This window comes from Diceros bicornis, chromosome 4 (assembly GCF_020826845.1).
Source record: "Diceros bicornis minor isolate mBicDic1 chromosome 4, mDicBic1.mat.cur, whole genome shotgun sequence".
NCBI classification, from domain to species: Eukaryota; Metazoa; Chordata; class Mammalia; order Perissodactyla; family Rhinocerotidae; genus Diceros; species Diceros bicornis.
Window position 1 is genome coordinate 56,276,179 of NC_080743.1, and position 72,089 is coordinate 56,348,267.

General features: G+C 44.0%; 1 protein-coding gene across 1 annotated transcript; it reads right to left on the reverse strand.

The window, feature by feature from the left end:
- Positions 1-1,831: 1,831 nt before the first annotated feature.
- TCHH (trichohyalin) lies at positions 1,832-51,039 on the reverse strand. Its single transcript, XM_058536301.1, has 3 exons — positions 50,874-51,039; positions 38,920-39,077; positions 1,832-6,428 (listed from the first exon to the last, which is right to left on the reverse strand). Exons 1-3 carry the CDS (start codon positions 51,037-51,039, stop codon positions 3,183-3,185), a joined length of 3,570 nt encoding a protein of 1,189 aa, XP_058392284.1. The 3' UTR covers positions 1,832-3,182.
- Positions 51,040-72,089: the final 21,050 nt, after the last annotated feature.

The following is a 72,089-nucleotide window of genomic DNA, read 5'->3' on the forward strand; positions in this document are numbered from 1 at the left end:
ATAACAAAGTGCCACAAAAAGGGTGGCTTAATCAACAGAAATTTATTTTCTCACAGTTCTGGAAGCTAGAAGTCTAAGATCAAGGTGTCTGTAGAGTTTGTTTCTTCGGAGGGCCGCGAAGAAGGATCTGTTCCAGGCCTCTATCTTTGACTTGTACATGGCCATCTTCTTCCTTTGTCTTCACATTATCTTCCCTCTGTCTGTGTCTGTGTCCAAATTTCCACTTATAAGGACACCATTTATATTGGATTAAGGCCCACCTAATGACCTCAATTTAATTACCTATTTAAATACTATATCTCCAAGTACGGCTATATTCTCTAAGGTACTGAGGGTTAGGACTTCGACATACAAATCTTTAGGGGAACACAATTCAGCCCCTAACACATGGAGATCAGCTTTTCCATCACAGAGCATATTAAACTCTCAACCTCATTCCCCAGCAGCAGCCAAGGTGTTGGTAACAGAGTTCCCAGTTTACAGTTAAGCAGCCAATTGCCCAACAGCATCAAAGTTCTGCCCATGCATGTACATTATCCAGGTGGAGCAGGATTGGCCTGTTGGCAGGTTCTCCTGCCAGCATGCTAAAAGAAGAGCCACAGGGCATGGGCTAGTTGACACTTTTTTTTTTTTTGACTACATGTTATTATAACCGTGATGAAACAATACTTTCTTCTTTGGAAATTGGCTCTTTCTTCATCTTGTAAAATGCTACAAGAATTCTGAAGGGCTTTGATTGTTTTTACTATAATTATTATTGTTGAACCGTAGCTTGGCTGATGAGCGTATATTTCAGGAGTATCCTGGGGCTGGCATTTATAAGGAGGCTCTGAAATGATTGCCCATTGAGATAGGGAAAGCCACTTAGGCTCTTCTAGGGTTTCTGTGAGGATCTTTAAGTAAGGAAAACATACACTTATTTTAGGAGAAAAATAGTTTTGCAGTTAAAAATCATTTGAAAGAGATGAAGTTCCAAAGTAGTGGCAGGGGATTCCCAGGTTCTGTCTTTGGTGGGCATCTGCTATTTGAGTTAAAGCGAGAGGGAGTCTGGTGCTCCTTGCAGAAAATGCCACCTTACTCTATCAGAATACTCAGGAGCCACAGGCTTAGCTTTCTTGTCTCCACGATTGACAAAAATGTTTAGTTTCTATAACTTAGGACATATTCTCATCCATGACCCTCACAATTAGAAATGATGCTATTCTGGGGGCCTGCCCCGTGGCTTAGCGATTAAGTGCATGCACTCCGCTACTGGCGGCCCGGGTTCGGATCCCAGGCGTGCACCGACTCACCGCTTGTCCGGCCATGCTGAGGCGGCATCCCATATACAGCAACTAGAGGGATGTGCAACTATGCACACAACTATCCACTGGGGCTTTGGGGAGAAAAAGGAGGAGGATCGGCAATAGATGTTAGCTCAGGGCTGGTCTTCCTCAGCAAAAAAGAGGAGGATTGGCATGGATGTTAGTCAGGGCTGACCTTCCTCACAAAAAAAAAAAAAAAAAAAAAGAAATGATGCTATTCTGGTTTGGGGCCTTTTTGGATTTATACCTAGTTACCAAGGTGGGAATACTAAATGTAGACTCCAGCAGGTGGCACAGGGGTGTTTGCATCATTAGATGATAATTTGATACTTTTGTCCTGATTACTATTAAGCACCTTCTAAGTCACCTCATGGATTGTGTTGCTGAAATCAACAGGTCATCTATAACTCCCATAATGCTGAGCTGAACTTTCAGGCTATTTCCTACTATTGGCTCATCAGACATCAATGACCAAGAAGATGCTATGTTCTCAGAAGGAAATATTAACAAACACTGGGAGCACCATTATTTGTCATGACCAGTGAGTCACTGCGAGAAAGGGAACAGAAAGCTGCGAGGTCAAGAATAAAAACACTTGGAAAGAGAATCCTAGCTTGGGGATGGAAATAATATAGAGCTCACCCTAACAGGGAAAAGTGGTTGGGAAAAATAGAGGGAATTTTTTTCCTTTTTCATATTTAGACATAGACAATAGTAACCAAATATCCTTAAGTGATTGGGAACTTACGTCAGTTTGCAGACCATTAGATCTTGAGTTATGATTTGAGGCATAAAACAGACAAAAATAATTGCTTGCCAAACATTTATTATTAATTTTTTACACAGTCCAATTATTTCAACAAGAATGTCTCCAAGGTAGTATCAATAGGCCTCAAAGGATTGTGGGCTGATTGGTCTTGTCAAAGGGCTTCTAGGAACTTGCTCCTCTGTTCACAAATTTTTCCTTTCCCTCCCCCAAAATGCTCTCTGTGATCTCTTAGCAGCCCCAGAGCAAGACAGATGTTTACAGGATTCTGAGCAGGTTCCCTCTCAGCTAAAATTAACAAAGGTAGTAATATTCTCAAACTCATCAAAGACTGGGGGGAGAGAACTGAGCACTACAGACTATAGCACACACAGTTTTAAAATTTGAGCTCTGGAGTTGTTTGAAAAACATCTTGCTTTTGCTGCATGAGATTTTATGTGTTTATGGAATTAAGTGTAAAAAAATCTAATTCAAGTTCTAAATCTTCAAGCTAAACCTTATTCTTAACAGATATTTCTTCCAGTTATGGGCTGATTTCACAGGAGTTTTTCTGTAGAAGTCACTCCCCCTGCACTATTCAAGGGTTGTTGTAAAAATTCAGTCCCCTCTAGAATCTTTAATAATTATGCCACAAAAGATGAGCGGCTATTTGGAGGTAAATATTAAGGCAATTTAGGCCCAAGAAGAAATATCTACTTGTACATTAAAAATATCTTAATTCTCCACAAGATGGATCAACCATTGAAAAAATGCACAATTCTTTTGAATCTCAGATCGTCATATTATTCTTTTTATTTCTGAAAGCAATAAATTAACATGTTCCCCAAACAAAACTCCTTAAACAAATTAAATGATTTATATGTTTTTCAAAATGCACACCACATCTGCACCAAAGAGTAAAGACATCCTGCGGTAAAGAACCACTTGAGGAAGAATAAAAGGCAAGAATACAAAGTACAAGACATCAGTGTAGTTTAAGATTTTGGAAAGAAGACACATTCTAAAATCAGAGTTTTCCCACAACCAGAAACATTTGAGTCATTTGATACCCAGTGTTTCTCATTTTCCTTTGCTAGAAGCTTTGGCAGGTGTCGGGATATTGGCAGCAGCTCTTAAGGGCGGTACTGCGATCTCTGCTCTTGGATGTACTCATAGAGGGGGCTGGAGCGCACCGGGACACTGGCAAACGGTCGCTTGCCGGGCTCCAGAACCTGCCGACGACCCTTGTCTGCCTCCCAGACTTGGCCGCGGCTCTGCGGCACTTCGCGCTCTTGGCGGCGCCTCTGCTCCTCCTCCTGCTGGCGGCGGAGCTGTTCTTCTTCCCGGAATTTCCTCTCCCGCTCCTGGCGGCGTCTCCGCCCTTCTTGCCCCAGTTCTTGATCCTGACGGCGCCTCTTCTCCTCCCTGGCAAACTGCTCCTCCGCCCGGTACTGCTGCTCTCGCTGCTGCCGGCGTCTCAGCTCTTCCTGCTCCTCGCGCTGCAGCTGCTCTTCTTCCTCGAGGAACTTCCTGTCCTGCTCCTGGCGGCGGCGCTTTTCTTCCTCTCGCTCCTGCTGGAGGCTCTGCTCTTCCTCTGGGAACTTCCAGTCTGCCAGCCACTGGCGTCTCTGTTCTTCCTCTTGCTTTGCACGTCTCAGTTGTTCCTCTTGGGAGAAGGCACTGTCTAGTTCCCGGCGGCGCAGCTGCTGTTCCTCCTCGCGGAACTTTCTGTCGCGCTCCTGACGAAGCTGTTGTTCGCGCTCCTGGCGGCGCAGCTGCTCTTCTTCCCTTTCTTGCAGGAGCTGTTCCTCCTCAGGGAACCTGCTGTCGCGCTCCTGGCGAAGCTGTTGCTCGCTCTCCTGGCGGCGCAGCTGCTCTTCCCTGTCCTGCAGGAGCTGGAGCTGTTCCTCCTCGCGGAATTTTCTGTCGCGCTCTTGGCGGCGCAGCTGCTCTTCTTCTCTTTCCTGCAGGAGCTGTTCCTCCTCGCGGAATTTTCTGTCGCGCTCTTGGCGGCGCAGCTGCTCTTCTTCTCTTTCCTGCAGGAGCTGTTCCTCCTCGCGGAATTTTCTGTCGCGCTCCTGACGAAGCTGTTGTTCCCGCTCGTGGCGGCGCAGCTGCTCTTCCCTTTCCTGCAGGAGCTGTTCCTCCTCGCGGAATTTTCTGTCGCGCTCGTGGCGGCGCAGCTGCTCTTCTTCCCTGTCCTGCAGGAGCTGTTCCTCCTCCCGGAATTTTCTGTGGCGCTCGTGGCGGCGCAGCTGCTCTTCTTCCCTGTCCTGCAGGAGCTGTTCCTTCTCACGGAACTTTCTGTCGCTCTCCTGGCGAAGCTGTTGCTCGCGTTCCCTGCGGCGCAACTGCTGTTCCTCCTGGCGGAACTTTCCGTTTTCTTCCTGACGGCGTCTTTTCTCTTCTCTTTCCTCTCTCAGCAGCTGCTCTTCCTCTCGGAACTTCCTGTCTCGCCTTTTGGCTTCGTTTTGCTCTTCTCGCTCCAGCAGTTCTTTGGCTAGCAATTGCCTGTCGCGTTGCTGCCAGCTCCTCCTCTCTTGCTCTCGCTCTCTCTCCTCTTCCTGTTCATCCTGTAGGGGCCACCGATCCTGCTGGAATTGTCTCTCCCGCACCTGGGCTTCTTCCAGTTGCCGGGTCTTTTCTTCGTTCTGTCTGCGTTTGGAGTAAACTCTGTTATTACGAACTTCATTTTCTTTCTCTGGTTGCCACTGCCATTTCAGCTCACGCCGCTGATCCTCATCCCGGAATTGCCGCTTCCTGTCCAGGCTCTGCAGCTCCTCCTCCTCCAGAAACTGCCTGTCGGGCTGCTGGCGCCTCGTTTCCCTCTGCAGCTGCTCCTCTTCCCGATATTGGCTCTCCCGCTCCTGGCGCCTCTTCTCCCTCTGCAGCTGCTCCTCCTCGCTCGGCTGCTCTCGTAGAGCTGGTTTGGCGTCCAGCGTGTGCCGGCGTCTCTGGCTTTCCTCCTCTAGTTGCCACCTCCATTTTTGGTCGCGGCGCTGCTCCTCCTGGCGTCGCTTCCTCTCGCGATTCTCTTGGAGGCTCTCCTCCTGGCGGAACTGCTGCTGCTGCTGCCTCTCGCGTCTGCGGCGGCGCTGCTCCTCCTCCTCCTCACCGAACAGGTGTTCCGGCTCCCGGCGCTCCTCCGCCCTTAGCTGCCTCTCCCGCTGCTCCCGCAACGGGGGCCTGGCCGACAGCCTCTGGCGGCGCCTCTCGCTCTCTTCCTCCGCCTGCCGCTGCCATCTGAACTCGCGGCGCTGCTTTTCCTCCTCCTCCTGCAGGCGCGCCTGCTCCACCTGACGCAGCCGCTGCTCGCGCTCCTCCTGCTCCCGCAGTTGTCCCTCGCGCTCCTGGCGCCACGTCTGCTCCTCCTCCTGTTCCCGGCGGCTCCTCTGCTCCTCCTGCCTGCGGGGCCTGGAGTAGACTTTGCTTTGACGGGCCTCAGTCTCGCTTTCTAGCTGCCACTGCCACCTTGGGGTGCGGCTCTTGCCCTGCTCGCGGGCCTCTTCCTGCTCCACCTCCTCCTCAGCCAGCTCCTGCTCGCGCCTCTCCTCCTGCTCGCGCCTCTCCTCCTGCTCGCGCCTCTCTTGCTCACGCCTGTCCTCCTGCTCCAAGCGCAGCTCCTGCTCGCGCCTCTCCTGCTCCAAGCGGGGCTCCTCGCGCCCTCGCCTCTGCCTTTGCAGCTGCTGCTCTTCCTCCTGGCGCTCCCTCTTCAGCTCTTGGCGCTCTCGCTTCTGCAGCAGCTCCTCTTCCCGGCGCTCCCTCTGCTGCCTCTCGCGTTTTAGCAGCTGCTCCTCTTCCTCCTGAAGCGCCCTCTCGCGCTGCTCTCGCCGCTCTCGCCTTTGCTGTTGCTCCTCCTCGCGGCGCTCCCTCTTCAGCTCCTGCCGCTCCTGCCTTTGCAGCTGCTCTTCTTCCTGGCGCTCGCGCTGCTCCTGCCTCTCTCGCCTTTGCTTTTGGTCAGGAAACTCTTCAGGCTCCAGACCCTTGCGCCTCTGCAGCTGCTCTTCGTCCTCAAGACGCTCTTCCTGTTCTCGCCTTTGCAGCCGCTGCTCACGTCTCTCTTGCTTCTCCCTCTGCTTCTCTTCCTCAGCGAGCTCCCTCTCCTGTTCCTGCCTCTTCTGCCTGCGTTCTTCTTCCAATTGTCTCTCCCGGGGCTCGAATCTCCTTTGGTCTTCTTGCCTGCGATCTTGTAACGGGTTCCCCTTTCCCTCACACTTGGTTCCCTTCTCATCTAGCCCCGAGGCCTGGCCGAGAGCGTAATAACAAGCCTGAGCCACCTTGAAAATGAACAGGAGGAATTCGTTGAAATCGACAAGCCCGTTACAGTCGCGATCCAGAAGTTCCAGGATCAGATCTACCGTCTCAGGGTCATGTGGTCTCTATGAAAAAGACGAAAAAAATTGTTTTTTACAGTATACTACTTACAGGTAGTAAACTTTCACTCACACACAAAATGTCTATCTATGATATGTTGACGCTTAAAAGACATTAAGAGCAATTAGAAAAAGGCCCAGTGTGTATCCAGTCTTGTTGACCCCATGTAAAATGTGAACACCTCATTTTAAAGCATACGTTCGTTGTAAATTTTTCATCTTGTAATTTAATGCTGATCGAAAGAACACAAGTTCTTTTTTAGCTGGTGAATGAGAATGAACTCATCCTTGAGAGAAATACAATAGAAATTTGTGAAGATTTGCAGCAGCCGTTTCTGTCTGAAATAGCCAGAATCCCTGATTTGATTTTTATCCCATGTTTGAAAACAGAACAAAACATTTATGGTAACACCATTTTACTAAAGAACAGGCTGATTTTAATTGTTGAAATTTGGAAGTAAATTTAAGTTCCTTCCAAGTCTATTCGATCTAACACCTTTAGTGATAACTTCTCATGAACAGTTCATTCACATTGACGTTGCCATCAAGTACATGAAATATTTGCTAGAATCTTCTTTAGTACTCAAACTGCAATGCTAATTAAGTATCTTCAGACTCAGAAATGAATAGGGGATGTAGTGTAGAGCTGTCATGGCCTAAAATGAATATAAAGTCACCATTCCTTGTTCTGGTTTCTCCTGAGAAGAAATTTCGTAACCTAAATCAATAGAGAATTCCTTTTCTTTTTATTTCTTACCCAAAGAACATCTCCAAATTCTCTTTCAAGGAGGTTCTTCAGGTCTTTCTTGCTTAGTGCTGCCCCATCACAATCATGTGAGGCATATTGATTGAAAATTTCAGTGATATCAAAGATGCTTCTCAGAAGTGGAGACATTTTTTTCCTTCCTTCAAGTCCAAGTAAACCTAGAACAATAAAATAAGATCCAGAATCAAAACTCTATTTATGATCTTTGAGAGGTTTTGTCCACACTTTCAGGCAGATCTCTAAATAATTTGACTTTACAAAAATAGTTATTTTCAACCTGGACTTCCAAAGAATTTTATCTTTGAATATTGTACTTAGGGGAAGAGAGATCCTGAGAAATTTTAAGCCAGGGAATTATCTTCAGACTATCTTATAGTCATCTTTTGATTGCCCATCCAATCTGGATTATCCAACTTCTTTCCTTTTCTCTCTTCCTGCTTCCTAGCATATTTCAGATTAGACAGTGAAGAATGTAGAAATTTAAATTTGATCTGTTGCTACTCATAAGCAGCTTCCTCTAAAGTTGAGCAGAGAGGACATATGAAAGCCAAAAGGTGAAGGAAGATCTGAGAGTATCTTAAAGTGGATAGAAGCCATGTACACCTAAATTGTGGCAGCAAAATATTTGGTGGTAACTAGAACAATAAAAGGGAATGTGGATTATTTCCCAACATTATAGTCCATAAGAGATTTAGGAGTATAATTCATAAGTCACCAGTTCTAAGATTAAGCACTACTTCTTCCTAGTCAAAGGTGGCATTGTAATATTCAGATATACCAGTGCAGAAAACAGAGAGTACACGTTATCTGCCTTAACTCAGACATGTTACAGGTATCCAATTATTGAAAGCTTCTGAGAGGTACTTCCCAACTGGCTACCAGAGTCAATGGGTCAAGCTGAACCTGGAAAACTTTGAATAACATTGGTCTTATGGTTAGCTTTTTTTTTTTTTTTTTGTGAGGAGCTCAGCCCTGTGCTAACATCTGCCAATCCTCCTCTTTTTTTGCTGATAAAGACTGGCCCTGGGCTAACATCCGTGCCCATCGTCCTCTAGTTTATATGGGACACCGCCACAGCATGGCTTGACAAGCGGTGTGTTGGTGCACGCCCGGGGTTCCGAACCAGTGAACCCTGGGCCGCTGCAGCAGAGCGCGCACACTTAACTGCTTGCGCCACCGGGCTGGCCCCGGTTAGCTTTTGTTAAACCCAATAAACCATTTGGATCTTGGCATTATGAAAAACAAGACTTAACGAGCAGAAGATCAATCTTAAAAGAATACATGGAAAGCTTCACTGCATGAGTATAGTGGTTCACCCAGCTGGATTCTTTAATTACTTCTCCACTCCAATATCTTAGATGCTATAACTACATGAAGATGGCCCATATTGGGTAGAACCAATATAAAAAGAGAACTGAGGGTTGCCAAACTTTTGAGATGGCAGTTTTTAGGAAGATGAACCCCATCAGAGTCATGCATGAGTATCCTCCAACTCCTGACATGCAAACTTATAGAGTTCAGAGCCTTGGGAGAAGAGCCATGTCTCTATCAGAGTGATAGCTCCAACTACAAGAAGATGGCATGGAGTTAGTGGGATTTACACATCCCTGTGAGATACTGATGCCTTCTGGCATGTAGACTCTCCTCTTCCCCCCAGCCCCCCAACATCTACAACAGCCGGAAAATGAAGAATGGTACAGAAGAACATGATCCCATTGAATGGGACTTACCCACTTCACCAGAGGAAGAAGTTGAGTGCTCGTTGACACCGCTGGCAAGTGTACTGGGCAGCCACGAGCTGGGCCTTTTATAGGGGTTTTAATTGTGCCCTGAAGAGCAGTTGGGAAGGAGACACCCACTCTGTGGGATGGCCTGATTCATTCCTAACCAAGCCCAGCTCCACCTCTGTCTCCACAAATGGCTTGCTGATTTCACTATTTGCTCACGTAGCTATTTGGCATGAAGTTCACAGACTTTGCCTCCTGACAGTTAGGATATTGGCCCCACCTGACAAGAAAGGATAGAATATTTGGCAGAATCTCGGATTTTCTTCAATTGTTAAAATTAAATAAAGCAATAAAACAAAGAAATTTATGTTCAGAATCTTAATTATGATTTCATTACAAAGTAGTAACTTCTAAGCCATTTACTTTATAAAGGATATGTTCTGGGTTGGGGTTAAACAGAAACTTTGACATAAACTGATGAAAACCAATTAATTTCTCCCTGGGATGTGACATTCCATGGGGAGCTGCTTATAGCCCTGCCTGAAGCAATTCTAGGACAGGGAGAGGGTGTAAGGAATTGGTTTCAGTTTCTTCTCTAAAAACGTGGGTGGGAAAAAAATTTGCGTTTGTATTTTGGGTCTTATGATGATTTTCCTATGATGATTTTCCTACAGATTGGGGATTGCCTCCTTGGTAAACAACTTTGGAGGGTACTTTAAAAATACGTTTTCATTAAATTGTTCATAAGACAACTTGAAATCTGTGAAATTTCATTCTTAGGGATATTACATCTAAATGAAGTTTGCTCATTTCTTTTCTCATCAGCATATTGATGCCCCTGTAGAAAAGGAGCTAGTGTAATGCATTGTTGTAGATATAATCATCCTGGTCAGCCTAAGTTACTAATGATTATGACACCTAAACACTTGAGTCTGCTTCTCCTGGAAGCACATTAAGGTAATCGGTCATTCTAGCCCATTATGTCTGTCAGGGCTTTCTCAACCCTAGCAATCATTTGCACATCTCAACACTGCTTTGTTGTAAGGAACTGGATTTTATCTCCAGCTGTTAGTGACTCCCACCTTCACACTTCAGACTATATGAAACTTTGGTTCACAATAGGTTTATGGAGACTATTAAATGATTCAGTGGCTTTCAGCATTTTTGTTTCCTCCTTTGTCCAACAGAGGCAAGTATTGGTTTTCTGAATTTTGAGGAGACTTTGTAGGGTTCTTCAATGGAATATGAAGATTTGGAATTTAAATCTTGATGACTATCGCTTTGTGTGCAGATTGGTCCGAATGATAGTGGAGTTGTATTCTATTTGCCCCCTCACTTGCTGCCATCCCAGAGATGGGGTGAAGAGGAAAGATGAAGTGATAGGTGATGGGAAGACAATTGTAAGCCTGGCTCACTTCTGCATCCTTAAGGACTTCAACACTGAAGTCTGTGATCTAGAAGTTTTCCTAGGACTGTCACTATTTCTTGGGATCAGTTAGTAAACCTGATGTAGCAGCTCCTTAGTGAAGAGTGAAGATTTCTCTTTTTTCCTTCTATTTAGGGTTTTTTACAGTTCACTTAATCTTTGAATTCTAGGATAAGACCATCATGAGCACTGTATACACTGCAACCACAAATCTTCACGGAACCTCTATCTCCTACAGAAGGCAGTAGCCTTTTTTATGGGTGTCCTTCAAGGAATTCCCTGGACAAAACCTGCCTCATGTCTGATTCTGTTTTTATCCACCCATGTGTGGTCTTTTGGGGAACCTCTGCCCAGGTGGGATGCATTTGTGTGATTCCATTACCTTTCTATAGTCAATACACTCAACAGGGGACTGAACATTTATTAGATTCTATGTGGATAAAGGGAAAATATTAATCATTTTAAAATCATGGTTGAGAAAGCAATGCAAACATAGAGGCAAACTCAAAAGGAAGATGCTTCTGTACAGCCTTGAGAAAATGGCTGAGATTACATTCATAGTAACAAAAAACTCCTTCCTTACCCTGAATGAAGCTGGATCTTAAATCCAGTCATAGCTCTCTTACCCACTCTTGTTTCAAGTCAGTACAACGTAAGGGAAAATATTTAAAAACCTGAACAAACCTAAGAGAATTAGCCTCTTTTCTTTGATGCTCTTGGTCTATCATCAGAAAGATTGTAAGCAGATTCAAATGCTAAATTCTAAAATCAGATTTGACAGTCTCCTAATGAAGTGGCCCTCATTGCTATATAATGTTCTTTTATTTAACACAGTGTTATTATTTTAAAATATCATTTTAAAAGGAGCTCCTGACATAAAGTTTGGACAGGGAAATAATTTTCATTGCTTTCTGGTTCCTTAAAAGGTTGGTAAATGCCAGAGAATGTAGAAAATTATCAAGTCCTAACATATTGGTTCAGTCTATTTTTTTTTTTTTAAGACTAACTGGGAATCCTTGAAATGTAGCAGTGTCTACTCATTGTGGTTCATCAAAAAAGAATGGATTTTATAATCTGAGGATCTCCATATTCTTTATAGACAAAAATAGTCTCATTATCCTTCTTTTATAAGATTGGGGACTGAGGCACTGAGAGGTCAGGGAACATTACTGACTGGCCCAGCGATGACCCAAGTGCCCCTGCTCCATTCTGCAAGAATGTCCTTCTTTATCAAGGGTTAATGCCAGTGGATCCAGAGCATAGCTACAGTATTGTACTGTTACTCGGTTTTGAGATGAGGCCTCCTTATTCCAGAGGAATGGAAAAGAGAAAATAAAATTTATATCACTCAAATGCTTTAATATTATGTCAATCATGAAGCCTCATCTGTGTGGAAATATTTGGAAGTGGAGCTCTGCTGGATTAACAGAGAACTAAGGAAGTATTAGATTTTCCTGGTCTTTATCTCATTTCCCATTTTCCCCCCATTTTTTCCTGAAAGAACCCAGAAAGAGAAGATAATAGATTTGACATTCTGTGGCATTCTACCAGGACCAGGCCTTACTGGAAAACTGCCAAAGTGAAAATTTAGATAAAGCGGAGAAGTTTCTAGTGTCTTCTTCAGCCTTCAGAACCCAATATGAGCCATGATGTGGAATTCTGGGAAAATGTCCAAGTAGGATGATTTTCGATGGCTTTAAAAAGAGTAAGATTCTTTGGTAAGCTCTCTAAACACCTCTCCAATGAAGACTTTTTATTTAAAATTATGTGTTAAACCTTTCAAGTTTTCCTACTTTCCTACTGTTTCTTCTTATTCATTGACCCACCCCCTGGGATCCCACCTCTGCCATTTCAAAACCTAATATATTTTCTTTGAGATCCTGCACCAGTTCCGTCTCTTCTCCCAAACCTTCCTGGATCTTTACGTATAATGATCTTCCAATTAAAAAAAAAATTTCCACAGCACACATAGTTAGCGTCATACAACCTAGCACTAGTTAATGTGTAATTTCCATATGCTTCTCTAATTTATTGGGTACTTGTTTGTTTTCTCGATTAGGTTTTAAGTTCCTTGAAGGAAATGCTGTATCTTTTATTTCTACTAGGTATTTAGTAAAATCCTTGCTGATATGATATAATTTTATTGCATTGCGGCAATTTAAATGGCCAACAGGTCAGAATGAGATGAATTGCTTGATCTGGGATGGAGTTCTGTGGGTTTGGGTGATGGCTTGAGGATCAGGGCACACACCATAATGAGAGTCTACCCTTCTGGGGCCTCTTTCTAGTTTCGCCACTCACAGGACAGATGACAGAGGAGGGATTACTCCACCACTCTCTGCCCTACCCCATGCCCATCACTTCACCCCTCTCTTAAGTGAGGAGCTATAAGATATGAATCTCTTCCTCAGAGGGGAGCTGTGATAATTACAGCTTGTAAGGCATTTTGTGATTCTTAGATATAAAAGGGCTAATTATTATGATCATTAATAATTCTTAATTTTTATCTTCTTCAAGGTAAATTATCCTTACTTTAATTATACCCCCACCCTGGTAGTAATTATACCTCTGAGAGTCAGCAGATGCTTTCATCTTACATCATGCCATACAGGGTGACTGGGCACAGGTGCCCAAGGAGAGCACTTCCACCTTCTGCCCACTCCTGCTGTCAGCCAGAGTAGCAGACGACTCCTGGCTTTCTTTGTCATTAAACTGGTCATAGATTTCAAGCGATTTGTTTTCTCTGTTCTCTAACTGTATCTTTTTTTCTTATTTTTTGTGAGGAAGATCAGCCCTGAGCTAACATCCATACCAATCTTCCTCTTTTTGCTGAGGAAGACCGGCCCTGAGCTAACATCTATTGCCAATCCTCCTCCTTTTTTTTTTTTTCCCCTTTTACTCCCCAAAACCCCAGTAAATAGTTGTATGTCATAGTTGCACATCCTTCTAGTTGCTGTATGTGGGATGCCACCTCATTATGGCTGGGCAAGCAGTGCGTTGGTGCTCGCCCGGGATCCGAACCCGGGCCGCCAGTAGCGGAGCATGCGCACTTAACTGCTAAGCCACGGGGCCGGCCCCTCTAACTGTATCTTTATCCTAACCAGCAGCTCCTCAATTTCACAGAGTTTTGCGATTTGTCAAAAGACACACTCAGTGAGAAAAATGAATTTAATTTCTGTGTTTGATGAATACTCTGAGTGAAGGAAACAGGCATTCTGATCAGGCTGTGGAGACTTTATGGTTTCTATTATAAAATGGTTCACAGCTGCCATAGGAAAAAAGGGCCATAGCTCCTCAAGGGTAGAGGTGCTGTGTGACATACGCTATTCTTCTTGGACTTAGATCTGTTTCTAGTAGAATGATAAGTCACTCTTTGGGATTAGATAAGAGGATTTGTATGTAAAGAACTAAAACAAAATTTTTTCACAGAGAGAATTTTGCTTCTGACAGTAAGGCATAACATAAAGGAGATTGGGAGCTGAGGCTTCACACTCAATAGATGCTTTGGGCTGTGGGAGTAAAAGCCTTGGACTCCCGAATGTAGAAAAGAGTGCCGCTGGCACAGGCAGGCATGGGCTAGTCTGGCTTGGCATGTTTTCTCCAGGCCTAGATGTTCAATAATCCCCTTGTGTTATGATATAGTTATTAAGTGCTGATCTTGGGTGTTTCAGAACCCTGAATCCCACTCTTTGCCTGAAGTAAGGAAGGAAGTGGAACTAGTGGGGGGAGTCAATGTTCAGAATTTTTAGTGGCTTTCTTTCTGACCCTTCCTCTTCAGAGGGCACATGCTTCTTTGGAGTCCACCCTCCCTTTCCCCTCCAGTATCCTTCTTTCAGTTGCCTTCCTCTCCTCCTTTCCTCTTATCTTCTCCTTTTCAAAAAATTTTCCTTTCCCCATTCCATCCTCTAAACCACTTGAAATTCAGGGAGGGAAATAGGATAGAACTGAAACAACTTTGGGAGGGATGGGTCAAGGTCCTTATCTCTTTGTCTCAAGTGAGGATCTGACTGAGTTTACTGCATTCGTGAAGAAGCAGAAGACAGGCTGTGCTTTTCTCCATTCTTCCCACAGTAGTCTCTTTTGGTCCATAAACATTTATTGAGTACCCTATTCTATGTCAGGCATGGTGCAAGGTACTGGATCTCTTACCAGAAGTTATTCCAATCCTGCCCCCTGAGGAATTGGAGTGGGACATGTTGTGATAACAAAGATTTAGGGGCTGGCCCTGTGGCGTAGTGGTTAAAGTTCAGTGTGTTCCGCTTTGGCAGTGTGGGTTCATGGGTTTGGATCCCAGGCACGGACCTACACCACTCGTCAGCCAGGCTGTGACAGTGACCCACGTACAAAATAGAGGAAGATTGGCATGGATGTTAGCTCAGGGCTAATCTTCCTCAGTAAAAAAAAAAAAAAAAAAAAAAAAAGATTTAATTCTAAAAATAAGGCTAGTATCTTAGTATTTGCTTGTATATGCTAAAGTATTTTTTCTAAGAACACAAAAAAACTAATAAGAGTAGTTACCTGTAGGGAGAGAGTTGAGGAAGTACCTTTTTACTGTATACTTTGTTATACTTTTTGATATTTGAAACATGTGAATGTGTTACCTATTCAAAAATTAAATTCATTAAATTCTAAAACCAAGAGTTTGATTCCAAGAGAAAAGAGATGAAACAAAGAGAAGATAACCAGCGGAATACTATCAGGAATTGAAAATTCCATTCTAAGATATAAAAGATCAGAAACAGCAGAATTTATAGGAGTCAATGCTTCTACAAGACAAGAATGCATTTTATTTACCACTTTATATTGCACCTGGCAGGGTATTTGGGAATTAATAAATTTTTTTAAGTGCAATGAAACTAAATAGCCCTTAAATTTTTTAAACCTCAAAACTCACTAGAGTGGTTGCACAATAAGCATTTGTTTTTAGCCTTTTAGCTATTCTGTCAAATGTGTAATTGGAACTTTTCAGATATTTTTCTTTGAAGTTTTCCTCATCTGAGATGAAGAGTGCTGTGGACACTTCTCCTCTGGGTGTCTGCCCAAGCCCCGCCTGGCTCTGTGCTCTCAGCAGGCTTGCTGTCAGCTCTGGGCAGAGGGCGCAGCATTAAAGGCTCATCTATAACCACACCGTTTGAAAGCATGTCACCAATTACAAGAAAAAATGCTTTCAGCAGCACAATTTGGGTCTTTGAAGTGAACTCATCCTCTATAGGTGTTATAAGTGGAGAATGATTATAACTTCTCATAGGGCAAAAAATTAGTTCTTCTGACATTAGTGTAATCCCTTCTTTCAGTGCCAACATATTTCAAAATCAGATTTTGGTGTCCCTTTATTATACCTTTCAAGGTGCAAAACTCTTTGAAATTCTCTGAATACAAGTCCTAGAATAGTTATATATATATAATTATATATATATAGTGAATATATATATATTCACTAAAGTGGTTGCACAATAAGCTTTCATTTTTAGCCTTTTAGCTATTCTATCAGATGTGTAATTGGAACTTTTAAAATATTTTTATTCACCTGTCCCATGAATGTCCACAGTGCCTTGCTACTCAGCTAACCAAAAACTTTCACTAAAACTCTGTTACATAGAAGGTGCTGTACTAGGTGACAGGGAGTAGAGCATTGGAAAAGACACCATTCAGGGCATGCAGAGAGTATGACATAATTGTGAAGTCTGGTCATAATCCACAAGCACTGTACACATTAAAGAAGGAAAGCACCACTGTTGGCTGAAGAAGTTTGGGAAGGCTGCAGGGAGAATGTGGGCTTGTTCTGGATAGGATGAGTGGATTTCAGGCAGGCCAAGTAGAGTAGGGAGGCATTGCAGGCAGTGTGCAGAAAGCCAGGGAGTAGGAATGGGCAAATTATATTTTGAGAAAAAGATAGCTGACCAGTCAGACTATAGTGGAGAGTTTATCACTCTTTGATAAAGGGCTGTGTATTCTTGGTCCTTTTGACGGTTGACCTTACAGATGAGATGTTGGTTTCAACCATCCATCCATTCATTTAGGAAGGAATTGAGTACAATCGGATGTAGGTTTTGTGAAAGCAGGTTCCATATTTGTTTTGTTTGCTGCTGTATTCCCACCGTCTGTCATAGAGCAGGCACTCAGGAAATATTTGTTGATTGAAAGGATGAATGAATTGTGTTTATGTGTCATATACAAGACCATATATAAGTGCCATGATCAGAGAGTAGCTCTATGAGCTTTCAGAAGAAGTCACTTTTTGATAAGAGGATAGTAGAAAGAGAAGGGGTACAAAAGGAACGTGTGAGAGAAGTCACAATGAACCATAATGTAGGCGGGAGGGCACAATTTTATTTTTTTAAGTCTTACTGGGAGTATGGAATGGGTGATTGCATTGTCAGGATCCAAGGGCTGGGAGTGAGGTTGAGGAGGGCAAGAGTAGTGATATTAAAACTAATATCCTAGTTCTTCCTACACTAGCTTGGTCAGTGCTTTCTTTTGGCGGTTAAAAACAAAGGTTAAGGAAAATAAATTATTTTTGCCAAGAGGCTGGTTTCATATCTGTATCTTAAAACCAATTTCAAGAGTATCACCTGAGCCAGACTGAGCCTCGTCTGCTATTATTATTCAAATGAGGAGTTGAATAAGCAGAATTTGCCTCAGTGAGGAAAACTGCCTGGGGCACCAGCCTAGGCGAGGCTAAGTGATTTTGCCCTTATTTAGACAATTGCTCTTGAAGGAGGCCTCATCTTTCTAATCCAAGCATCTGCCATATTTCAGCCTAATCCTCTGCACTCAGCATCATATAATCAATTCAGGCTAATCAGACTCACTAAGCACTGGCCCAGGTACTGAGAACGCAAGATGGACAAGAGATACCTCTGTCCCACATTTCTAGTTTACTGGAGGGAGTTTTGGCCTATATGACATAGTTGTGGGGAGTCTAGTTTTTATTTTTGTGATCATCACTGTCGTTGTCCTCACCATCATCACTGTCATCGTCATCACCATCACCATCACCATCATCATCATCCCTGTAAGCCAGATACAATAGTAACTGTTGTCTCTTCTTTAATTCTTAACCAATCCTGTGTAGTAAGCATGATTACTCTCATTTTGTAGATGGGGAAACTGAGACTTCGAGATGTTAAGTGACTTACCTAAGGTCAAAGACGCTGGCAAGTGGCAGAAGTGGAATTTGAATACAGATCTATCTGACTCTAAAACCCATAGTCATTACCGTCATTCAATACTACTCCTTTGATTCTTTGCTGCCTGTGTGGAGGTGACACTACTTTGATATGGAAAGTACCAGTTAAACGATCTTCCCTTTACCATCCCCATCATAGCTTAGCTAATGTTTTTGCCCCTTTGATGCAGTTAGAATGAACACATGCTGTACAGTGGGGCAGCCCTCCACAGCAGATGTCAGTTTCAAGAAGGCCGTGGTCCCCTCAGCCATAGATACACAGAAGTTCATGATATTTGTTAGGAGGCTGGGAAGATCTTGTCTCTGATGAGACACAGTGATGATTAGACCAAGATGACTTGAACTCAGCAATGTTTCTCCCCTGACAACTTTGTGTAAAGAAACCAGACTTGGCTAAGACCAGTTCGTGCAGCTGGTGGAGGCACTGGGGCTGAGAGCATCCTGTTATCAGACACCAGCGCAGTGACTGCTGAATGTCATGTGAGGACCTTGCAAACTTCTAGCCACAGCTTGATTATAATTATCAAGATTTTACAGGACACTGAATGTATTGCAAACAATTTTATGATCTTTTTTTATTAATTTTTCCCCATCCAGCCTAGCCTGATGGAAGGGCTGCCGACTCCACTTTCCAGATGTGGAAACAAGGCCACGGCGAGGTTAAGTTTTCTGCCAGATGTCACCCAGTAGCTGAGCTGGGGTTCTGACTTGCTGGCTTGGCCAGATGTGATCTGCTCTTTTGGACCAATCTGTTGATGTGTGAACCATGGATAATTAGAGCTAAGGAAGCAATAACTTAGGGGTCTGGAAGATAGTAGGATATGTTGTTTGAAATTTGTGTTTTGTCTGAATTTTGTTTTTGGTGTCCAATATTGATGAATCAAAATAGAAGGGCTCAGGCATTCCTATTACCCTTCTGCAGTTCTTTCTTATCTACATGCTGTCTTTCCTCTACTCTCCAAAAGGAGAGGTCTGTCTTGAATGAGTGATTCCAAGTTCCAGGCATTTAGAGAAGGATGCAGGTGGTGTGGTTCTGATCATGCTGATTACAGGCCACATGAGAAGCCCAAGATAGTTTTCTTTCGCTTGGAGATAGCATTATGATATCCTCTTATAGGATTTATCCTCCAAATAGGATTTCTAGTTAAAGCACTAGTTTCATCGGATCTTCCCAGGTATTCAAGTACTTTAGGCTCTAATGTTAACTAAATTTGGGAACTCGAGGTTAAACAAATTGAAAGAAGTTATTTATTTTTTATTCATGTACAGCAGGACTTCTCAAAGCCTGATGTGTGTTGTGAGTTTCCAAAGGGGGGAACTCTAGCATAAACCATATCTGAAACTCATGGACCACTAACTCCATCCCCCCACCCCCCCCATCTATCTTCTGAAAATGACATTCCATAGAATACTCCTGAGGAAATTGGAGCTGAGAGAGTCTCGAGCATGTCCCATTCAGACAGGCAGCATGCAGGCCCTTTCCCTCTTTCTGTGGCTTCTCACGGGGCTTCCTTTCGCCCTGTGGAGTCAAGGGAGGCGAGAAAATGCTCCCTTCAAAATTCTCATGGAAACATAGGTGAACTGTCTTCCCTACTGCATAAACTTTCTAGGCATGAACTTGTACCCAAGGCCAGGGAATGAACCAGACATCTTCTGAACTGAACTTTTCATTTTGGCCTTTTCTCTTTTCATTACGGGAACTGTAATGTAATGCGTGAGTTTTGATTATAGGGTATGCGTTTGGGTATAAGTTACTACAGAGATCTTAGGAGTGCAGATCGTAGGTTGTACTATATTATGAATAACGTCTTGAAATCATTTGTACTGATAATTTTTCAACACAATAAGAATGGCTTCATGCTATCAGCGCTAGATTTCCTCCCAGAACTGTGCACTTGGATCTTTTTTGTACATAGTAGTGTCAGGGGGTAATAATGTGTCTTCTTTGGGAACTATTAATTTTTAAATAGATTCTGGCTGGTCTTGTGGTAAGTTGGGAGCTGGAGGGTCCCTACTGTGGGCCCAGCTCAGACATTGGTATACTGTATGACCTCAGGTGAGTCACTTAAGCTCTCTGGGCTACGAGTATCTATCTACGAAATTAAGATAATGACTCCTGCTTCCTCCCTTCCTCCTGGGGGTGGGGGTATTAGAATAAATGAGATCATAAACTGTGAAGTACGTTGAGCTTATAGGAAAAAAAAGCAAGAAGAGATTTTTAAATTTTCTCCATGTTCTTTTCCTTCCCTTGGCATCTAAATGCAGAATCCTGGGAACAGATCCGTGAAGAGAGAACTGAGGTCAGGAAGATTCCTGTGTGTGGAACCGTCCAGGGGCTTTCGCATGACTCCTGCTTTCATGGTGTCCCGTGGAACATTCCCCCCTTGAAAGCACCATGAATGTTGTGCGGTTTCTACTCTCCGTCCTTTATCTATCAGTTAACAATCAGCTTCTGTTATTGTGGGGTGTTCAGTCTGATTATTTTATGTTTCTGCATTAAATCTTTTTCCTACCACGTGTCAGGTTTCAGGCAAAGTCTCTTCATTAAACCTGGCCAAACATCCACTTGCTGAAATTCAGACACGTTTGCTGGATATTTTCCCTGTCATTGGCTTTTTCTTACAATGTGCCCAGGAAATCTAGGACTGGTGTCTTAGGCTATTCTTTACCTCATTTCATCAGGACCTGGTATTTGAGTGGCTTTTTGCTGTTGGAAGTCCAAACCATTTCAGTTTTCTGCTGTGCTTATATTATTACTATGGCCTTTTTCCTGAGGGTGAGATGGAGGCAGAGGTGGGAAGGACTTGCCTGAGGCTGCTGGGTGACTCATGAGCACAAGGGAGAGAGAGGGAGATGGGTAAGGGATTCTTCTCCCCTGGTCTCACTCCCAGACCCCATGCCATATAGCTCATTCGCTCCCAGGGACTTGCCTGTTTGGAAATCAGGTTCCAAAGCTATTTTGTTGCCTCCTCCCCTCCATTTTAATCTTTGAAGTAATTCATTTATCTAAGGCATTGTTTAGCCCATTATCTCCTTGTGATTCTCACTTGGTTGCAAAGAGTTTCCTACCTCTCCTTCTACTTAGGCACTAGGACAAGTCTCTGTAAGTGCAGCTCTCCACTTACCCTCATTTTCTCTGGGCTCTAGTCCCTGCGTCAGAGGCTGGGGATAATATCTCACACGGATAAGTGCAGAGTGGTTGCTCAGGAGGGAAGGGAAACTATAATTTATTGAATGCCTTCCATTCGTCATGCTCTATACTAGATACAAAAATAACATAATAAACCTATGAGTGTGGTATTCATATTTTGCGGATGAAGAAAATGAGGCAGAGACACAAGTCACCTATCCAAGGTCACATGATAGTGAAAAGGTGGAGCTGACTTTTAGCCCACGTTCTTTCCCACTATGCCCTGCTGCTGTGGGTTTTACTAAACACTCTTTGGTGGCCACACTTCTTGTTATTTACATAATTATAATCTCTTACATTTGTATAGTGATTTATGCCTTCAGAAAATTTTCACAAATTTGATTTAATTTTATGTTTGCAACAACTTTATGAAATAGGTCCCACAGGTAATAATATGTGAATTTTTTTAGATGAAGAAGCTGACACTTATGAGGTTTAGTGATTTGCTCAATGTCCCACTATCTGGTGACCAATCTATACCATATAATCTATTATCAAAATATTCTTTCTCAAGTACTATTTTCATTATGCCACTCTTCTGATTAAGAAGTTTACAGTGACCACCTATTGCTAAATGTACAATTGTTGGTTGGTTGTTCAATTCTCTTTGCCTGCTGACCTTCCCATCCATCATTCATTCATTCATTTATTCAATAAACCTTAATTAAACACTTGTGATGTGTGAAGAACCGGGGATACAAAGAGGAATAAGACATGGTCCCAGCCCTTGAGGAGATTACAGTGTGGTCAGGGAGTCATGCAGATCAACTCATTATTTTAATCTGGGATAATAAAGGCTATGATAGAGGGTGTCATGGGTGTACATTGAAGGGGCACCTCACCCAGACAGTACGCTCAAGGAAGGCAGCTTAGAGAAGGTGATGCTTGTGCCAAATCCTGCAGGACAAGTTAGGTGTAGGGTGTGAGATAGGGAGGAATAAGAGGTGAGATTGGGAAAGCTAAGCAGAGGAGATCATGAAGGACTTTGTGGGCAAAGGTAAGGAATTTAGACTTTATCCCATGGACTATGGAGAGCCATTATAGGATTTTAGGCAGGAGATGACATGATGACATAATTAAATTTGCATTTTAGAGACGTCACTATGGCAGAAGCATTGAGAATAGATTGGAAGAGGGCTAGATAGGAGACAGCAAAGTCACTTAGACATCCATTGCAGTAAAAAGGGTGAGAAATGGAGGCCTGAACTAAGGTATTTAAAGTTGGACTGGAGAAAATCATTTGACTCGGAAAGATTTTTTTTGTGTGTGTGTGTGAGGAACATCAGCCCTGAGCTAACATCCATTCCAATCTTCTTTTTTTTTTTTTGCTTGCTGAGGAGGACTGGCCCTGACCTAACATCCCTGCCCATCTTCCTCCACTTTATAGGGGACGCCGCCACAGCATGGCCTGACAAGCGGTGCATCGGTAAGCACCAGGGATCCGAACCCGGGCCACTAGCAGCGGAGCGTGCACAGTTAACCACTATGCCACGGGGCTGGCCCCCGAATTGGAAAGATTTTAAGAAGTAGAAATCCATAAGGCTTGCTGACATATTGGATATAGAAGGTGAGGAAGAGGAAGGAATCAGGAGGAGGTCTGGGTTTTTGGCTTGAGCAGCTGGGCAGACAGTGGGATTGTTTACAGGGAGAGGGATGCAAAAGGAAGAGTTCCATTTTGAGCATGTTGAGTTTGAGGTGCCTGTGAAACATCTAGATAAAGAGGTCCAAGAGGCAGTTGGACATACAGGTCTGGAACTCAGGAGAGAAATCTGGGCTAGAGATATAGATTTGGAAGCCATCAGCAGGAATGAAGTGATTGCAACCTCAAAAGGAGTTGAGATTGACGGGAGGGGCGGGGAGGAGGGGAAGGATGTGGTACAGTGGTTCTCACCCTTGGCTGTGCATTAGAACCAGCTGGAGGAACTTTTAAGAAGCCAGATAGCTTGGGTCACACCACAGACCTATAAAATTAGAATTTATGGGAGTGGGATCCAGGCATCAGTGGTTTTTAGAACTCTCCAGATGATAAAGTGGTAGTCAAGATAGAGAAGCATTTGGCATACAGAAAGAAGAGCAGGAAAAGCCTCATTAAAGGTGACAAAGAGGGGAGGAGAAGCTCATGAGGGAGCCTAAGAAGTTTCCAGATGAGTGGCCGGCCCTGTGGCTTAGCGGTTAAGTGCACGCGCTCCGCTACTGGTGGCCCGGGTTCGGATCCTGGGCGCGCACCGATGCACGCTTGTCTGGCCATGCTGGGGCCGTGTCCCACATACAGCAACTAGAAGGATGTGCAACTATGACATACAACTATCTACTGGGGCTTTGGGGGAAAAAAAAAGGAGGAGGATTGGCAATAGATGTTAGCTCAGAGCCAGTCTTCCACAGCAAAAAGAGGAGGATTAGCATGGATGTTAGCTCAGGGCTGATCTTCCTCACCAAAGAAAAAAAAAAAAAGAAGTTTCCAGAGGAGTAAGAGAACCTGGAGAGAAAGGGGATTACGGATGCTAAAGGCATGAGGGGTCAAGAAGAAAGGACTGAATGCCCCTCTTCTACATAATCCTCAGTCACTTCCTAAAATGACACTTTCCTATAGACAGCTAATCTGTTTGTTATTCCCTGCATTTAACTTGATAGATGTTCATCTGTGTCTCGACTCAAACCACTCCTGATGTCCAGGATTCCTGCCCTTTTCCAGGATACCAACCCACATCCATTCCGTATTTAAGACTTGGCTCAAAACTCCTCCTCCAAAGAATATCTGGTTAATTTTACCAGATTCTGACGACTCCTCTTTAGGTAGTCCCTTGTGCATTATTTTGTCAAAGATGGCCCAGCTGTGGTGTAGTGCCAAGACTCCAGAACATAGACTCTGAAGATCTGGGTTCAAACACTGGCTCTGCTACAAGTTAATTAGCTGGATCCTTTTGGGGAAGTCATTAAAGCTCATCAGTTTCTTTACCTGTAAGGTATTCATAGCTATAAGTACTTTGAAGTGTTGATATAAGATTTGTGAGTGAGAACATAAAAAAGCTATGCATGTGGTATAATATAGCATATTAAATTTTACACTTGTTAATAGGTTGCTTTGTAATCATCCCAAAGTCTGTATGTGTGTGTGTGTGCGCATGTGCCTGTGTGTGTGTGTTTGATTTTCTAACTGGATTATAAACTCATTGAAGACAGACACTGTGTTTTGTTTCTTATCTGACCCCCTTTTAGCTTCGTGGGCTGTTGTGATTTTTGGGCAGCCATGTGACATTTGTGGGCTCATGCTGGTTAACCAAGTGCAGCACCCCTGAGGATGTTGCTCCCAGGTGACAGGACTTCTGGAGCTATGAGCAGGACCAAGAGTCAGATGACAGCCTGCACAGGCATGGGAGTTCATTTGAGTCAATATCATCTAGTCCAGATCTGTAGGCTCAAACACATGAAGGAAGAATCCTAGGTGTGTGCAGGAAATGGAAAAGGATTGAGGCAGAACCATCTGATGGCTCTCCAGCTTACTCTGAGGAAAATCCAAAATCCTCAAGCCTACCAGACCCTGCATGATTGTGGGTCTGCAGAGTGACCGCTCTGACCTCATCCCCTGTGACTCTCCCCCTTGCTCATTTTATACCCGCTTGTCTCTACTATTTCCTGAATACACCTGGCGCACCACTGCCTTTGCAGCTGCTATTCCCTCTGCCTGGGATACTCTTCCCCAAATATTCATTTGTTTCTTTACCTGACCGTCTTCAGGCTTTTGCTCCAGTTTACTTTCTCAGGAGACTTATTTAATACTATGACCCTCAACATTCCTTATCTGCTTTCATTGCTTTTTTTCCTGTAGCACTTGTCTTTATCTGATGTAATATGCATTTAACTTATTTGATCCCGATTGTCTCTTTATTAGGATGTAAACTCTACAAAGACATGTTTTTTGTCTATTTTTTTTTAAATTTTATTTATTTGTTTTTCCCCCCAAAGCCCCAGTAGATAGTTGTATGTCATAGCTGCACATCCTTCTAGTTGCTGTATGTGGGACTCGGCCTCAGCATGGCCTGACAAGTGGTGCGTAGGTGCGCGTCCGGGATCCGAACCTGGGCCGCCAGCAGCGGAGCACACGCACTTAACTGCTAAGCCACGGGGCCGGCCTTGTCTATTTCTTAAAATTGCTGTATCCCTGGTGCCTGGGTGGTTCTTGGAACTTAGTAGGCACTCAGTATTTGTTGATGAATGAATAAATGAGTCAATGAATGAATGAATGAATGAATGAAGTTTCCTTATCAAAGGCCATGATATTTTGAACTGGTAGAGACCCAGTAGGTCAAGGAATCTGACTCCTTTCCTTACTCTAGTTTCGTTATAGGGTTTTATTTAATCAAATTATGGTGAAAACCCTTATTAATTTCTGTGGGGCAATAACTTTAGCTTCCTGGCTTTTTTGGTTTTCTCTCAAAGGGAATAAATCCTAAAGAGGAGAGGACTTTGGTAGTTTCTGAATCTTACTTTAAGCTCTTTCCTCTTACATCTCCTGAATGTGGCTCCTAGTCTTCCGGAAATTCCTACCTTTCTTTGGAGAGAATTTTCTGAAAATAGGGGACTCTCTCTTTGAAATTCAAAGACAAATGAATAGAGAAGAATTAGGGCCATTTTGGTTTGTAATTATGTGGGATTAACTCTCTGATGAAGTTGATAGGGTGGGAAGTGCAGATATTTTATCCAAGCAGAAGAGCTTGGATAAATTTGCAGAAGCTAAAACACAACGAGCTGCTTGTGCGGGGGCATCCTAGTGTGTGTGGACACCATTCTCTCCCTCTGCTTTTTACACAGTGAGGATACAAGCAGCTGCGTGGACCGTTGGTCCTACCCAGCAGAGCAATCATGGAGTGATTCACAAGCCCCTGGGTTCTCTGCTCAGACACATGGAGGGATTAAATGTGAAGTGTGGCTTGTTTTGTTTCCCAACTGACTCACCGCAAATTCATCCAGCTACACCATAGGTGGGAGTAGGGCACATGAGTGAAAATATCCTAGAGCTTTACTGTTTTCAAACCAGGTTCCAACAGAGGCTGGGAAACCATTTGGCAAGGATGCCAAGGCAGAGATTTCTGGGAGGGATTTCTGAGATTTATGTGGGAAGTTGCACTAGGTGACTCCTTTACAGCAGAGAATCAGAGCTGGATCATCTAGTTCAACTTAGAAATCATCTAACTCAAATCCCATCCATTGCAATAGTCCCTCTGCAGTGATCCTGACTGATGGTGAAGCAGTCTCTTCTTAAGCAGGACTAGTGATGATAAGATCACTCCCTCCTAAAGGAGTGGACTCGGTTTTGGGGCTGTTATAAATATAAGGAAATTTCTCCTTAAATTGGGTAAAATCACCTTCCTTTGAACTTGTAAATATTAGCTCTAGTCCTGCTCTCTCAAGCAGGGTAGAATTGCTCCTTATTCTATGTGACAGTCTTCAGATACTTGCAAACACCTCTAACATCCTTTAAGTCTTCTCTAGGAGAGAAGTCCTCATCACACTCTTCTGAAGAACTCCAGGTTGCAATGCCTCTCATGACGTCTGGACTGAGCAGTGCAGGGTAGAGAGTTCTATTTCCTTCCTATCTGACACTGCTTCTATTAATTTAACCTAAGGTTGCTTTCTTTTTAATTAAAAAAATTTTAACTGTGGTAAAATATGCATAACATAAAATTTATACCTTAACCATTTTTAAATGTACAGTTCATTAAAGTACATTCACATTGTGGTGTAATCAATCTCCAGTACTCTTTTCATCTTGAAAAGTACTCTGTCAATCTTATTAAACAGTAATTCCCCATTCCTCTCTCCCTGAGCTCCTGGCAGCCACTATTCTACTTTCTGTATCTATGAATTTGACTACTCTAGGTACCTTGTGTAAGTGGAATCACACAGTATTTATCTTTCTATGACTGACATTTCACTTAGCATAATTTGCTCAAGGTTCATCCACCTTGTAGCATGTGTCAGAATTTCCTTCCTTTCTAAGGCTGAATAATATTCCATTGTATGTAAATATCACATTTTGTTTATCCATTCATCCATCAATGGACACTGGTTGTTTTCATCTTTTGGCTATTGTCAATAATATTGCTATAACACGAGTGTACAATTATCTCTTCAAGACCCTGTTTTCGATTCTTTTGGATATATACCTAGAAGTGCAATTGATGGATCATGTGGTAATTTTTTTTTTAATTTTTTATTTATTTATTTTTTTCCCCAAAGCCCCAGTAGATAGTTGTATGTCATAGTTGCACATCCTTCTAGTTGCTGTATGTGGGACGTGGCCTCAGCATGGCTGGAGAAGCGGTGTGTGGGTGTGTGCCCGGGATCCGAACCCGGGCTGCCGGCAGCGGAGCACGCACACTTAACCACTAAGCCACGGCCGGCCCTCATGTGGTAATTTTATTTTTAAATTTTTGAGCAACTTTGAGAAAACAGAATACTGTTTTCTATAATGGCTGCACGATTTCACATAACCACTAATAGTGTACAAGGGTTACAATTTCTCCACATCCTTGACAACACTTAGCATGTTCTGTTTTTTTTTTAATTTTAGTTTTTTTTTTTTATGGCAGCCATCCTAATGGGTGTGAGGTGGTACCTCATTGTGCTTTTGATTTGTGATTAGTAATGTTGAGCATCTTTTCATGTGATTGTTGGCTATTTGTATACCTTCTTTAGAGAAATGTCTCTTCAAGTCCTTTGCACACTTTTTAATTGGATTGTTTACTTTTTGTCATTGTTGTTGAGTTTTGTGAGTTATTTTTATATATTCTGGATATTAATCCCTTATCAGCTGTATGATTTGTAAATATTTTCTCCCATTCTATAGGTTGTCTTTTCACTTTGTTGATTGTATCCTTTGATGCACAGAAGTTTTAAATTTTGATGTAGTCCAATTTATATATTTTTACTTTTGTTGCCTTTGCTTTTGGTGCCATACTTTAGGATGTTTTATTTTTTCTTAAAGGAATCACAGTTTGCTCCTCTCATATTATGATTACAATCAATTAAAAGCCCTAGTCTGATCTGTCATGCCTAATGCTGTGAGCCTTGTGACCTTCATTCTACCTCCTCCCCCATATTGCTCCTCTAAAGCCTACTCATCCTTAAGGGCCCAGGCCAAATGCATCTTCCAGCAAGAATCCCACTATTATTCCCCACTTAGCTGTAATTTTTTCTTCCTCTGGCCCTTGTGCTTGATTATAGGCTTATCATGGTATTCTTTGAATTAAATGTATCGATTTATATGTACTACATCTCTCAGTGGACTGTGAGCTCCTCGAGGACAGGGACAGTTTGATTCATTGTTGTGCCTTCCACAGTACCTCGCATCATGTCTTCTGTGTAGCTCTTCTAGCAAAGACCGGTTGACTTGGTTGTTACATGCCAGATGCTGCTCCATGAATTATAGCATTCATTGGGTAGGCTCTTTTCATTGGCGTGGGAGGCAACACAGTGATTTAAAAACATGGACTCTAGAAGTCAGACCTGGATTTGAATTTTGTTCTTGCCACTTACAAGATATATAACTTTGGGTAAGTTATTTAATCTCTCTGTGCCTCAGCTTCCTCATCTGTAAAATGGAGATAATAAAAAGCACCTAACTTACTAGGGTTCATGAAAGGATTCTGTGGAATAAGGCATGTGAGCTCTCAGTACTGTGCCCAGCACACACTAAGTGCTCAGGGAAAGTTAGTGATGGTTATTTTTCACTTGTATTTGCAAACAATTGTTTGTTCTTTTGGACCCATCACATGGAATTGTGATTGTCCTCTGCCTCGTAGATTGTGAATGCCAGACACCCTGCCTCTGTACCTCACCCCCATCCCAACCCCACCCCCGTGCCCAGCACAGCATCCAGCAAATTGTAGTCATCAGTGTTTGTTGGATGAATGAAACGATGAATCTGAGACTTTTGAATGGCAGCCCCAATGTTATACATATGTAAGATGCTTCTGTTAGTAGACATTGCACTGTGGCGCCTTATAAGTGAATTAGATCCATGATTTCCCTGACTTTAGTGAAGTATGTGGAAGACAGTGTGAAAGACAGACTTACAAATTAGCAACATTAAAATAAGCAGAATTAATTAGAATTTCACAGTAGAGGACTGAGAATAGTAGGAGCAGACACGTGGAGTGGAAAAATTAATGCCTAAGGTAGGAGTAGGGGATAGGTTTATGAAGATGAAATTTAAAGTGAGATGATAAGGATGAGTATAATAGTGATTGAAGAAATCTGTCTGCTTATTTAAATCCTAATCATTCATTACAGCCCGGGACAGATGCTTCCCCTACCATGAAGACACTTGTCTTGCCCCACCTACATGTGGTCTGCCCCTCCTTTGAGCCCCCATGGGTGCTTTCTTTCTTCTTGCCTTACCGCCTTCTGTTACAGCTCTTGGTGTGCATGAGATGATCAACGAGTCTTGTACAATGAATCATCATTACTTATATGCATAGCTTAGCACCTGCCTCTACCCCCGACTAACTGCAAGCTCTTTTAGGGCATGAGTTGTATCTTCACAGTTCTCTAGTGTCTAGAACATGCCAGGCACCATCCCAGGCACTCCATGGATCCTCATAGTCACTCTGTGAAGAATATATTATTATAAGAATTTTAAAATGAAGAAGCTGAGGTTCCAATCACCCAGGAAGCTAAGTGTTTGGGCCAAGATTGGAACTCACTTCTATTAGACTCCCAAACCGCTGCTCTTACCTCCTTAGCATATTACACAATGCATATACACTGCACAGTTAGGGATGACTGCTGTAGTAGAAAATGGTGACCAGTCCATATGATAAAAGTCTCACTGGTTCACTGGGCGGAGAGCACCATAGTGTGACCTGTTCCCTTCCCAACAGTGTTTGTCATTTTTTCTACACATCTAAAGACACAGGGAATCCAGTGAACAGTAGGTGGCACTAGAACCCCATGTGATATCTTTCTCCAGTTTGCTTCCAAGGTGTTTTTTCAGTTTCTGGAATATTTACTGTATTTAGTCAGCCTGGCTGATTCATTTAGACATTTGGTTATAAAACCATAGCGTTATGACTTGAAGGAGACATTATAGATTATATTATGTCAACTCCTGATTTTTAAGGATGAGAAAACTGAAGCACAGTTATGGGGATAAAAACTGCCCAAAGTCATATATGGCATTAGTAGCAGTGACAGGACTAGAACTCAAGTTTCCTGACTCCCAGTTCAATGCTCTCTCTCTTAAGACTGTTGCTGTCTGTTTAATAGCTGTTCTTAGTGCCCTTTTCTCTCAAGAAAGCAAGTTGCTCTTATGCAAAATGCAATACGAGTTTGTATTTTGACAAAGGGTACTCAATAAATGTTCAATTCAAATTAGCCTCCAACTGCTTGAGTAAGTTAGCCAACAACAATGGCTGCAAATCCATTTATGCTGGGTTCTCAAAGGAATAAGGGACTCATCAGCTTCTAAACGACCTTATAGCTTTGGTGGAAAGGATGAACTACATAACTGAAGCAACAGAAAAACATTTGTGTATGCTGCTATCAGAAAGCAGAACGCACACAGGTAAACCTGAGTATATGAAAGTCAACAGAGCACTGAGGGAAGATTCGAGGAGGTAAGTTTGGAACTGGCCTTTCAAGGAGTTGAGGGATAGAAATTGTTAGATTTGGACTGCAAGGGAGAAGAAGAAGGGGGAAAGTGGAGTAAGGAGTAAGAAAATTGAATGGCCACAATCTGGGATCCTGTAAATCATGGAAAATGCTGGTGGTGCTGAGAGGAAATTACCCACCCCTCAGGAGTTCTATTTTAATGGGGCTTGTGTGTGTGTGTGGGGGGGGGAGGGGGCAGGAAGTCTGAGAGAGAGAAAGATTGGGTCCTGGGTTGTTGGGGAAGGCGGGTGCTTGGAAGCGTACTAATGGCAGAACAAGACAATGGCCACAGAATGGTGGTGCCAGGCATGGAAGGAAAGAGTTGCAATGTGATGGAGAGAGTCCATTCAGTTGAATTTGATTCAACAAACACTCACCAAATACTTATTCTGAGGTATTCTGGGTGATAACAATGATGTGAAGAAAAAGTATGAACCTTTTTCTGAAGGAACTTCTAATATAGTCAGGGAGTGAGGAATGTTCACTGATACCTACAGTAATGTAGATTGTGATGATGGTTGTGGAAGGTTTCCAAAGACATTGCTTGAAGATGAAGGAGTGGTTGCTGTTGTCTGAGAGGAAGGGGAATCAAGGAAGGCTTCTTGGAGGAGCTGGCACTTGAGCTGGGCTTTTCAATAATATGATAAGCATTTATTAAGCTTCTATTAAAATAATGCAAAAAGGGAAAAGATAATAAAAACAAATTAAATAAGCAAGAGGATATCAGATTATTAATTACTTTGCATATGTTATCTCAGTTTATTTTTAAGCAACTATCGGAATTTTTAACCCCATTTTACAGATGAGGAAACAGATTTAAAGAGATAAAGAAGTTTTTCTAAGATCATAAATTTAGTAAGTGGTGGAGCTAGAGGTCTTAAATACAGGCCTTTTTAGTCTAAATCTCAGTCTCTTTCCGTATAATTGGCCAGTCACTGTGCTTGGTGCTGAAGATACAACTGTGAATAAGATGCAGTTTCTGCCTTCTAGTACCTCACAGCTTGGTATGGGAAACACGTGGATTTAAAATTGACTTCAGTGCAATGTGATAAGTTCTGTACTGGTGGTAGGTCCAGAAGACGTTGCTAATTAGTAGAATGGGTGGGATTTTGACAGGTAAAGATTAGGAAAGCATTTCAGTGGAGGAAATAGTATAAACAGAGGTATGGAGGCTGGGAAGTTGTCCAAAGTTGAAGTCTAGGTGGCATATCGGGGCATTGTAAAAACCCAGTTGGAAATGTATAGCGAAGCCAGATCATGGAGGGCTGCTATGAGCGTTCAGTTGACACAAATACTTATTGGGCATGCACTGTGAGCAGCCACTGTTTTCGATGCAGAGGGTATAGTGGCAAACAAGACAAACAAAATCCTTGTTCTTATGGGATTTAAGTTCTAATAGGGGGAAAAAGACAGTAAACAAGTAACAAAAAACAAGATATCAGATACGAAAAATGCTAAGAACAGCAACAACGAAAAGAGGAGTAAGTGACAGAGAGTGATTGGGGGACTGCTCTTTTAGATTAAATATGAGAGAAGGCTTCTCTGAGGAGGTAACTCTTTAGCTGAGACTTGAATGAAATAAAGAACAAGCCACACAAAGATCAGGGAGAAGACTATTCCAGGCAAAAGAAATAGCTGGTTCAAAGGCCTCAAAGTGAGAGCCAGCTTGTCCAGCTAGAATCATGGGAAGAAGGCCAGAGTGGTTGGAAAACAGTGAATGCAGAGGAGAGTGGTGGAAGATGAGGTCTAGCAGGGACCCATCCTAGGAAGGCCCTGGGAAGAATGTTGAATTTTATTCTTCGTGTGATGAGAAACTACCAAGCATTCCTTAGCAGGAGAGTGACAAGATGTGGTTTACATGCTATAAAGGAGTAGGGAGCCGCATCAGAAAGCTATTGCTGTAATCTAGGAGAGAGATGGTGACGAGGGTGGTGGGAATAGAGATGACCAGAATGGTGGATTTAAGCTGCACTGTATTTTGAGGTAGAAACAAAAGGACTTGTTGATGAGTTTGATTTGGGGAGAGGGAATGATTACAATACAGAATGTTTCCCAGATTTTTGCTTGAGCAATGTGGATGGTGCCACCAACTTACTGGAATGGGGAAAATTGAGGGAGAAACAGGTTAAGGCAAGAGGTCTGTTTGGGAATGCTAAGATAGAGATGCTGTTTGATGTCCAGATGGAAATGCCAAGTAGGTAATTGGTATATAAGTCTGGGGTTTAGGAAAGAGATGGGGTTGGAGATGAAGATTTGACAGTCTTAGAAACAGTGGTATTTAGAGCCATAGGACTGGATAAGATAGCCCGTAGTTAGAAAAGAGGAGAAGGTGGCTGAGGAGTGAGCCCAGAGGCAAAGAAAGTTGGGCTACAGTGAAATAAAGATCAGTTTTCTATGAGGGAAGGATGTCTTTCTGATTTAGGTATATTTGGAGGAAACACTGAATTAGCTTCACGGTTTGCGCAATTCTCTCAGAGTTTGAGAATAGAGACAGTGCTTAAGGGAGCAGTCTTCTGTTTGGACTTTTCAGTTGAGGAAATTCGGAAGATTGCTTTGTGGCTTAGATCCAGAGAGCTGCTTTTTGCCAGCTGCAGAGCCCACCTCTGGTCAGCCTGTACCACATTAGGACAATTCTCTTTCCTCCTTTCACACCCTCTTGAGCGTGCCCCCCTCCCCTTTCCCAAAAGGCCTTTGGCTTTTGGCCTTAGAGACAGCATTAGCCCTCCAGTCTGCCATGTTCCAAGGTCTGCACAGGCTTAAGTTATACCTGTGATGGGGAAGTTACACAGATCAAATTCAACTAACTCCATTCTTACATTAGCTGTTTCTCTCCATCCCAAATGTCTTTCCTGCCAGTCTTTCCTCTTATCCTCTCATTTTCTGCTCAGAAAACTTTTGTGGCTCTTACTACTAACAGAAAAAAAATCCAAACTCTTCATGGTGGACTTTGAGGTCCACCATGATCTGGCTCAATTCGTCCTTTCAGCTTTGACTCTCTCTATTTTCTCTCTTTAGTGTTCTATGTATGTACTTTTTGCTTTATCAAACACTCCTGGACTTTATTCTCCATGCTGTACTCATGCTGTTCCCTCTGCCTGGAATGCCTAAATCCCTCCCATCCATCACTGCCAGGCTGACTCACTGGGAGCCTCCATGAACACTGAGCAGCTTCCAGATTTTGAGATCTCTCACCTTTGAGTTTATTTTCCACCCTCTGGTTTAGCTATCTTGGGAGGGTCTAAGTTACAGAGAACATTTGCGAAGAAGACTCATCTTACCCCTGAACAGTTATGTCATTTAAAGAGCAGCCACCATATGGGCATCCCCATTGAGCTTAAGGCCCAGGACAAGCCATAACCCTTCTCATTCCCTCTCCCCCAGGATCATGGCCCTAGCTTAGGTGCTTTCCTGTGTGAAAGCCTTTCTCCATCCTGCTAGGCCGAGTTACTCACTCCTTTCTTGGTTTCATGGCAGAAATTTTCTTGTACTTATGACATCTTGCCTTGTTTCATGGTTGTTTGCTGTACACATATTTCTTATTAGATTGCAATCTCCTTGAGGAAAGGGGCTGTTGTTATGAGTTTTTATATCCTTCCTATGGTGACTATGATCCAATGGCCCTCAGCATCCATTCTTATCTCCTTCTATATTTCCTAGACTCCCATGCAGCTAAGGTTCTGAATGTGAATTACATTTTTCTAATTAGATGTGTATATATGATATGGAGACATGGATGTTGACAGGCAATTTTGGCAGGAATACCAGCAGCTTCTGGATCCCAGCTGTCTGATCCTGGATTGTAGCTCTAGTGATGACTTGAACTCAGTAGTTACAGGGGTCACTTGCTGATTTCTAATAATTCAGCTCTTATAACTCTAGGCATTAAATTCCCTTTTGCTTGAAATATCTAAAAAAGTTACTGTTTCATTCATTGAGCCCTTACTGAATAAAGGTCTTATTCAGTTTCTCTTGTCTGTGTAACAGACAGTAGAGGCCCGATAAATGTTTATTTGAATTTATTCCAAAGCCAGACTTATTTCCTCCATCTGTCCATCTATACTACAAATAACTATGAGCGCACTAGACATCAGTGGCTGCACTAAGTGCTGAGCAGTACGAGGTTGAATAAGATCTGGTTTTAGTCCCAGTTTGGTAGGGGAGATAATCACAATAGAGTGTGTGACAAATGATATCACAGAAATAAGTGGGGACTTAGAGAAAGGAGTGCTTGGGTGTCAAGGAAGGCTATTCAGAAGATGTGATGTTTTAGTTGGGACACAGAGGATGCCTAGGGTTTTGCCAGGCATAGAGGTGAGGGGAGGTATTCCAGGCTATGGGTCAGTATATTCAAAGATATGAATTAATGAAAGACCATGGTATATGAAGAAAAGGCCAAGTCCTTGGCATTGGATGCTTCTGGGAGGAGACTTTCGTGAGACGAGGCTGGGTGGGTCACCTGGGACAGATGGTGAAGGGCCTGTGTGCCATGCTAAGCAGTGAAACTTTATCCTAAAGTCACTGGGAAGCACTGGAGAGAAGGGAGATTAAGGCAGTGGAGATGGAGAAGTGGCAAGAGATTCAAGAGGTATGGAGGATGTAGAGCTGGCAAGACTTAATGACCATTTGAATGTGGAGGTGAATGAGGCGGAAGGGTCAATGTGACTCCTCTGTGGGATAAGGAGCTGAAAATAATATTTAGGTAAGTTCCTTTTGACTCTTTGTTATTTGTTTCATATTGATTCTTACTTTTTTCAGTGCCCAGGAACTCAAAGAATAAAAAGATCTTAGAAGTTGAGAAGTGAGGTCTTATTTTTGGGAAACGGCCCACAAATGAAGATAGCATGGCTCCATAGTGAAGAAGGAAAAGAGATGAGATCATTGCTCACCAATCATTTATTGGATCTTTTAACACATTTCTATAGATTTTCTTGTGAAGGGTTTTCAGGCTCTGGGATCTATAGATTTACAGTTTTGGCCCCTTGGAATCTGCAAATAGATGACATACGCTTTATCTCTGTTTTATATGACCAGAAAATAGAAATGCATCAAGCTGGAATTGGTCCAGTCAACTCCAGTGATAGGAGCTAATTGGACAGTCCCTCCAGTGAGGAGTAGGAGCCTGGCCACAGGAGGCGTTGTTGACATCAACAACGCCCTCTATGGTCTCTGGCTCTCCTAGCAGCCTCTCCCTGTGCTTCATTTTAGTGTAGACTATGAGGCTTGCATACCTGATGTTTCATCCAGCTGTCCTCTCCTTGGGCTATAATGTATATCTTCAGAATACCTTTCCTGTTTCTGAAATTTTGGGAGAATTTTCTACCTTCAATGATCCAAATAGGTCCCACCTACACAGAGGGAAAACCAGGAAATGATTTAAATCCCCAAATTAATCAAAATTGGGATCTGATTATTTCACCCAATTTACCACTCAGATTTCCCCCAACCAGAATACCCTAGAATTGCTGCTCAAAGAACTGAAATGCTCTAAAAATGAATAATAGTCCTCAAAAGCATCCTTGCGAGTAGATAGAATAGAAGAGAGAAGGAAGACGTACATTTTCAATCTCTTAAATGGAAGTAAAGATGAACTTGACACATAGATTCTTCCTTGGCTTTGTGTTGCTTTAGCTCTAGTGCACAACAGCCTAGTGCCCATGAGTTCTCTGCTCTTGTACATAGTCATAGAAGGGGTTGGGAGCAATAGCTGTCTTGGTAGGGAGACTTCTATCCTGTTCTCTTCTTTGGGGACTCCCGCTGCTTTGGGGTAGGTGGAAGGCGAGGTCACTGCATCTTCCCTGGGAGCCTCGGCTCTGGCCATCCTCATTCATGCAGAATTTTCCTCTGTTAGAACAGTATTGCTGGGTCCCATAGGATTGTTGATCCTTGGACCCTTGATACCTCTCTTTCTCCCCGTGGGTTTGCCTATCCCATTGCTGCTGACAGTTTTGATCCTCTTCATGGGTTTGCCTGTCTTGTCTCTGACAGTTCAGCTCATCTTCATGGGTTTGCCTGTCTCGTCTCTGACGATTCTGCTCATCTTCATGGGTTTGCCTGTCCCGCGTCTCACATGGACTTTCCTGACCCTCATGACTGTGTCTACCCCAGCTTTGGTGGCCCTGCTCTTCCTCTGCCTGGTGGCTCTGCCCCTCACCATGACTCTGCCTGGTCTGGGCCTGTCTGTGGCCCTGCTCACTACTGCATGATTGCCAGTCCCTCCCTTTGTGACAGAGTGGCCTTTCTTGCTGGATTTGTGCTACAAGTTTGTGTTGGTGATGTTGGCTATCCTCCTTAGGCACCCATGCCTGGTGGCTGTTCTGCTGCCCTTCCCTAGACTGGAATCTCTGTCCTTGATTTAGGTTCACTTCCTGTCCTTGAGTCTGTTGACTTGGTCTTCCTGACCTCCTGATTGCTCAACATATGTGTCTCTGCTTGTTCCCTTGCTCCCTTGGAAGCACCTATTTTGTCCAGTTTCCCCAGTCTCTGACTGACCATATTGAGAGCCTAAGCCTTGTCTGTCTGTCTGACCATAACAATAACCCTGGCCTTGTCTGTCTGTCTGGCCATATTGAGAGCTCAGGTCTCGTCTGTCTGTTTGACTATAACGATAACTCTGGCCTTGTCTGTCTGGCTGGCCATATTGAGAGTTCAGGTCTCGTCTGTCTGTCTGACCACAATAACTCTGGCCTTGTCTGTCTGTCTGATTATGTTGAGAGCTCAGGTCTTGTCTGTCTGCCTGACCACACTGAGAACCTAGGCCTTGTCTGTCTGTCTGACCATAGTGAGAATTCTGGCCTTGTCTGTCTGTTTGACCATGCTGCAAACCTATGCCTTATCTGTCTGTCTGACCATAGTGAGAACTTTGGCCTTGTCTGTCTGTCTGCCTATACTGAGAATCCAATTCTTGCCTATCTCTCTGACCACAGCCTGATTCCTGAGGCAGCCTCCTAGACTGTCCATAATAAGAGCCTGATTCCTGTTGGTTTGTCTGGGTAGAGTGAGAGTCCTCTCTAACTCTTCTAGACTGGCCACAGCTTGATTGTTGTCCAAGTCTTACAGACTGGCCATAATGAGAATCTTGAACTTATTTTTCACACTGATTTAAGGCAAAGATATATCCTTGTCTTATAGGCTGGCCACTCCTAGATTTATGACTCAGTCTTCGACCAGAGCTGGAGCCCCTATCTTGTGTCTCAGACTGACCATAGCGGGAGTCCTGATCCTGTCTCTCAGACTGACCATAGCGGGAGTCCTGATCCTGTCTCTCAGACTGACCATAGTGGGAGTCCTGATCCTGTCTTTCAGACTGATCCTGGCAGACGTTTTGTCTCTCAGACTGACTGTGGTGGGAGTCTTGCCTTTCTCCCTCATGCCTCTCCCTGTGTTGTCTGCCTATATTTCCTGGAAACTTATGGTCTCATGTTCCCTCCTGCTCCCCTTCTTGCTGGGAGGTTCTATCTCCACATGACTTATTATCCAGCTCATGATAAAAGGCTTGGGCCAATTGGAACACCAACAAAAGATATTCATGAAAATCAACATGTCCATTTCTGTCTTGATCCAAGAGGCTCAGGATGGTTTCCACAGTGTCTGGGTCATTTGGTCTCCGTAAGAAGGTAAAACAAAGAGCAAAATCATATGTTCTTCTGTGGATACTAAGATGTGCTCCCATGTCCATGCCCCAGTCCATTCAGTCATGTATGAGCCTTCCTTGGTTGAGAAACCATTAATCTGAAGTGGCTTAGGCTTGGTTCTAGTCTTCAATCAGCTGGTTCTTAGAAACCCACCCCTTGCTGGACCAATGGGAACATGACCACAGGGAGTAGATACATGTATTTAAAATAAGCTCCATTAATAATTAATTTGAGTCATTCGAGAAAACTATCCCATCCCATCACATGCTATATTGTAATTATTTGTTTACCTACTTCTTTCCAACCACGCTGTGAGATCCTGGAGGGAGGGGAAACTGGTTTTATTCATGTTTGTATCCCCAGTGCTTAGGATGGTGCTGGTATGGAGTAGGTGTCCAAAGACTCTTTATTGAATAAATGAGTGAATGAATGAGAAGATGTGTGGACAGCACTAAAATATAGAAATTAAGAGATGAATCTAGGGGCCGGCCCCATGGCTTAGCGGTTAAGTGCCCGCGCTCTGCTACTGGCGGCCCGGGTTCAGATCCCGGGCGCGCACGGACCCACCGCTTCTCCCGCCATGCTGAGGCCACATCCCACATACAGCAACTAGAAGGATGTGCAATTAAGAGATGAATCTAGATTTTCTTCTGAGAAATGATTTCCAGTTTGAAGTTGTATTCCCTCCTGTTCAAGCTCAGATGTGAAGAAGTGTGTGTGTGTGTGTGTGTATGTGTATGAGCATGCTTATGCACACATGTGTGTGTGCTGAGAGAGAACTACGAAGGAGCTGCTGGAAGTTCTTTTTGTTACAGGGTGGAGCATGACCAAATAAAACAAAAAACATCAAGCCCTGGATGCAAGTGTCAGAGTCAATCATGCTTGACTCCATGGGGCCCAGAGTCTACGCATCTTACCTGGAGGATGTCTCCAAACTCAGCCAACAGCAGCTGCTTCAACTCCTCTTTGTACAGTGAAGTATAGTCCCCATTCTCTTTAGCATTTTTCTGGAACACCTCGACCATGGTGAGTATGCTATTCAGGAGTTGAGCCATTTTGGCAAAGACAAGTGAACCTAAAAGAAGAAACAAGAGTTTGCCTGTGTTTAGGATGAAGAACCAAGAGACAGCATTTCCAGAGGGAAAGGGGCCCCTCTTGGTCAGAGAAAGAAGCTTAAGAAATGACAGAGCTCTTTTTTAGCCATACCCCTCACTCCCTTTGACCCAGAGTCAGGCTCCAAATATGTGCTACAGTGGGAGATGGGTACAAACTATGAGCCCTCTGCTAGAAAAAGCAATAATTTCCTAAAAAACAAACAAAAAAATACACAGCATGTGTTTTATATGCCCCATCCTCTATTCCAGGTGGGACTTGCTTGATTGAAACTCTCATATTAAAACAAAAGGGAAGGAAGGTCAGGAACCCCATAGAGGCAGGGCCAGAAGCCAGTGTAGTAAGGCATAATTTTCCACCAACGACTAGCACCCTGGAGGAAGCACTAAATAGACCCTACTGAACAGGCCTCAGTCTTCTAAGAACCTCACTCAAGTGGGGAAGGAGGCTAGAGGTCTCTGGCCATGGGCCAAAGAAGCTTTCTGGGAGATTAAATTCCAATAAGTACTTCTGGCCTGGATGGTCATTTTGGGATAGGCTTATAAAGTAGAATCAGTGAATACAAAAACTGTTACAGATAAAAATAGCAAGCCAAATTAACTGCATAGATGAGAGGAAGTATATACAATTGGTTAGGTTCACATTGGCCTTGACTGGAGGCTGGGGTCTTTTTGGATCTGAGTCTCAATGATATTTCTTCTTACAGTGTGAAAATTTCAGTTACTGGGTTTACAGGCCAAACTGAAGCCCTAACCGCAAAGCACAGTGGACTTCCAAAAGCATGCAGTGATGCCTGTAAGGATAAGTGGCAATTAATGAATTGCATGGGACAAGCTGAGTCCCTTGTGACAATTAATTGCAATCAGACTTGACTGTTACTGTGGCCCCATGGTCCAGGGCCTTGGCCCTGATGAGCCCTAAACTCTTGGGTCTCACCTAACTTGTACAAAAGGTAAATGCTCCACTATGGGAGACTGAGCTATCCACCATAGTTCTAGCCCTCAGGTTTGGGATGCCTAGAACACACTGAAACTAAGACACATATATTTTACAGGCTCAGAAGTAAGCCACCCCAGCTATCATCATATTCTTAGACAGAGCCAAGAAAAAGAAGCAGGAGGGTACCCAAGGCTATCATCCACAGGAAGTAGAACATCAGACCTCCCCAGCCCAGCACATCATAGCTGCCATCAAGAGCCTCGTGGCTACTGCCATTGCTCCCCCATGCCTGTCTTACCTGCTTAAGGAGGAATGAGTAGAAGATTCAGAAGCCAGAGAGGATACTGGAGACCTGAAAACTCATCCTATTTATAGGGATTTTAATTGTCCTAATAGGCTATCCCAGGAAAGTCCCATTCTGTGGTAGAGCCTGAATCACTCTGGGCCCAGCCCAGCTCAGCCCAGCTTGACCTCTCTCTCTGCAGACCATTTCGTTTATTTACTTCCTCCACTTGCTCACAAACCTGTTTGTCATTAGAGTAGGTGACATTGTTCATGCCCCAGTCCCATTTAATTAGGGGAGTGTATGTGTGCGTGCGTGCCGTGGGGGTCCCAAACGACAGAAGGGTAGGTTGAGTTCATTCTTAATATGTGTCACTTCCAAGACTAATAGAGGACAATAGCCAAGCATAGCAAAGAAGGATATCAATATGGTCACTTTACAAAAATTTGTCAAAGTAGGGACTAAAGATTCTAGGTATACAGCCAGGATATAGTTCCTGGAAGAGATTTGTTTTAGGTTGTCTTGCTTGTATAGGCAAATATGTGTATTTTAATCTATTGACCTATAATTAATTTTTTTTTTTTCATTTAACAGCTCTGCCAGCTAGAGGGAGAAGTAGATACATGACCAATCTTGGGAGAGAGGAGTATGATGATGGTGGAGCTACCACCACTTGAGCCTTTTAAGGTCATGGAGTCTTCATGGGCTGGGCCCAGGCTTCCCCTAGGAGGTGGGATTTGTGTTGTTTCTCGAAGAATTCAGAAAGTCAGAAAAGATAGCAGAGAAATCCTGGTGGGGAGAAGGGAAAGACCAAAGGTAGAAAGATAGGAATTTATAGAGTGAGTTTGGATTAGGATGAGCTGGTAAGTCTCGCTAGAACAGAGGGTATACAGAAGGATAGAATTGGGGAATTTTGGAGATAAAAATCTAGCTTTAGTCTCCTAACTTTACAGATGAGGAAACTGACGTCTCGGTACCTTGAGTTATTTGCCAAGGGTCCCACAGGGCTCTGACGAAAGCCAGGCCTAGGATCCTTGTTTCCTGGCCCCAGCCCAATATGCTTTCTTATACATTCTCCAAGGCAGATTTGGGGCCCGCTTTAGGGTTTATTTTTATGAGAAATGGGAAGCAGGGAACATTTTGGTCAGGAAAATGACATGATCAAAGCATTGTTTGCGAGAAGATTTTAATCTGATTGTGGTAAAGTGGCCAGCTGTCTCAGTTTGTCTAGGACTAAGGGGTTTCCTAGGACATGAGACGTTTAGTGCTAAAACTGGGAGAGTTCTGGGACAAGTTAGCCACCCTAGACTGTGGTGTACAGGATGAACTGGAAAGAGGAATGTCTGAGCAGGGATACCAGTTAGGAGTCATGTATGGCCCACGTAAGAAGTGATAAGGGCTTTGACCTGGATGCAACAGCTCAAAAATGCGTTAAGTGTAGGAAGGTAGCTAGATGATTGAAGGAAAGAAACGATGGGATTTTGGGAGAGATTAGATGAGGGACAGGGAGAGTGGAGAAGTCAGGAGAGACTCCAAGTCTTCAAGCCTAAATAACTGGGAGAACTGTGGTGTACTGAAGAAATGTGACTTCTGAAGGGGGCCTGATCGGGTCTAAGATTCAGCACCGCTACCGGAATTCCACAGGGTTTCTCCCTTTTGGAGTCTTGTGGTCCTCCCTCCAGTTTGCACTCTCTGCTGTTTGGGGTCTCCCCACTCTGGTCAGGACTTGCTTAAGTCTGTTTATAAACCTTGAGAGCTGAGTCACACTAAGATTCTCTTTCTGCTTTTGTATCTCGACTTATGAGTGCTATTCAGTTATCTCTCTTCTTACCTATTAGAACCAAAAACCAAGAGAATGTTTGGTGACCCCAGAGGCAAATAAGGAGAGTGGGGGTGAGGTGGGTAGGGGGTAAAGACAACAGCCACTGTGATAGAGAGCAGCAAGGCTGTGGCCGGAAAGATGTTGACATCAACCAGGGCTCCCTAGCAACTGCTTCTTTGGTTAGAGAGGCAGTTCTCTGCCTGATGCTGCTGTGGAGAGAAAGATTATGCTCTTAACAGTAGGGTGGGCTGTGTATTCAATCATTCACCACTTCGTAAGTTTCTATGGGGCAAGCAGAGAACTGTTTATGTTGTGCAATCATTTAATCAGTGCAGATTCGTGAGCACATGGAGGGCCATTTTGTAGGCACTGAGATAAAAGACACAATCCTTGTCCTAAGGCACTTTCAATCTCACTGGGATGTAGAATGCACAGGCTCCTTCACCGCAGTTCAAATTGCTACTGCGATTGATAGGGTATTGAGAGAGGTTAATTACAGGGAAAAAGGGAAGGATGCAGGGACTAGAAATAACCCATATTTGAAGAAATCATGGAACATACTGGGTAATTTTGGGCAACTCACTTAGCCTCTTGGCCTCGAGTTTCTTCGTTTACAGAAGGAGAGAGTTGAACTGATCTCTAAACTTTCTTTTGGCATTAACATTCTAAGATTCTGTGATTCCAATCTTAAGGGTCAGCAGAGGCTTTAGATGTTATATTTTAACTTTGCTCTATTCATGAATTTGGTAAGGCTTTTGAATCTTGTGCCCCTCAATCTTCCTCTGTGGGAAACAGGGAGCGTAATTAGAGTTAGAATTTGTAAACTGCATGAAATCCTACACTGTTTTTGTTCATTGTTTTTCAATGTGTTGCTGCTTTTATTTGCGTTCATGTTGGAATGTGGCCTTGTGGTCTCAAAGGCAAGATATTTTTAAGCTACAATTTACTGAGGTCTTATTGTGTGCTAGGCTCTATGTAAGCATATGTTATCTTGTTTAATCCCCACAACAACTCCACAAGGCAGGGAATATTATCTTCAGTTTTCAAACAGGGAAACTGAGGTTGAGAGAAGGATAACATGGATGGACCTTGAGGGCATTATGCTAAGCAAAATAAATCAGACAGAGAAGGACAATTACAGTATGATTTCACTCATATGTGGAATTAAACAAACAGACAAATACCTAGATAAGGGGTGCTGAATCTTAGACCTGATCAGGCTCCCTTCAGAAGTCGCATTTCTTCAGTATACCACAGTCCTCCTAGTTATTTAGGCGTGAAGATTTGGGTTGGTGGTTATCATGGGGGAAAGGGGTAGGAGGAGGGCAAAAGGGGTAAAGGGGCACATGTATATGGTGGCAGATAAAAACTAGTCTATTGATGGTAAACACAATGCAGTCTATACAGAAGCTAAAATATAATGTACACCTGAAATTTACATAATGTTATAAACCAATGTGACCTCAATAATAATTAGAAAAAAAAAAGAAAGAGAGAAGGATAAATAACTTGCTCAAAGTCACACAGCTTGCAGAAGCTGAGCTGGGATTTGAACCCATATCTTCCTGATTCCAAAGCCTTCATTTGCAACCCCTGATATCCTGTCTCTTTTGGAACAGGATTGGTGATTGCCCACTCCACAATGAGAGAAATAGCTTTCCACAAAAGCTGGAGTAAGAACAAAGCAACTTCCTAATGACATGCTATGAAGGAATCCAACCTTGAAATGAGAGCCTCCTGGTGCTTAACCAGTCAAATGTTTTTTATTTTGCTCTGCTTCTCCAGTACCTAAATGGTTCCAACACTGAAGGGGCTTGTAATCTATTTGGGGAGACAAAACACATGTTTATACTTACAAAAACAAAACCTACTTAGAGAAGTACCATTTTGTCTTTACAATTGACAGAATGAAATTGAAGAATTACCACTTGCTGCCCATTCCCTACAGTTCTTGACTCTGTCGCAAGCCTTTGCTGTCCATTTCCCATGGGATGCAGCTGTGCCTAGTGGGTGTGACAGGTACTATTTTGAGCTAATGGAGTTTTCAGGGAGTCTTCTTGTCACGTTTTGACCAAATCATTAAGGGCAATTATCATGGAATTCTTAGACTTCCTTTTTCCTTCTGTTGTGATGTTGGGTGCCTATTTAGTGAGATGAAATCCACAGGACCCAGAGGACAGCTGTTTATATTGCAAGGAAAGGTGCCTGTGTACCCCTGAGGCAGGCTCTCCATTCCTACTCAGCCCTTTGGCATTAAGCAGGTAGACAAACAGCAGATGGGGCAACACCTTCCCCTGCAGAGGAAAGGGACTAATTAATAAACATAAAACTCTTTGAGATTTCTTGATGTTGAAAGGTCATTTATTACCATCTGCACAAATAAGTTCTCATTTTAAAAGCTTTCCTTGTGGATGAATTACTCTTCTGTTAATTATAGGCCATTTCTCTATTAATGACATCTGTGAGAGTCAGTGGTTTTTGAAGCTAACACTGGCCTTCGAGATATTTTAACCTTGTCAGAAAATGTGTTCTGAGCCAAAGGAAGGAGGACTGGGTTCCTGGGGGTCTAGGGCACAGGTTTTAGTCTAGAGCGGGGCTCCCCATAGGCGGCTTGTAGCCCAGCCTGTTCTTCTACTACAGGCTTTCAGTTTTGGGTACAAGATCCCATCATCCCTCTCCTCTCCAATGTCTCAGGCCATATTTTTTTTCCTCAATGAAATGAGCTAGAAAGTCTCAGAAATCATTGCTGAGCACAGCTCATGGAATTTTAGGTAAATCCTAGAACATGGTTAATAACGCCACAGACCAAAACAGATGTCTTCAAAGTTGGCCACGTGTGGCAGAATCTGGATCATTCAGGTCAGGTTTCTGATCTTTTTTTTTCTTTTTGTTAAGGAACTTTATTGAGATATAATTTATATACCACATAATTCATCCATTTAAAGTGTGCAATTCAATGTTTTTTAGTGTTGTGCAAACATCACTAAAATCTAGTTTTAGAATATTTTTGTCCCTGTCAAAGAAACCTTATGCCCATTAGCAGTCATTCCCTATTCTGCCTTCTTCCATCCCATGGCAACCACTAATCTACTTTCTGTCTCTACAGATTTGCCTACTCTGGAAAGTTTGTATAAATGGAATCATACAATATGTGGCCTTTTGGGACTGGCTTCCTTCTCTTAGCATAATGTTTTCAGGGTTATCCATGTTGTAACATGTTATCAGTACTTCATTTCTTTTTAAGGCTGAATAATATTCCATTGTATGGATAGACCACATTTTATTTATTCCTTCATCTGTTGATAGGCATTTGGGTTGTTTCCACCTTTAGACTGTTGTGAACGTACGGTTTCAGCTCTCTTGGGCATGCAACTAGGAGTGGGGTTGCTGGGTCATATGGTCTGTTTAACTCTTTGAGGAACTGCCAAACTGTTTTGAGTTGTTTTTAAGGAACTTTCTGGAGAGGAATGGCTTGTTTAAAGGCCTTGACTTGCGGGTGCCAACAGGCTAACTCAGACTGGCTGAGATGCAGCCAGGCAGAGGCAAGGGATGAAAGTTACTGCTGTGGCTCCGTGCCTCCTGGGGGTCTTGCGAAACCTTGCAACCCAGCAGCTGCCAAAGCACCCACAGTAGTATGCGCCTGATAAAAGTTTGTTGATCAAAAGAAGGAATGTGTCTTGAGGTGAGGCGGGAGTGGAGTAAATGGGACTGGGATGGTAGGTAAATATGCTTTGTAGTCTGTGAAGTTTCAATCCTTTTTTAGGTATTATTAGCAATTCATTTGGGGTCCCATTAGTGATTTCAGTTCCCCTGCCCCCACCTTTCTACCCCCTGACTCAGCTTCATCAGGATGGGAAGAGGTGAATCTGGGAATCTGGGCATGTGGAAATCAATGCTCAGGCATTTGTCTCTTCCCCGTTCAAGAACAGTCAGATCTCCTCCTCTTTTCCCTGCAGCTTTTCCTGGCCCCTCACCTCGGTGCCCCAGAGAGCCCTTGGGTTAAGAATTGGAAGCCCTGGGTTCACATCAGGGCCCAGCGCTTACATTCACTGCGAACTTAGAAAAGATGCTTCCACTTTGTGACTCGATTTCCTTCCTTGTCTAGAAACAAGGAAGGAGTTTGAGGCAATGACTAGATGAACTGGATGGCTTCCCACCTGGCAAGTCTGTGCTCCCTGTGGTCTCTTGGCACTCTGAGATTCTGTACTAACTCGTTTCTTGTCTCTCCCCCTCCTCACCTTTATTCCTGCTGCTGCCCAGTGGAGGAGCTCATTACTATTTGCTAGGACTGTTGTGTAGCTGTCAACACGTTTCCCTGCCTCCAATCATCCTTTCTAATTTATTTTTCACATTATCCCTAGAGTGATTTTCTCTTCTCAGGAAGGGTTACAGTTTCCTATAAGTGTAAATGGTTACGATTTTCCCATAAGAATCAAGTCTAAAATTCTTAATGTGTTTTTCCAGGCTTTCCACGGCTTTCCAAGCAGATTTTTGTGGTTTCACATTGTCTTACTTCTTCCCAACTGCAGTGGACTGCTTGATGTTCACTAACTAAACCTTGCACTTCTCCTTCTTTCTATTTTTATTCTTACTGCTTCTTCCCCCTGCACCCCTTCCCCGCTATTTCTATCTATTAAAATCTACCCATTTTAAACACATTAAATATTTACATTTTCTATTAAAACATTTCCAAGTCTTCCTAATCAGAACTCTCCTCTCTCTTTTCTGTCCTCTCCCTATGCTCTGCAGCCCTCTCATAGTATTTATAACGTTCTCTTTGATATTCTGTAGATGGCTGTGTCCATGTGTGTCTATCTCATTGGACTTTGAGCTCTGTGAGGGAAAGGAGTGAGCTCTGCTTTGCCATTCACAGGACAAGTGTTTTTTAAGTGTGAGATTGGCTGGCTTCCTTGAGCTCCTATGCCCCTCTTAGAGTGGGATTTTGAAACATATAGCTAAGCTCTTATTTTATGTGGTCTTTTAGCACTTTCTGCTGTTCCCTATGTATAATTCTTACCTCTGAATTAGATAATGAGTTCTCTGAGGACAGAGACCTTGACTTCCTCTTCTTCAGATCCCCTCACGTGCCCTGCCACAGTGCTAGGCCCAGATGACTTTCTGCTTCTGCAAGTCTGTGCTTCATGGGGAGTTCTGATTTGGGATTTAGAGCTTGTTTGACTCTTGGGAACAAAGAGAATATTTTGTGAAAATTGTAGTTCCTTACACCATATGGGGCAGGAAGATGGGTTTGGAAGCTGGGCCAATGGTGGGCTAAGATAACTTCAGGAATGGCTACTGGTATCTGGAAAGGTTTACACAGAGAAAGAACAGAGGAACTGCTTTAGTTTGCCCAGAAATAGCTGGATGCTATGGTTCCCAGGCCCAGCTGATAAGGTGGGATCTGAGGCACAGACTGGGAGCCACAGTTCTGGCCAGTAGCTGAATGCATCTGTGACACCAGTCAGCATGTGCACAGGGAGTTCTGAGCAGGTGAGCTGAATGCAGTGTTGGGTTAGAATCAGATTTGACCTGCCTCTGCCCCAGGTCGTCTGTGCCCAGGCCACCTTCGGCAGGTGTCAATCCTAAGACTCCCCAGAGGAGTAGATTACCCACTGTCCCTGAGAATCTCATGCCTGTATTTCGCTCCCTCAGCTGTCAGGCACAGTAGGATGCTGGATCCCTGAGAGAGCAGGGAGAGAAAAGCAGATAATTGCAGGAAATTATTGCAAAAACTTCAGCAAGGGGAGTAATCCTTCTGAGGCCTTTGCCAGCAGAGCACAGAAGTATTAGATCGAGGTCACTAGAGGATGGCCTAGAGACTTTGTTGGAGATTATCTGGGATTAGGAAGAGGTGCTGTCCCCAATCCTCTGTGATTTATTGCCTGGTCCCAAAAATGAGGGCAGATGACGCTAGAATGATACACCTACTTGTCACATCTGCCTAACAAATTCTTGGCGTAGTCAGGAAACAAGGAGGAAAGATTGAGGGGTTGGAGGCCAAGCCAGAGTTTTTTTCATAGACTGGCTGGTTCATTCATACATTTATTCATTTATCCTCTTTTTTTTTTTTTTAATTTTTTGTTTATTGCAGTAACATTGGTTTATAACATTGTAAAAATTTCAGGTGTACATCATTGTACTTCTATTTCTGCATAGACATTTATCCTCTTGACAAATATTAAGTGAGGAAGACAGACCCATTAACAATGAAAAGGATTCTAAGAAGAGGTGATGGCAGAGCTGGGGGCCAGGATTGGGGGAAGAGCAAATTTTCATCATTAATTCTTGCCCCACAGTGGGACTAGTCTGGACAAGCACTGTCTCTCCTCGGTTCCTGCCCCCAGTGCCCACGCCCCAGCAGCCTCACACCCTTCTGTGTGCCCCAGCCATGACTTGGCTCAAATCCCACACCACTTTACCGTGGAAGTTCTATCTACTCATGGCCCATTAATCCCCAACCTCTTTATTGTGGTCACAAATGCTCCACGTGGCGCCAGTTACCCTGCAGGAAAGAAATCATTATCTTCTTGCAGCATCCAGAAATAGCAGCACCTTCCTGTCCCAGGAGCAGAGGGGAAGATGCCTACAGTTCAGCGATTAGGGAGGAAACGTGGCAGCAGAGGGAGAGGCTCGGGCAGGATTTTGTTGTGACTTGTTGGCCGGGCTGGTCAAAGGCAGTAGGACACTGGCTGCCTCTCTGAGTATCTCGCCTCCATTCATCTGTGCAGCGGGCCAGCCTGCTTCTGCTGGTACGCAAGAGGAGAGGCTAGTAGTCCCCTCAGGGGGTGACTCTGCCATGAGGAGGTGGGCTGGGCTGGGGAAGGTGAGCTTCCCTGCCATCTGGAAGGACCAAAGCCCCTGCACCTTAAGCCTCTCAGGCTCTACAGAACAGGGAGCTTCAAGTACCCAGAGCCTTCCTGCCTTTGGAAAGGGGAAAATTAAGGCCCAGGAGAGAGGATGTAATTTTTCGCATGGTCACACAAGAAATCAATAGTAAAGTTATAGTTTGAATCCAGATGATCTAACACAGGTGTATGACACGGGATCTTATTGTCTTGACACTCTCTATTCTGCTCTTTCTTCTCTGGTCACATTTACTGATCCAACACCAGGCAGAAAGAACAAGGGTCCGAGGATCAGGCAGGCATGCGTGGGAATCCCTGTGGTTCTGCTCAGGCTTGTTGTTGGAAGTGAATGAGCTCAAGTGTGAGAGTGTCTCACCCAGCGCATAGTACAGGGGAGGGTGCAGTCAGCACATGCTCTCTTTCCCTTCCTGGTGGCCTGGCCATTATCACCTTTCTGGAAACTCCATGGGTATCAGAGGTCCTGACCTCCTTGGGCACACTGCTGAGTTTATTTAGGTCTCCATTCATAGAATGGCTCAGGAACTCACGTACTTTATGGGCAGAGATTAATTACTGTCATGATTTAGTATGTTAGCCACCCACAGTGGTGAGATGCTGCCTTGTACTACCCTATTTGAGAAGCAATGGAGGAAATTTGTGAAGCTAATAAAATCTGTGCCATTAATTTGAATCTTAAGGTTGTGGACTTTGGAAAGTAGGCCGTTTTATATAATCTGTTTCAAGCTACATTCTCACCTTTGCCATAACCTGGCCCTTCACAATGCATTCCCATAGCCACAGAGCATCACTGATAAGGCTCTCTTCACTGCTTCTTAGAGAGTGATGCATCTCGCAGAAGAGGAGGTGGGCAATGTCCACAAGGATCGTGAACAGGGGAGGGGAGGACAGAGGGGAGCAAGGGCGGTTTCTGTCATTTGTTCAGAGACGATTACGATTTTGAGCGACCATCTCTTTGGTCCACAAAGTGGGCAGGAAAGTGACCATGAATTTTGTTTGCAGGCAAATGCAAAATAATACGTTTAGTGAAAAATAGTTCAAGTGTGAAGCATATGAACTGCACTGTAGGGAGAGAAGTGGGACCTGGAGTCAGAAGAAGCTTCCATTCCTGAGCCTGCAAACTATCAGCTGTTGGGTGCCATTAAACTCGAACGATTCCTCTGAGCCTGGCATGGGAGGATGATGTCAGTGCTGCGGATGTGGTGGGCTCAAGTAGCCCTGCGCCGACTTGGCCATCTGCACATGCTGATTCAGGTGTAACTGAAGTCCCAAGTCCCTCACTGGTTCCTCTCACATCTTCCCATCCCCAGGATGAAAGGGGCTTCTGTGCTATCAGCAGCAGCTGCTTCGTGCGGAGCCCTTTCTTTGGGAAGCGAGCTTTTGCTTGATTTTGTTATTGAATCTTGGTCTGTGTTGCTGTCCCTCAGTCCTCCCAGAACGCACACAGGCTTGTCCATAATGGCAGTCCAGTATTTTTGTTCTCAGCTTCTCTCAATAGATCTAATGTCCACCTTTTCTTTTCCTATCACTCAGTAAATGTCCATCTCTGGACAGTGAACATGCAGATGCTGAGGTTTTCAGTGTCACTTATCCCTGGCACAGCATAGAGTTGTGGTGAAGACAAAGTGCTTAGAACTCTGCTGGCACATAGTAGCCGCTTGAGAAGTGTCAGCTGCTTTCAATATTATTTTTCTGTATGTAAAAGGCTTAGCATCATACTTGGTACACGCTCAACTTCACACTAGCAGTTATTATTGTAGTTATTATTATTACTAAGACTAACCTAAATTATCCGTAGGGAGCAGTGGGCTCTGAGCTGTCCACATGACTCAGGTAGAGGCCGGGAATTACTGCACTGCCTCTGGAGGCCGTGCTTCGGTGCACGGGTGTTTGGAAGCCTCCTCTTCCCGCTCTGTGTCACCACCTCTGCGGTGCTCAGCCTCTGTTCTGCTCCAGCTTCCTCCCTGCTGAACTGCTGGCCTCCTGAGGGCTCCGTCTGCAGCTTGTTTGTCTCCATGTCCCTCACTTGCAGCACAGTGCCTGGCACAGAGCACGGCCTCGGGAAATGCCTTGGGATGAATAAATTAACAGGGAGACCCAAATGACGGATGCCACTGACGTGTGTGCTACAAATGACCCAGGACTACAACTATCCTCCCTGCTCCAGAGCCAGACAGCCTGGGTCTGAATGCTGGCTCTGGTGCTTATGGGCTGGGTGAACATGGCAATGATTGGTACATAGTAAGTACTCAATAAATGTAAGCTGTGATTATGTTTATCATCATTATTATTAAGAGTCTTTAGTGGACCAGTCTTTGAAATAACAAGTGCAATTTTGATCTCCACATCTTAAGTAAGAATTAATTGGAAAATTTTAGAAAACGGCAACTAGGAGGTGATGATAAACAAGCTCTTACTTCAAGGCCTCTGTACTTGCTGTTCCCATTGCCCAGAATGCTGTTCCCTCAGATAGTCACATGGTTTAATTCCTCATTTTATTTAGATCTCTGCTCAATGTCATCTTTTCAGAGAAACCTTCCTAGTTACCCCATAGAAAATAGCAACCTCTGCCCAGCACTTGTTATCTTCTAACTCTATCCCCTTACTCTGCTTTGTCTTTCTTCTTAGCACTTATCACCACCACCTGATTTAGTACATATTTGCTCATTTATTATCTCTCTCCCCCACTAGAAAGTAAGCATCTGGTAGCCTGGGTGCGTAGAACAGTGCCTGGCACATGGTGGGTGCTCTGTAAATGCCTGTTGACATGATTGAATGGCAAAGTTAGGTCTCTTCATGTAGAGAGGATGACAGCAGGGAAGGGGATAGGTGGAAGACTGTAAGATCAAGAAGGGCCTGTATTATGTGAACATAGCCATGCCCACAACACCTAAAGTAGCGTAAAGAAGTGCCATCCCTTTAAGGCTTGAGAAAGGTAGGTATGAGACAGAGAGAGGAAAGTTCTACTTTATACAGCGGGCCATCATTTGGGGGAACTCCTTGCTCCAAGAAGTGATGTGAGCTGAAAAATAAGACTCCACTCATAGATTTCCAGAATCTGTGGAAGCTCTGCCATCCCTAGCCATCTGGCACTGCAGGTTTCCATAGCTTTCCTCCATACCTCCCCTGGTGCCTCTGTGAGAGGCAGGCTCTTGGGCGAACGCACACGGGCTGATTTCCAATTGGCCATTTTAAATGGTTCTATGTACTAGTGTAACGAGAGAGAGAAGTAACAGGGCAAGGAATGAGTATTGTTGAGAGCAAAGAGGAAGGACGGAGGGTTGGGAAGAGACAGATTGGGGAGTGAGAGATCTACATTTCTCCTGGGTCTTCAGGAGTGAGAGACACAGGGAAGAACCCCGGGAGGAACTGTTTGCATTTGAAGAGTTTGGGGGACTGCTGTAGACCTTGGGTTGGAGAGTGGTTCATTCATTCCATGGTTCATTCACTGAACAAATGTTTATTGATAACCTACTATGCATCAGGCACTGTTCTAGAAATGGTGGTTACAGTAGTGAAATCCTGCCCTCATACAGCTTTTATATTTTAGGATGGGGAGACATGTAATAAAAAAATAAGTAACATATGTTGTATGTCAGTTCATGTCAAGGACTATGGAGGGAAGTAAACAGCAGGCAGGATAGGATGTGCTGGGATGGTGGATGGGGCAGGAGGCAGGGACAGGTTGTGATCTCTAATTGGGTGGCTGGGGAAGGCTGCCCTGAGAAGGTGACATTTGAGAATGGCCTGAAGGAGGTGAAGTTTTTTGTCTGTCCCCAACCAGAAGCCTAGTCAGTTCTAGGCAGCCTAGTTATGTACATTTAGCTGCATGCTTCTGAGTCTCGTTTCCTCCGGGCATCATCTCCAGTGTTTTCTTCCCTGTCCCAGGCCATCTAGTTTACTCAGTAAACACTGGGCACTGGGGACACACCCTGAACAAGACAGACAGAATCCATGGCTTTGCGGACCTTTCTGTCCAAAAAAAAAGAGACCAGTAAATGGTTTCCCAACAGTGTGAGGGGTGCTGCATTAGGATTTTCAGAGTGCTGCGGCCGCTCAGAGTGGGCCACCATCTTATCTAGATGGAGTCAGATAAGGCTTCCTGGCCGAGATGGAAGCCTGAGTCGGAGTTTGCTTTTCTTCATTTCCAGTCCTCTATCCTTGCCTTCTGTCCACTCCTTTCTTTGTTGAATGTCTCCCCAAATGTCAAGTCCTTCCTCATGTCACATTTCTTGTTGTCTTAGGCAATATGACTGATTCTTTCTCGGCTTTTACTTCCCAGTTAAATGAAGATAATAGCTGCTGCCACCCTTATGCTCACAGGAATGTAGGAGTGTTACAAGAGATTAATGGCATTTTAGGATTAAGGACACGATGGTAGTTTAAAAGGTTTTAGCTCCTCCTAAATTAGGAGATCTACCTGACACAATGCATGGCTAAGACTCACAGATTTCCCTGTGGCAATACTTCTGTTTCTCTGTGGGCCCCACACTGGCTACTGTTTGGGACATCTGGGCACCATTGCTTTGGGTGTCAAGTACCTGTCACTTGGACCCCACCCCTCTCCCTTCTAGGGCCTTGTGACACTGGAGCTCAGGTATGTGGCACCTGATGAACTTGGAAGGGATGTGGCAGGTGTCAGGGAATTTGCTGATAGTCACCCACAGCCACGGCAGGACACAGTGCAGACGCTGCAACAGCTCTCTTGCCACGTGCATCATGGCCCTCACTGATTAGGTGGGCACCAAGGGCCTTGCAGTAGGACACCTAGGTCTTCATAATCTGACCTAGCTCCCATTTCTGACTCCATCTCCCCTGCAAAACTCCCCCGCTCTAGTTAAAATAGTGTCTTTGCTGAGCCCCGGGCCCATCTCCATGCCTTCACTCGGGTGGTAAGTCCTCTGAAATGTGTTTCATTCTCCTCTCACTCTCTTTAAATCTACCAACCCCCCATGAAACCCTCTTTGAGCCCTTCTTTGATCTCTCCCTGAATTGAGCTTTGGGGGCACATCTTATCTTGCATAGCGCTTTGGTTCAGAGCAACATCTACCACCACAGAGAATCCGCAAGCTGGAACAGACCAGCACTGCCTAGCCCTAACCCAGTGGTTTTCAAAGTGTGTTCCTTGGAACCTGTCAGGGGCTGAGGTAAGGGGGCCCAGTGGGAAGGACTCTGCCACTTATGCCCCTTCAGCTAACTTCTTTTATCTTTAAAACACTCTTAAGTTTTGCTTTGAGGAAAGGATTCTTCAGGCAAACTGTGAAAACTACGGCATCAAATTTGCTTTGTTTATAATGTGGAAATGGAGGCCTGTAGTGTATACAGTGACACACAGCTTGGCAGTGCTGGGATCAGAATCTCGGTCCCCTGAGGCCCATGCTTCCTATTACCAGAAAGTGTTATTGGAGTTGTGACGTGCTCTGTTGTACTATCTAAAGTACATTAAAATCTCTTTGAATTCATAAAATATCTTATATCTCCTTGTTCCCTAGCACAACGCCCTGCTCATAGATGCTTAACAAAAGCTGGCTTCCATCACCAATGTGGTGATAACAATGACATACACATCCAGCGAGCCCCCTGTGAGGCCCCTCCCGCTTCCCTCGCTCTGATCCCTCCAGTGCCATGCCTGTGGCAGTGGCTGGGCCAAAAGTCCAGGCAAGGCCCCTCAGCAGGATCCTAATTGCTCCCCAAACTGTGCTTTTGGCTGTCTACAAGGTTAACACGAACCAACTCTGCCCTGATTCCTCATCCTCTTAGCTTTGGCCTTAGAGCTGACTCACCAGGAGACCTGAAGGCTCCTGAACGCTCCCTTATGAACCTAGCTTCCAAGCTGTGTCCTTGCTCCCCTGCCTGCACTCACCTCTTCCTCTTCTCTACAGTGTTCTTCTAATACCCGCCTCCTCCATAAAGCCTGCTCTGATTCCTCAGGCTCCCAGTAATCTTCCCTTCTCTAATAAGAATACTTTTAGCTATTATTTTTTTTCACCTTTATTGAGGTATGATTGACAAATAAAATTGTAAGATGTTTAAAGTGTACATTGTGATGGTTTGATCTACGTGGACGTTGTGAAAAGATTCCACCCATCCAGTTAATTAACACATCCATCACCTCATGTATTTATCTTTTTTTTTTTGGTAAGAATATTTAAGTTTTACTCTCTTAGCAAATTTCAGTTATACAACACAGTATTATCAATTCTAGTAGCTATTATTTATTGAGCTTTTTAGGCTCCATGCTAGGTGCTTGACATCCATTATCTCATTTGATGTTCACAAGCTTATGAGATAGATAATATTATTACTCTCATTTTATAGATAGGAAAGTAAGGCTGGGTCGGCCCCGTGGCTTAGCGGTTAAGTGCGCATGCTCCGCTGCTGGCGGCCCGGGTTTGGATCCCGGGCGTGCACCAACACACCGCTTCTCCAGCCATGCTGAGGCCGCGTCCCACATACAGCAACTAGAAGAATGTGCAGCTATGACATACAACTATCTGCTCAGGCTATGGGGGAAAATAAATAAAATAAAAAAAATGACATTCTTCACAGAAATAGAAAAAAGAATACTAAAATTTATATGGGGCAACAAAAGACCCCGAATAGCTAAAGAAATCCTAAAGAAAAAGAACAAAGCAGGAGGCATCACAATTCCTGACTTCAAAACATACTACAAAGCAATAGTAATCAAAACAGCATGGTACTGGTACAAAAACAGGCACACAGATCAATGGAACAGAATTGAAAGCCCAGAAATAAAACCACACATATACGGACAGCTAATTTTCGACAAAGGTGCTAAGGACATGCAATGGAGAAAGGAAAGTCTCTTCAATAAATGGTGTTGGGAAAACTGGACAGCCACATGCAAAAGAATGAAAGTGGACCATGTGCTATCGCCATTCACAAAAATTAACTCAAAATGGATCAAAGACCTGAAGGTGAGACCTGAAACTATAAAACTCATAGAAGAAAATATAGGCAACACACTATTTGACATTGGGTTTAAAGGAATCTTTTCGGATGACATGCCTACCCAGACTAGGGAAACTAAAGAAAAAATAAACAAGTGGGACTTTATCAGACTAAAGAGCTTTTATAAGACAAATGAAACCAGAATCAAGATGAACAAACAACCAACCAGCTGGGAGAGAATATTTGCAAAACATACATCTGACAAGGGGTTGATCTCCATAATATATAAAGAACTCACACAATTGAACAACAAAAAAACAAACAACCCGATCAAAAAATGGGCAGAGGAAATGAACAGACACTTCTCCAAGGAAGATATACAGATGGCCAATAGGCACATGAAAAGATGCTCAACATCACTAATCATCAGGGAAATGCAAATCAAAACAACACTAAGATACCACCTCACGCCCGTTAGAATGGCTATAATCACCAAGACAAAAAACAACAAATGTTGGAGAGGATGTGGAGAAACAGGAACCCTCATACACAGCTGGTGGGAATGCAAATTGGTGCAGCCTCTATGGAAAACGGTATGGAGATTCCTCAAAGAATTAAAAATAGAGATGCCCTATGATCCAGCCATCCCACTACTGGGAATCTGTCCAACGCACCTGAAATCAACAATCCAAAGAGGCTTATGCACCCCTATGTTCATTGCAGCATTATTCACCATAGCCAAGAAGTGGAAGCAACCTAAGTGTCCCTCGACTGACGATTGGATTAAGAAAATGTGGTATATATATACAATGGAATACTACTCAGCCATAAAAAAAGACAAAATCGTCCCATTTGCAACAACATGGATGGGCCTGGAGCGTATTATGTTAAGTGAAATAAGCCAGAAAGAGAAAGACAAACACTGTATGATCTCACTCATATGTGGAATATAAACCAACACATGGACAGAGAAAACTGGACTGTGGTTACCCGGGCAGTGGTGGTGGGGAGTGGGCACAAGGGGTGAAGGGAGTCATATATGGGGTGATGGACAAACAAAAATGTACAACCCAAAATTTCACAATGTTAGAAACCATTAAAATATCAATAAAAAAAAAAAAAAAAAGAATGTGTCTAGAAGGGTGTGGTACACAGATAAGTTCTCTAGCTTTAGGGAACTAGCAGTCCAGCTATTGTCTAAAAGCAGGTAAATATGCTGTCATTACATATTCAGTTTTATCAGCTTTATCAAATATGTGTGAGTTTCTCTGTTTTCATTTCATTCTGTTTCATTTTAAGGTGGAGGCATTTGCACATTTTGGAATAAAAAAAACTCCCCCCAAAACATGCTTGGATTTTTCTAACTAAAAACTGCTATTCGACTATGTTTTAAGTATGAACTTGTAGTAAAACATACATGCTTATTTATATTTACTTGAGATTTCTAAATAAATAAATAAACCCAAAGTCCATGCCAAAAAAAAAAAAAAAAAGAAAGTAAGGCTAAAAGATGTCAAATAATTTGCCTGAGATCATAGAGGTAGTAAATAGCAGTAGCAAGATGTGAACCCAGGCAGTCAAACCCCAGAACTTACGGGCTTCACATTGCAACCATACTGAGCTCCTGTTAGATTTAGAGACAGCCATGTTATCTATCATTTACTCACTGATTCCTTCAAGAAATATTTATTAGGCAGCTACTATATTTAAGAGGCCTTAAACAATGTTAAAAGCATATGTGAAAACTGCCTCATCCTCTCAGTGTCGGTATGTGTCAGTCTGATCCTCCCAACTTGACTACAAGCCCTGCCTAGCCGACTTCTGGGTACAGATGCTCACCCAACTCATTAACTTGATTGCATTACAGCATCCATAGTCTGTGCACATGCCCCAGATTCTTAGATTGGTGGGGAGGTTAGAAGTAATCTAGTCCATTTCCCTGACTCCAAGCAGCCCTAACTACAACTACACCATTCAAGGAAATACAATCATCTAACTTAGGGTTGGCAAATGATGGCTGTCGGCCAAATCATACCTGGTGACTGTTTTTGTAAGGCCCACAAGCCAAGAATGATTTTTATATTTTTAACTCAAGGAAAAAAAGAATCAAAAGAAGAACACTATTTTATAGCTCAAAAAATTATATGAGATTCAAATTTTAGTGTCCATAAGTAGTTTTATTGGAACACAGTGATGCTCATTTGTTACATATTGTCTATGGCAGCATTACACTGCTGCTGCGTGTACTATGAATTGCAGTGGTGTACTTGTAACCTGGTAGTGTTTCCAGTGCCATGCTTATTATGGTTGTGCTGCAACATTTTATTTTATTTTTTGTAAGGAAGATCAGCCCTGAGCTAACATCCTATGCCAATCCTCCTCTTTTTGCTGAGGAAGCCTGGCCCTGGGCTAACATCTGTGCCCATCTTCCTCTACTTTATATGGGATGCCGCCACAGCATGGCTTGACAAGTGGTGCATCTGTGCGAACCTGCGAACCCCGGGCCGCTGCAGCAGAGCACGCGCACTTAACTGCTGCGCCACTGGGCTGGCCCTATTTTATTTTTTATTACCAGTGTGCACCCACCATGTCAAAACAAAAAAAGAGGAGAAAAGTAGACTTCAAATGTCATGCTGTTAGGGCACAGCGGAGTGTAGGTTTTTTTTGTTGTTGTTATGGAATTAAAGGGCATAGCATTATGCTTGTTGTGCAGTGACACCACAGCTGTGCTGAGAGAGAATATCTTGATGTTATCAGACTAAGCACTCATCCCAATGTTCCCAACTCACAGGAAGCAATGGTCAGAAATATTAGGAAATTTAAAACAAAATATTTCATCACAGCATTACAAAAAAATTTGTTTACAAAAAAATGAAAATGAGACTGCAACCAAAGTAAGCCTCTGAGTGGCTCCCTTGTTAGCCAAGCAAGGAAAGCTGTTTACCAATGGGGAGTTAATGAAATCATATTCCATTGCAGCAGCTGAAGAAATGCGTCCAGAGAAAATAAACTTGCTAAGACTACTAGTCTTTTGGCAAAGAGTGGAAACAACATTGGGAACAACATCAATAGTCAATTAAAAACAAGATAAATAATTCTGAGAGATTTTCTTTGGTTCTTGATGAGTTGACAGATGTTTCTGATACTGCTCAGGTGTTGTGGTTTCTTTGAGTAGTTAATGCTGAGTTTGAAGCAACTAAAGAATTAGCCTCTGTGAATAGTCTGTGTGGAACACTACCTGTAAGGATATCTTCAAGTAGAGAAAATACTAATTTCCTGAAGTGGAATCTGCGAAGATATGTGAAAACTGACAGTAAAAATACATTTGGAGATAAAGCTCGTGAAAATGTAGTTTAAAGCCTATGATTAATCATTGTGTTATTCATCAGCAGATACTTTGAAGAAGACGCTTGAATCTTTCATATTATTATTTTTTTTTTGTGAGGAAGATCAGCCCTGAGCTAACATCCATGCTAATCCTCCTCTTTTTGCTGAGGAAGACTGGCCCTGGGCTAACGTCTGTGCCTATCTTCCTCCACTTTACATGGGACGCCGCCACAGCATGGCCTGACAAGCGGTGAGTCGGTGCGTGCCCGGGATCCGAACCCAGGCCGCCAGCAGCAGAGTTCGCACACTTAACCCGCACACATACGCCACGGGGCTGGCCCTGAATCTTTCATATTATTTAACCAATGCTGCCAATGGTGAACTTCATTCACTCTCGTGAACTTAATCATCCTCAGGGCTGTGATATTTTTGTCAGAAGTAGAAGCTGAATATCCTCACTTGCCCTGCTGTAGAACAGTTTGATGGCTTAGCAGTGGTCAAGTTTTCTTGTGAATTTTTGAGTTCAAGGCTGAGATTGAAATTTTTCTTGAATGAGAAGAATTATCATTGTCCACTACCTCTGAACCTGAACGGCTTTGAAAACTAACATTTGTGGCAGACTTGATGTTTCTCAAGAAATTCAATCTAAAGTTACAGGGCAAAATAGATCCTAGAGGTGAAAATTACATGTGGTAAAGTTATTTCAAAGACAGCTAACGTTGTTTGAATCACAAGTAATGTCAAACTGTTTTACATACCTCCTTTGCAAGTGCAAAGGAAATTTCCATTTTTAAAATCTGTTTAACTGTGAAATTGAAGAGCTTCCTGCTTAACCTTCAATTGAAAGGAATTACTCTTTAATGTAATGCCATGTTATAAGGAAACTATCAAGAGATGAATCTAGTAGGATCCTATAAATACCTTCCAAGTGATGAATATGCTCAATTAAAATCGTGTTTGTGGATTGTTCCCAGTGTGGGAGATCAAGATTTGGCCACCCTGAAATATATCTCTTTACCTTGATCGTTTTCTCTGAGGGTCATTTGACCTCCCCCACTAACTGCCTAAAGAATTTGACATGGTGGCTCCTTCCTGGAACAGATCTTCTATCATGATGACTTTAATGATAATGTAAAATAGATGTTACAATGGGAGGGGCACCAAGCCCCTTTTATCAAAAAACTATCTCTCCCTGACCACATTATCTATAGATGACCCTGAAAAGAATTGTCTTCTTGCCCTCTGGAGTCCCAGACCACTACCCACCCCCAACACCTTCCTCGCCTTTAGCTACGATACTTAAGCAAGCAGCTTAGACAGAGGGTCGACTTGCTCATTTCTGAGTTTCTCCCATGTATATATGTTATTAAACTTGGTATTATTTTCTCCTGCTAACCTGTCTTGTCGATTATTTGGCCAGCCATAAGAACCTTAAGGGAAAGGGCAGAGGGGGATTCTCCCTCTCTCCCCACACCAGTATTTGGCAATATCTATCTGTGTGAAAAGACATTTCTAGATGGAATACTATGTAAAATCTCATTACACATCAGCAGTAAAAGATGAACATTTGCAATTGATTTTGGTGATAAGAAACAATAACTTGGAACCCCAATGAAATGAAACGTTACTCCCTAAAAAAAGAATTACATTTTTCTCATTGTTAGACCTATATTACAAAAAATTGTATTCAATCATAATTATTATATTTTGAATTTTGTCAATAAAAAGTTGTGGAAATTTATTTTCTTTCTTGTTATATGTAAGTACCTTAGGCCACAAAGGCCTAAAATATTTATTATCTACAGAAAAATGTTGCCCACCCTTGATTTAATCTATACTGGAAACGTCCAGGGTCAAAACAAACAAGGAGACAGATAGACAATAAGCAAAAGATCTCATTTCCTTTAAAGTTTGTTTCTTATCAGAAAAACCATTCCTGAATCTCAGTTAAACCCTTAGTCTTGTCGTTTAGGTGATTTCTTGTTGTGCTGCCACATCATCAGTGAAGAGTGAAGTCGTCAGGTTGTGGTGGAAACCAGTCTCAATTTGCTCTGAGTCAGTTCTATGCAGCATAATAATGAAGCCCTTGATTTACAATAAAGAAACTGAAGGGTTTAGCTGCCTGCGTTGGCTAAGCTGGTTTTTCATTTATGGGAACTGACTCCCTCTGAAGCAGGTAAATGCCACTTGGGATGGGCTGGTTGGGCGGGGCGGGTGAGGACATCCTCTGGAGCGCTGGAAGGGCTTGTGGAAAGGAGTGAGTTTCAGGGCCTTTGGGCACGTCTGGGCTGATGGAGAGAACAACAGAGGAGCCCCCCATGCCAGGAGGGAAGACCAGGCTCTGGGCAAGGATCAGACATGGCCCAGGGCTGGGCTCAGTCCTCTCCCTGGGCTGGAGCTGCCTGTTTCTCCTTCTGTGTCCCACCCCCACCTCCTTTCTCTGTTCTTTTGAATGTTTGTGCTCAAGAAGGGGGGCAGTAAGCCTATTTTACAGATAAGGAAAATGAGACTCAGAGAAGCTAACTAACCAAGATGACATAGTCAGTGTACGGTGGAGCTAGGACTTAAACCCAGGATTTCTACCTCCCAGTCCAGCGCCTATTCCCCCATCTAGCACTATGCTGGATGCGGGGTAGGTTCCGAGCCCTTGTTGGTTGATTGACTGGAGGACGTCCAAGAAGACTTTCCCATTCAAATGTTACTGTGCTGCAAACCCCACCATTAGGTTTGCTCATCGCTTTTTTGAGGCACTCTCTTTCAAAATGTGGATTGACATATTGAGGCATTAATACTCTTAAGTGAGTTTTTTCTTCATTTACTCGCATCGAAGACAAGAAAGTTAGTAGGAATTTTGCGAGTAGAGAGAATAAGGGTTTTGAAAAGGTAAGTGAGAGATGCTGAAGTCAGACTTTCTCTCATAGTTTTGCTCGGGTCCTTGCAGGACTCATATCACATGAAAACTTGTCCTTCTGTTCTCCTGGGACATGGGAGAAATGAATTTGGAATCTTCCAGGTAATTTCAGTTGTTGGTCTGTTGCCTGAACCTCTCACAAGATGCAGGCCCATCCCTGTGCCCTTCCCCACGGAGGTGTCCAGCCTCTGCTTGGCCATTCCCTCTGGCGGAGGAGGCCCTCCCCAGGAGGCAGCCTGTCCCACCCCTGGGTAGTTCTAGCCATGGGGAATATTTGTCTTCTTGGAGCTACAATCTACCTGGGACCTGCTCCTTGGTTCCCATTCTGCCTTCTGGAACAAGGTAAATCAAGGTACAATGAGTTCTTCCTCCATGTGACATCAGAAAACAATTGGCCTGGGCTGGCCCAGGGGCGCAGTGGTTTAGTTTGCGTGCTCCGCTTTCGTGGCCCGTGGTTCGCAGGTTCGGATCCCGGTTGCGCACCAACACACTGCTTGTCAAGCCATGCTGTGGCGGCGTCTCATATAAAGTAGAGGAAGATGGGCATGGATGTTAGCCCAGGGCCAATATTCCTCAGCAAAAAGAGGATTGGCATGGATGTTAGCTCAGGGCTGATCTTCCTCACACACACACAAAAAAGAAAACAGTTGGCCAAGCTCCCTCTTGTATCTCTTCTCCTCTGTCTCTATCGCCTCTGTTCTTTTAACCTTTTCTCACCTGACGAGGTCTCTGGAGCATTCACAGTCCTCCCTGCCATCTCTGGATCTGCTATAGTTTGTCAACTCCTCTCATAAAGCACTCAGACCTGATTGTTACTCATTCATTCATGTTTGCTTTTTCAACAAACATTTACGTGAGCTTGCTCTATGCCCAATCCTGGGCAAGTGTCTGGGGGATACAAGATCAGATTCAGTTCCTGACTTTATGATTCTTGATTAATTTAATAATCAAATAATTACACACAAAAATAAGGACAAGTGGTGATATATGCTGTGAAGAAGTGCAGTGCATTTGGGGGTGTTCTTAGCTGCCAGTGACTTTGGCGTGTGGTGACAGAACCCGGAGCTGGAGAGGCCCTAGGGGAGACTCAGGACGGCAAGTCCTGGGCTTTCGCAGAGCACCTAAAGAACACTTTTTGAATACTCACTTCCAAAAGGTGAGGAGTCTCAGAAACCTTCAGATCTGGTGGACTGTAGCAGACTTATTCTCTCATCTGGTCTCTCTGTCTCACCCCATTTTCTTCTCTCTCTCTCTTTTTTTTTTTTTTTGCTGTGGAAGATTAGCTCTGGGCTAACATCTGTTGCCAGTCTTCCTCATTTTTCTTTTGCTGGAGGAAGATTAGCCCTGAGCTAACATCTGCACCAATCTTCCTCTACTTTATATGGGTCACTGCCACAGCGTGGCTGACGAGTGGTGTAGGTTGAGCCTGGGATCCGAAGCCGCGAACCCCGGCCCACTGAAGAGGAGCATGATGAACTTAACCACTATGCCATGGGGCCAGTCCCTCTTCTTCTCCTTTGGGGAAGACACAGGCAGAGGGAAGCCAAAGCTGCACAAAAAGAGTCTAAGGAGGGGCCCGCCCCGTGGTGTAGTGGTGAGGTGCGCGTGCTCCGCTGCTGGCGGCCCGGGTTTGGATCCCGGGTGTGCACCCCCACATGGCTTGTCAGGTTAATGCTGTGGCGGCATCCCACATAAAGTGGAGGAAGAAGGGCACGGATGTTAGCCCAGGGCCAGTCTTCCTCGGCAAAAAGAGGAGGATTGGCATGGATGTTAGCTCAGGGCTGATCTTCGTCACACACAAAAAAAAGAGTCTTAGGAAAGACTCCACAGGAGTTTTGAGACATGGCTCCCTAGGCTCAGCCAGTTCTGGGAAATGTTATGTCTGGGCAGCCTTCAGTTTTTATAGAATTCAAGGGCTGCGCCTCAGCAGGGGCGGAACTACAATTCCCTCTAATGTCTTTGCTGGCCCTGGAATACTAGTTTGAGCCAAGGCTGGCTCAGATGTCCCAGGTAGGCCTGCTGGCTGAGTCTCAGAGCTCTGGATGTCCACTGTGGCTAGGAGAGTGGCGGAGGTCACCGTGGCTCCTCCCACCAGCCTCTGTGCAACGGTAGCCAGACATAGACTGCAGGGCACACAGTAGTGAAGTGAGGCCCTGCCCTGTAGAAACCTGGTCTCCTCTTGGCTCATAAATAACAAGAGACCATCCAGTAACTACTATTAATGTTACTCTTGTTGCTCATATTATCATTATTGCTGTTATTACTGTGCACTGATTGTTCTAATCACAAAGAGGAGTTTCATCTCACCCAGACACCCTGGGGCCTTGTAGCTTACTCAGACCAGAGGGCATTATGAAAGTGCCTGTCATGAAGAGTAAGGCCTCCCTCAGGTGACAGAGCTGGAGTCGGAGCCAGTGGCAGGGTTCTGACCTTGCAGAGGATGACGCACGTTGGGATGAGAAGCCTGAATGCCCTCAGAGCTGAAAGGAGTTTAATCTGAACCCACATTGTGGGCCAGGGAGCAAAGGGCCCATCCCCAATGTTCCGTCTTGCTCTAGGCACTGAAGACCTGGATTTGGAGTGTGACCTAGTTATTAGAAGGGAAGAGGGATATAGACCCAAAGAGCTCAAGATCAAGGCCAAAATTAATAGAGGCAAAAAGTTGGGAAGAGAACACAAGAGCCCTGTCAGTCCTCTTTGGAGCTACCATGAAGTCACACGTTATTGGGGCAGGTTAGCTGATTGCTCTACCAGAAGTCTTCCCAGCAGTAACTTATCCAGCAATGCTTCGGCGACGGTTGGGTGAGTTTCAGTGCCTCCTTAAGGAAGCACCTGGAAACAACCGCCCTGAAGTGAAATCAATGTAGACTATTCCATGGGCTTGGAAATTGTCATATAAGAGGTTGTTAATGGTGCAGGGGGATGTTGGAGTGACAAAGGCCAACAAAGTGGTTACCATGATGTTTTTAAAAAAACGAGAGAGGGAGAAGTTTGAATTTTTAGATTTTCTTAGCAGTATTGTGGGATAGGACATTCTGGTTCTTTACTTGAAAATATCTCTCAAGGTGAAAAATATTTTCTGTCTTAACACTGTCTCCTGTAAACTTGATACGTGGCATGGACTCCTCAGTGATCTTGTGACCATGACAGGCACATCCCAGTGTCCTGGCCTGAGGAGAGGCCCGGTGTCTGTTATCCATGAATATTGGTGTTTGGCTCATCAGTCAGGGGATCTGAGTGTGGTTAGTGTGAATCAGACTCCCAGAGCCTCAAGACCTCTGGGGGAACCCATGAGCTGGCTCCTTAGCCATCAGCCTACCAGTGGAATAAACCCACTTCAGATTATTCCCCAGGGATGACTGCTACTTTGTATGCTAGCTTTGCAGCTTTCAGGCTGACCTAACTCCAGCTGAAAGTGCACATGTTCACTGTTACATTTGGCATTTGTAGTTTCCTGTTATGGAAATAGGCCTTCTAATGAGAGTTAGAAAAACTAGGCTCACACCCTATCTCTTTCATTGATCAGCCATGGGGCATTGGCCAGGTCACTTTACCTCTGTGTTTCTTAGTTTTTTCACTTAGAAAACAGCTGAGAGTGGGCAGGAGAAAAGAGCGTATTAGTCCCTTTCAGCTCTATTGGTCTTGGCTCTCAGATGCCCTGGGCATGGTCTTTGCAGTACATCATGAGCCAAGGGGCATCACTCACTCCTCCACATCAGTCAGCAGCACTAGCTCATGGAGTTGCTCTGGAATCTGTCATTTCCAGCATGTTTCACTCTGGACCTCTCCCCTGTGGTCTTCCTTTTTCTGCTACAGTTTTTATCTCCTACAGTTTTGATCAGAAATGTAAATGAAAACTGTATACCAGGTCCTGAGGAGAGCCCTTTGCAGGGGTGCATGAAATGAGTGTATTTCTCAGATCAGGGCCTCAGCTACGAAGGAGGTGGAGTGGGAAGAGCCCCTAGTTAGTGGCAAGGTGGCACGGCAGCTGGCACAGCTATCGTCACATTGATTGGATCCCCAGACTGGACAAGATGTGTGGTTAGTTGATTTTTAACTCTGATCTGCATGGAATGCAGTTCAGCACCATGCTCAGAGCACATGCTCAGTGAAGATGTGTTGAGGTGGGATCAGGGCAGCAGAACTGGCAAGACTGTGTGTTCCCCCAACGTGAGCCTGCTTCAGGGTTGGATGTTTGCTTCTCTCTGACCAGTGAGGAAGCTGCTGTACTGCCACTGGTCCCCTCTGTATGAAGTGGACACTTATTGGTTGGCTCCTAAAGTGGGCTTGGGGCCTGATGGTGTTCTGACCATCCTGTACAGGAACTGGGGAGCCCCAGGAAGTGAACTGGCCTGCAAGTGGCAAGGCAGGCTCCCACGGAACAGGGGATTGGCCCTATTCTGGGGGCTTAGTGAAAGGACAATGGAAGCCAGCATCTGGGGAGCAGGTAACTGATTGAATAATATATGCGAATGATGCCAGACAGAGGTACAGGAAGTAGAGGGTCTTCCAGAGGAGTCCTCAATGGCGCAGAGTCCTGTAGGACAGACAACTCCAAATGCCACTGCCTCTGAGCTGCCTTTGAGTTGGTTTTTGGAGCCCCTTAGCCAGGGCCCTGAGTCTTGAGAATGGAGCTCTGGTTTTGTTCATGCAGCGCTGGGAGAAGGAAAAGAAAAAGAAACATAGGGGAAAGGATGGTGAGAAGAGGGGAAGGGGAACTAAGAGGAGAGAGTCTGAGGGGTAAAGGAGGGAAGAACAGAGAGAAAAGAGAGACAGAAAGGTGGGAGGGAAGAGAAGAGGCAGGAAAGGCAGCTGGTGACTCCCTAGGAGAGTCAGGGAGGTCCAGGCCATGGAGATCTGTGTGCTGTATCCCTTAGCCTTCTCGGATTTGTTCAGCCTGAGCCTCACTCCATGTCATGCTCCCGTCTCATGCATCATACCACCCAAGTGGGTCTTCAAGCAGAGCCAGTGTTGCCACTGGGGAGACGTCTGCATTTTCCAGGGCGGCAGCTCCTTAGGATAGACAGGCAACAATCCAACATGGACACAAAATCCCACATCTAGAATTCGCACAAACCTCTCAAGTCTGTCACCATTGGGGCCAATTCAACAAGCATTCATTGAGCATCTACTATACGTAAGCCACCATGTGTAGTGCTGCGAGGAATAGAAAGCCAGAGTCTCTGCCCTCAAGGAATTTAGGATCCAGTAGTGGTGGTGGTAGGTACTTGTGTAAACAAGACAAATGCATAAATAGGGGCAGTACAAGCCTGAACATGCTTGATAGCAACTGATGGCCCCTGAGCTACCAGTACCAAGTGTTCAGGGAGATAAAAGATATATGTATCTTCATTTAGGTTTGTCAACAGGTAGAACTAAGAGCGGGAAGAGAGGTGGAAGTTTGCATTTGGGCACCCCTGCTCTGCACTGAACAATGCTAATACTCTCTTGTGCTCATGGAGAGACAGACATTAAAGGCACAGGGAGGAAACTGTATCTGGGCCTGCTGGTGCAAGCTGGACATTTCAGTGCTGACATCTGAAGGCAGAGCGAAGAATAACTTCTCAGCTGTGAAAAATGTCAGACCCTGGGGGACTCAGGGAAATGGAGGGGCAATTTAAATCCTTTTTCTAGTGGACTAGAGGATTCTTCTTGGTTGGGATGACTTACGTGTTATTCTGTGAAGAGGTAGAGAGATGGGTGATATGATGACATCTCAGGCTTCTCCTGGGTCTATGATTCTTTCTTTGAAATCTGTTTCTCCTCCTAGCCCTAGAGCACTTTGGAGCTGGGGCCAAGCACTAACCAGACACCCAAACATGGGGGCTAGTGCAGAGTCCACTACTGACAAATCATGTGATGGTGAGCTAGTTATTTCTCTCTCTGTTCCAACTTTCACATTTGTTGACTCTGGAGCCAAACAGGGGAAGTGTGAGTGTCTATAGACACCTGGTGGCAGTTTGGAGGAATTCAAGTCGTATTATAAGAGAGCAAAGCCCTGTGTGCACTGCTCAGATGTGTCTCAGGTGCCCAAAGGGCTTCTTGGGTTTGGAAGCCGAGTTAGTCAATCTGATATCAGTCTGAGGGGTTCATCCTGTTCTGTTTTTCTAAGTCAGGTTTGTCTAGAAATTTATCCTTGTTCCTGGCCCAAGTGTTCACATTTGGTTTAATTTTACCATTCCCACAATCTCTGCAATCAATTTCCTTTCTTAGTTCCATAGATTTTACTCTAGAGGTAAAATGCTTGTGGATCTAGGACTAATACAATGTCTGAAATGTAACAGAAGTTTCATGGTGCTTACCAAGTGTCTTTCATTTCCCATCATCATCATTTTATAAATGAAGACATTGAGGCACAGAAAGGTTAAATAACCTACCCAAGGTCACAAAGCTAGTCAAGGAGATAGCATTTGAACCCAGATGGTCTAACTCCATAATCTCTGCATTTAATTTTCAATAAACAACTGGTGACTGATTAACAGATGTGTATTTTACTTGAGGGACCCTGAAAAAGGTCTTACTCCAAACTATACTTTCCACAAACGGAGTATAGTTGTATAATGTTTACCGTCAAGCATCACCCTTTCTCAGAATTTCTTATAGTGCTTTTAAAGGTGCAGATATCCTGTGAAGGGTTACATTAACCCCTTAGTGTGAACTTATTCATTAGATATTTTCATTGTCTTATTGAATGAAAGTGCTAGAAGGGGCTAGAAGGAATTGCTGGGTTCTGCAAAGGAATCTCAATAAATAGCATTTTTTCCCTGCTCTTGCTCTGAACAGGGTTGAAAAACTAAACAGAAAGAAAATATGGTAGCCAAAATGCCACCTTTTTACTGATAGTGGTTAAGTTATAGGCAGTGGCTCTAGGTCTGTTAGCTAGGGCTTGCTCATGCTAGGCTCCAGAATTAGGCGGATTTACTCACCCAGTGGCAGCGCAGCCCTGGGCTGGGGCAGGCCTCCCTGCACAGGTATAGGTCCCTGTTATGGCATGGAGGAGCTCTGCAGTTCCCAAGTAGAAGCAGGGCAGACCTGAGCCAATTATTACAAAATTTACCAATCAGTTAAGTCCTTCTACCATCTCGGGGGCAAAGAGAAGACAGGGGTGGAAAGAGGCCAGGAGTGGAGAAAAGGCACTCACATCTAGCAGAGACCTTAGACATCATCTAGGCATGTCCTCCCACTGTACAGATGCAACAGAATTCCGGGAAGGGGAAAGGATTTTGCTACTCAAGTGTTGCAAGCTCGTGAGGGAGATGAGCCAGGATGCTGGATATACTGACTTGGGTCCAGAGCTCCATTTACACTGCACTACACTGTTCTCCAGGAATAGCGAGCAGTGGGAGTGCTCTAGGCCCTGGCATCCAAGGGTCCTGGGGGGAGAGGGAAGGAAGGCAGAAGCAGTGAAGCTGGAGTAAGTGTGCCTAGTGACTAGGGCGTAGAGTGACCCCCTCAGCACTTCAGAGCATCAAGTACTGGAGTCAAGCCTGCTCTCCCCTGCTGTTCTCCTCATAGCCCCACCCAGCTTGGGAACTGGAAGGACTATTTGAGATCACTCACTCTATTAGTTGGGGTTGTCCAGTGACACAGAACCAATAGGATGTGTGTATATATATATATATATATATATATACACACATATATATAAACAGACTTATTATAAGGAATTGGCTCATGTGATTATAGAGGCTGGCAAGTCCAAAATCTGCAATGTGGGCCAGTAGGCTGGAGACGCAGGAGAGCCCATGGTGCAGATGAAGTCTGAAGGCAATCTACTGAAGAATTCCCTCTTGCTCAGGGCAGTGGGTCTTTTTGTTCTATTCAGATCTTCAACTGATTGGATGAGACCCACCCACATTGTGGAAGGTAATCTGTTTTATTCACAGTTCACTGATTTAAATCTTAATCTCATCCAAACACTCTGCAAATTGATACATAAAATTAACCATCACACCCACCTCGTCTATTGATTGTCCTTGTGAGGCTGATAGTTTTCCCGACTTTAGTCATTTGAGTACCGCTTTCATGATTTTTTGCAGTATCTGTGTATTATTTATTTAATATTTTCTTTAAACCAATGTTAACTACTCACTTTTAAAAACTTAGCCTTATACCAAAATAGAGATTAAAGGGGTTTGTTATACCTGTAATTTTTTTCTAACACACACAAGAATAAATAACTCAGGCATTTAAAAAAAGTGTATGTAGCACCTACAACCATCATTTGGGAAACAGTGTAACCACGACTGTAGGGAGGTCGAAGGTGCCTGAGGCTACCACTGGCCACCAGGGGGCACACTTGCCCGCCGTCCCGGGAAGCCCTCGGCGATGTCCCACCAGAGGGCGCCCTCCACGGCGTTGTGCCCGCTGCAGCGGCTGCCGAGAGCTTCTATAGTCTCGGCGCTGTTAGAGGCCCTGGGCCGAGTCCTGCGCCCCAACTCTATCGGGGGCACCGCGGGTGCTGGGGCCCGCCGGGGAGGTAAGGGCCCGGACCACGCGCGGGCATCCTCCCACAACACGGAGGCCTCTCAGAATAGAGACCGCCACCGGGGAGGTGGTGAGAGCCGTGCGCGGTGGAAGGGCAGTCTGTCAGCCTCCCGTGTGCCCCTCGGGCCAGGGCGTTTGGAAACAGCTAGTTACTGCCTCAGGCCCGCCCTCAGCTGAGTGGTCGGTGCGCGCTGCCTGCCGGGCTCTGAGGGGAGTTGAGAAAGTACTTCCGGGGAGAGGGGCTGCACTTCCGGGGAGGACCGATGAGGGCGGGAAGCGGCCGTCAGCCGACTCAGCTGAGAAGGGCTGTTGGGAGCGGCAGGGGCCAGAAAGCACCCCCCGCACAGAGCTCGACAGCGGCTTTCTGGTGGAGCATCCTCCTTGTTGTGAGGTGATCTGGGTGAAATGGAGCGGGCTTCGGGATCCGGAGCCCGGGACTGAGGTCATGCCTGGCCTGAGGGCAGGGATGGTTGGTCTCCACCCTGAAGCACTGTTGGTCCTCTTTATGTGTCACACCTGGCAAGCGCATGTGCGTTAGTACTCCCCAGGCATCTTGTGCACACTGTGTCTTGATTTTTCTTATTAATATTTTAATTTAAATGGTGTTACTGCTTTACTTAAAACAGTTTAAAAGGAAGCTTTCTTCACCTATAAAACGGTAATAATGGTACCTGCATCAACGGGTTGATGTGTGGACTAAATGATGTAATACATGAAAGTGATTAAAACAGTGCCTGATGCATAAGAGCTCAAGACATGTAAGTGGAAAATGAATTCTGGGAAACACTGGGACATATGGTCCTTCAGAGAAGGTTGTAGCTCTCTCTTCCAGGAGCTTCCAGAAACTTCTGATTTCTAGTCTAGCCGCCTTCCTCCTGTTTTTATATGTAGCCTGATGGACCTCACTGGCTGAAGGGAGATGTTCCCTGCCACTCCCTTCACCACTGGAAATTGCTGTCAGTTTAATTGCTTAGGTAGCTACTAAGTAGAGTTAACAGCAGGTGGCCCCAGAGCACCATGGATGTGTTTGCCCTTTTGGGTCCCCTAATTTAGTAAGGGTTTATTGAATACCTACCCACACTGTGGTACAGGGTATCAGGGTATCAGAGGGTGTGGGCAGAAGACCCTTTCCCTCTGGGAGAATATACATGATTTATTATTCTAGTCTTTTTCTTTCACAAGATTTTGGCTTTTATTTGATTCATTCATATATTCACTCAACAAATATTTTTGGATGCCTTTTCTGTTCTACACACTATTCAGAGACTTGATATATATCAGGGAACTAGAACAGACAAAGATCCTTGCTCTCATGGAGCTTACATTCTAGCAGGCAGCAATAAAGACAAATAAATTATATAGTATATTAGAAGTGTTGTGAAAAAAACCTGTAAACCAGAGTGTGTGGAGAAAGGTTGTTGGGATGGATG

Excerpts from the sequence above, each read along its gene's own strand:
- TCHH (XM_058536301.1), bottom strand. The coding sequence starts at position 51,039 with ATGGAGACAAACAAGCTGCAGACGGAGCCCTCAGGAGGCCAGCAGTTC. Across the intron at positions 39,078-50,873 it reads CGGCCTCCAGAGGCAGTGCA|GTTCACTTGTCTTTGCCAAA; the intron begins GTAATTCCCGGC and ends TTCTTCTTTTAG. Across the intron at positions 6,429-38,919 it reads AGTTTGGAGACATCCTCCAG|AGACCACATGACCCTGAGAC; the intron begins GTAAGATGCGTA and ends TCTTTTTCATAG.